The 71,725-nt window shown below is 44.8% G+C and overlaps 2 protein-coding genes across 2 annotated transcripts; both read left to right on the forward strand.

Moving 5' to 3' along the window:
• Window positions 1-3,869: 3,869 nt before the first annotated feature.
• On the forward strand, window positions 3,870-29,239 carry TAC3 (tachykinin precursor 3). Its single transcript, XM_056867045.1, has 5 exons — window positions 3,870-4,020; window positions 21,828-21,936; window positions 24,536-24,565; window positions 26,623-26,676; window positions 29,166-29,239. The coding sequence occupies exons 1-5, from the start codon at window positions 3,907-3,909 to the stop codon at window positions 29,237-29,239; spliced, it is 381 nt and encodes a 126-aa protein (XP_056723023.1). The 5' UTR covers window positions 3,870-3,906.
• A 29,403-nt stretch (window positions 29,240-58,642) lies between these two features.
• ZBTB39 (zinc finger and BTB domain containing 39) lies at window positions 58,643-60,831 on the forward strand. The gene has a single exon (XM_056866373.1). The coding sequence runs from the start codon at window positions 58,741-58,743 to the stop codon at window positions 60,829-60,831; it is 2,091 nt and encodes a 696-aa protein (XP_056722351.1). The 5' UTR covers window positions 58,643-58,740.
• Window positions 60,832-71,725: the final 10,894 nt, after the last annotated feature.

Consider the following 71,725-nt stretch of genomic DNA (forward strand, 5'->3'; position numbering starts at 1 on the left):
AAGTAAAAGATAGTCTCATATGGGAAATCTGTGATCAGAAAATCTCTCCCTTTTTGCTTTCGATCAAATAAGCCACTAGGTTGTGGAATGGTAATGGTGGTGAAATCAGATCACAGCAGTACTAGGGTTGCCAACCTCCAGGTGAGCCCTGGAGTTCTGGAATAACAATTGATTGGAAGCTTCAGTTAATAGGGATCAGTTCTGAAGGAAACAGCAGCTTTGGAGGATGGACTCCATAGTGTCATTTCCCCACTGAGCTCCTGCTCCTTCCCAAATCCCACCCCTCCCCAGGCACTGCCCCCAAATCTCCAGGAATTTCCCAAGGTGGAATTGACAACGTTCACAAAGCACTGAGAGACGAGATATTTAATCCTTTCCCTGTGCTGTTTTCCTGATACAAATGTTTACCTTGTAGGGGAAAACCTGTAGACACTGTAGTGCCTGTATGTATTTCCCCAAGGGGCAAATAGTAACTTTGACAAAATGGAGGTGGTTAGATTGGGAAAATGGAGGCATAATCTCTATGATCAGACACCCTGTTTTGAACTAACAGTGCAATCCTAAACACAGTCTAAGCCACTGTCTTCAGAGGAATTAGGAGAGTGACCCTAATTCAGAGGAATTAGGAGAGTGACTGTTTAGGATTGCACTGAAGATCTGCATTACAGATTTCCCACCTCATGTCTAGTTAGGCTGCAATTCATTCAATTTGTGTTTTGCGTCCCCCCCTCCCAGCATGTATTGATTTCCCCCCTTTCCCATCAAACTAGGTTGAATTTGCACATGTAAGGAAGGTCTTGCAAATAGCTGAATACACCAAATACACATTTAGGTCAGCCCCAAGAAAAATACATTTCTCATAGGGGAGGAGCTGTGGTTCAGGGGAGGGCTGTGGCTCAGAGGTAGAGCATCTACTTGGCATGCAGAAGGTTCCAGGTTCAATCTCTGGCATCTCCAGTTAAAGGGATTAGGCAAGTAGGTGATGTGAAAGACCTCTACCTGAGACCCTGGAGAGCCGCTGCCAGTCTGAGTAGACAATACTGACTTTGATGGACCAAGGGTCTGATTCAGTATAAGGCAGCTTCATGTGCTCATGGGTTCACCCCCCTCCCCAGCAAATAACTCCATAATAACACCGAAACTGACAATGATCCTGCCAGGTCACTTCTTTCAAGGGATGCACCATCTTCTATCATCACCAGCATTGTGCAGTGGGAGACGCTTGATGCAGCTGAGCAAGCTTCAAGATCTTCCTGCACTAAAGCCTGCAAAGTACAACCATCAATTTAGAGAAAAGTCTTTGCAAAGAGATTCAGTAATAATTTTTACCAGTTAGGTTAGGCTTTTTTGACTGTTCAAAGCAGTTCCCGTGGTTTCTTTAGTATTCCCAACAATAACAATCCTGTAATAACCATAATAAATATAGCACTTTCAGAGTTCAAAACATTGCATAGACATTATCTTGTTTATAAGCCTTGCAACAGCCTTGTAATGTAGGACAACATTATGAAATATTATTGCAGTCCCCCACTGCTGATGGGGGACTGAGAGAGAACGACTTACCTATGGCCACCAGGTAAGTTCATAGCAGAGATGAGCTTTGAACCAGGAACCGTTTGGATTACAGATCCTTCTTTCAGCCTCTGTGTTCTACTAGCTGCCTGGAAGGAAACTCAAAATTCATTTGCCCATATTACATAAGGAGGCAGCCGAGAAATGGATCTGAGACTGAGAAATGAATAAATTTCCTTAGACCACCTAGGTGAGTTTGGCAGAGGTGAAACTGAATTCCCCAGCATCCACACGTTTCTGCTAGAAATGAAACAGTTAAAAAAAATTAGGAGCAATATTAACTTTCTAAATGCATCTGTGGAATATTAATTAATCTTGAATCTCATCAGCAATGACATCGATTGAATACAAATTCAGAATGCTGGTTATGATTCATAGCACCTGGGTGCCGTACGGGGAGAAGGCTAGAAATCCCTCCTCCTCAGGGATGCGTTTGAGGATTAACAAATGTTCTTGTGAACATTTCTCATTAGGATAGTCATATGGTCTTTTATCAAAGATTTATTTAAGACAGCAGTGAAGACAAAAGACAGAATACTAAGACATTAGTATTTATATTTTGAGGGGAATCAACTCAGTTCTGAAGTAAAGCTTAGGGTTGTCTGAAAGTCCGGGACCAGAGACAGATGAGAGGTTCGGTGTCATTTTTATGGCAGAAGCATCATTGTCTGGAATAAGCATTGTTATCTCACTGTCACCTCTGTTTAGATTTTGTAATGCAGGCAAAAGCTGTTTGAGGAAAAATGGCCAAATGCATGAAGAAATGAACAGGTGCGCTATGGGAAATGGGGCCTATATTGAGTCACAGTTTTCTCAGCTCTTTCAGCCCCACCTACCTCACAAGGTGTCTGTTGTGAGGAGAGGAAGGGATGGAGATTGTAAGCTGGGTTGATTCTCCTTAAAAGGTAGAGAAAGTCAGCATATAAAAACCAACTGTTCTTCTCCCTTAATTTTTTTTTTATTTTTTTATTTTTTTTGCAGACAGCTTCATATTTTATACGGTCTACAGCAGTGCTTCTGGCACCAAATTTCCAGCAAGAACAATATTCTTACAAGTACATACATCTTTAAACACTGGTGTACACATGTCTGAAAGATGAAAGAAAGCAAAGACAAATGCCGATAGCGCAGTGGGAACATGACCATTTATTGATGGAATACCGAAAAGCGCTTATGCATTTTGCTGCCACTTTGTCAGGGGATCTCTAAAGCACTGTAGATAAACACATTTAGAGATCCCCCCAACAAAGCAACGGTGAAACGCGTAAGGGCTTTTTAGTACATCATCAATACATTTTCAGTTTCCTGCTGCACTGCTGGCATTTGTCTTTGCCTTCTTTCCTCTGAGTGACTGGAGCAACCCTCCTGTAGTCTGGAGATGAGCTGTAATTCTGCGGGATCCCTAGGTCCCCCATGGAAGCTGGGATCCCTAGTGTCTGAGCCAATTGGATTCTCCAGATGGGTTAATACCATGTATAAAGATGTGTGTGCATCATTGTGTTGCCAACACTTGACAGTTTTTTTGTAGGTAACAGTAGTGTTGCACTATGGGGGTATGAAAAGCATACGAGTTGGAGTTACTTTAAATTAAAACGAACACCTTTGATTTGGATTCTTCTAATATTACAAGTTGTATTATGAATCATTCTGCCCCCTCCACCAACTGGGATGAAATTCACAAAGTTTACCTTACATTGCTTGGCAAAGGGATCCTCCCTTGCAAATTGCACACAGACAGAAGGACATATCTCTGTTTTAGAGACAATTAACTTTCTCTGGTATGGACAGGGAGGCACAAATTGATGTGTGAGTTTTCCTCTTCTTTTCCTGGGAACCCCATGTGGGCCTCTTCCTATGCCTTACTGGGCTCTTCTTTATTTCTTTTAGCAGTTTTCTTCCAGCCCAGCTAACCTATATCAGATCCTGCATGTGTGAAAACTAAAGATTTTGGATAAAGTCAGGGTTGCCAACCTCCAGGTATTAGCTGGAGATCTCCTGCTGTTACAACTGATCTCCAGCTGATAGAGAACAGTTCACCTGGACAAAATGACCGCTTTGGCAATTGGACTCTATGGCACTGAAGTCCCTCCCCTTCCCAAACCTTCCCCTCCTCAGGCTCCACCCCAAATATCTCCTGCCGGTGGTGAAGATGGACCTGGCAACCCTAAAATGCCAATTTTTGTGGTTGATGCTTTTATACTTCTCCATGTCTGGCAATTTTCCTTCTCCACGCTGATCTCTCTCTCTCTCCTTTCTCTTTCTGAACCCTATCCTACCACCCTCTCTTTATTAGATTGTTTCTCTTCGCAAGCTGCCCCTTCCTCAGGAAAAGACATGAAGAGTCCCCTTGTCCTCATAGTGCTGCTCTCCTTAGTAGTGGCAAAGCTATGCCATGCTTACTGCCTCGGGTCTCAGGAGCAACAGATGCCCAGCGGACTCCAAACAAAGGTGAGGGTGACAAGGCTGGCATTGCAGAGTGCGGGTGGCAGATTGAGGGTAAGTGGATGGACTTCTGCATTGGGGTGAGAGTCTGCTTTGCTTTTGCGCATTATGTTGTTCAGATAGGGCTTTTAGGTACTTGAATCCCAGGAGATGAATCAGGCTTCTTCTCCACTTCAGTGCATATGATGAACAACAGGAACTCCATTACCCCAAACCAAGACTGACGCAGAGCTTTGCTTGACCCAAACAAAAGTCAATTTAAAAAAGAGCAAAAGTCCAGTACCACCTTAAAGACTAACAAAATTTCTGGCAGAGTATGAGCTTTCATGAGCCACAGCTCACGTCTTCAGAAATTTCATACCCTGCTAGAAATTTTGTTCATCTTTAAGGTGCTATTGGACTCTTGCTGTTTTCTACTGCTATAGTCAGACTAACCCAGCTACCCATTGTGATCTATCGCAATTAAAAAAAACAAAACCCACACAATAGTTTTTGAACCACTTCTCCGTTTTGAATTTCTGAAAGAAAAAAACAAGTTCTTTATTCTAATGTTTTCCTGTGTCCACAGGTTCCTTTTAAATGTTATTTTCCTTCAACTTTTCTGAAAATGGAGTGCTCTTGATTTTGGAACGTTGCGCAAAATTGTATTATTTCTCCCTGACTTTCAGTGGTGTGTGAGTCTAAACTGATGAAAATCTTACTGAATGCTGCTAGCCCTTACTGTAGAGTATTAGAAAATGCGGCCATGGATTGTCAGTAGTCTGAAGACTTGGAAACCTGGAAAATGTTTTAATTTATGTTATTTATTAAACTATTTATACCCTGGCTTTTCTCTTGGTTCAAGGTGACTTAAAAGTAGCTATTAACACATTACAGATTAAAGCCAAATAAAAACCTAAAATACTTCCCTCCTCCCTAAAAGATGCCTGCTGTGCTGTCCAAACCCCATCAAAAGCCCTGGAAAACAAGACTTGCAGTTAGGGTTGCCAACTCCAGGTTGGGAAATTCCTTGAGTTTTTGGGGGTGGAGCTGGGGAGGGTGCAGTTTGGGGAGGAGCCTCTGCAAGGTATAATTAGGGTTGCCAGTTCTAGGTTTGGAAATACCTGGAAATGTTGGGGGGGGTGGAATCTGCGGAAGGTGGGGTTTGGAGGGGGAGGGACTTCGGTGCCATAGAGTCCCATTGCCAAAGCGGCCATTTTCTCCAGGGGAACTGATTTCTATCAGTTGTAATAGCGGGAGATCTCCAGCCACCACTTGGAGGTTGGCAACCCTAGGTATAATGCCATGGAGCCCACCTAGGGTTGCCAACTGCCAGGTAGTAGCAGGAGATCTCCTGCTAATTCAACTGATCTCCAGCCGATAGAGATCAGATCACCTGGAGAAAACTGGCTGCTTTGGCAATTGAACTCTATGGCATTGAAGTCCCTCCCCAAACCCCGCCCTCTTCAGGCTCCTCCCCAAAATCCCCCACCGGTTGCGAAGAGGGACCTGGCAACCCTAAGCCCACCTTCTGAAGCTGCCATTTTCTCCAGGGCAATTGGTCTCTGTAGTTTGGAGATCAGTTGTAATTCCCAGAGAACTCCAGGCCCCACCTATTTGCAGATCTCCAAAGGGGGTCTCTGCTCATGTCTTCAGGGAACCCATTCCACAGAATGGGAGCAGTGATGGGAAAGACCTGGTCTCTGGTTGATACTAGGCAGGCCACACTGAGTGTGGGAACAGCCAGCAGGTTCCAGCATTAAGACCGTACTTGGTGCACACATGTGGGAGGAGACAGTCCTTTAGATATGTGGGCTGCAGGCCATGAAGGGCCTTAAGGTCATAACCAGCAACTTGAATTGAAATTGAAAACGAATGGCAGCCAATGAAGCTGTTTCAAAATGGGCATCCTTTCCCAGTGTCCAGCCCCTGAAAGTAATCAGACTGTCGCATTCTGGACCAGCTGCAGTTTCCAGGTTGTCTTCAAGAGCAGCCCAACTTTAGGCAAGGATGGAAACAGCCTTGAGAATAATATCCTATCCCTTTAATAGTGGCTTATTGTGTGGAAATGGGACAGGTGAAGCTATCTGTGGCATACAAGGAAATAGCATCACCTGATAAGTAAAATCCTGTTAAGTCTCCATTGAAGGGACAGGACATTTTTTCCCTCCAAGTTGTTGGCAGTCCTACTCAATGTAGAGCACATCGCAACATTGCAACCGCGAGGATACAAAAGCATGGATCAGCGTATCCAGATCGGCTGAATGTAAGAAAGGAGAGAGTTGGCGAATTGGATGCAGCTGGCAGAAATGTAATGTCTTTTTGTGATGAAAATCTTTTGTTGCTTTCAGTCATCGCAATATGTGCTCTTGGTTTTGTCTTTGTTGTTGTAAAAGTATGATTTTAAGAGCTCATTGTTTTGCATTGGGGCTTGGCCACCTCGCACTCAGAACATTTTTGTTTTGAGTTTGGCCACTTTGTTTATTGATTGTTATCTGCCATGACTATAGTTTATGCAATAGGGACTAATAGGAGGATCCTAATAATGGAAGGTAATTGCAGAAGATATTTGTTATGTCTAGGGTTGCCAGCCTCCAGGTGGTAGATTAAACAAATAAGAGCATCACTATGCCTATACCTAGTAGGTTTGGAAATCAGCACAGTCAAGGTACAAAATTACAAAATTATTATTAGTGATTAGGACAAATTACAACAAGTGTTATACAACAACAACAAATGCTATCCTACTATGATACATATATACAAAATTCTGTCGATGTCAACCACACAGGTATACACATATTCTCAATGCTATAGATGCAAATATGCAATTTTTCTTTATGGTGAGGTTGAAAAGTCCAATTCAAGTAGGATATCCAATGAATGGTATAATCCAAAAAGAATGAGCTGGGGGATGGCCGTTTCAAGATTTTTTCTTCAGCCCCATGTTCAATTCATTGCAAAGTCCAAAGTCTGGTAATTTGTCATTAGTCTTCAATCCAATACTACTTCAAATTAAATTCATGGTTCCTCGAGGGATACAATTCAGTGTGATCATATATATGTATATGATCACACTGTATATATATGTATCATAGTAGGATAGCATTTGTTGTTGTTGTATAACACTTGTTGTAATTTGTCCTAATCACTAATAATAATTTTGTAATTTTGTACCTTGACTGTGCTGATTTCCAAGCCTCCAGGTGGTGGCTGGAGATCTCCCGCTATTACAACTGATCTCCAGGCAACAGAGATCAGTTCCTTGGGTTGCCAGGTCCCTCTTCGCCACCGGCGGGAGGTTTTTGGGGTGGAGCCTGAGGAGGATGGGGTTTGGGGAGGGACTTCAATACCATAGAGTCCAATTGCCAAAGTGGCCATTTTCTCCAGGTGAACTGTTCTCTATTGGCTGGAGAACAGATGTAATAGCAGGAGATCTCCAGCTAATACCTGGAGGTTGAGAACCCAGTTACACACCTCTGCACCTCTACCTAAGGTTAGAAACTCAGAACAGACAACTGCTACTACTAGTTGGTGATAACAATGATATGTGTAATAATCTGCTACAGTTATAACAATGTGCTACAAAGTCAATAGAGTCAAAAATGTACTATTGAAAGTACAGTCACAATCACTCCGAGGTTGAAGCCTTCAACTGCAGTGTGGTAAACAGGGAGACGATCGTTTCGATTCTTGTAGTTCTTCCTCAGTCCCGTTTCTGTACTACGTATGGACAATAATACAAAACAATACTTCATATACTCCTTAACAAGTATTGCTTTCTTGCTTCGACAGAAAGAAGCGTATTTTATTCATCTTTTTAATTCTCTAGAGCTCAATGGCTTAAATTTGGAGAATGATTTAACATGCTTCATATAAAGAACAGTGTCCCTTTAAGAACCTGTCGTCCCTTTAAGAACATTGACTATCATTTAAGCTGCTTTGCTGTGGAGTTGATTCACTACAGCTTGTATCCCTTGTGGGAACGTTATATTGTGAATCTGTCTAAGCAACTTTATGAACTGGATATCCAAGCTTTGGAATTTTGATTGTTAAGAAAAGTGGTTGCTTTTTGTATCCTATGAAAGGAGTATTTAAGTGAAGTATAAGAGAAATGAAGCTATGGAAAGCTAAAATCAATTCTAAACGAACAAATGTAAGTAACAAATTTTATTAACATGTATTTTAGATATAATTGTTAAGGAGTATATGAAGTATTATTTTGTATTATTGTCCATATGTAGTACAGAACGGGACTGAGGAAGAACTACAAGAATTGAAACTATCGTCTCCCTGTTTACCACACTGCAATTGAAGGCTTCAACCTCGGAATACCTGGAGGTTGGCAACCCTATCAGTTCCCCTGGAGAAAATGGCCACTATGGCAATTGGACTCTGGCACTGAAGTCCCTCCCCTCTTCAAGCCCCACCCTCCTCAGGCTCAACCCCCCACATCTCCCACCAGTATATCATCAATACATTTTCACTTTCCCACTGCACTGCTGGCATTGTTTTTGCCTTCTTTCATCTCAGTGACTGGAGTAACCCTCCTGCTATGTTGTGCACGTGTCTGGTAGGGTTGCCAGGTCCTCCCTGGGCACTGGTGGGGGGGAGTAGTGCTGTCAGCTCCAGGTTGGGAAACACCTGGCGATTTGGAGGTGGAACCTGGAGAGGACAGGGACCTCAGTGGGATACAATGCCGTAGAGTTCACTCTCCAAAGCATCCATTTTCTCCCGGGGAACTGATCTCTGTAGTCTGGAGATGAGCTGCAATTCTGGGGGATCCCTAGGTCCTGCCTGGAAGCTGGGATCCCTAGTGTCTGAGCCAATTGGATTTTCCAGATGTGTTCATGCTGTGTGTAACTATACATGTACATCATTGTGTTGCCAACACTTGACAAGTCTTTTGAAGGAAACACAAGTGTGTTTGGGGATGGGTTGCCAGGTCCCTCTTTGCCACCGGCGGGAGGTTTTGTGGGCATAGCCCGAGGTGGGCAGGGTTTGAAGTGGGGAGGGATTTCAATGCCATAGAGTCCAATTGCCAAAGTAGCCATTTTCTCCAGGGGAACTGATCTCTATCTCCTGGAGATCAGTTGTAATAGCAGGAGATCTCCAGCTAGTACCTGGAGGTTGGCAACCCTACTATGGGGGTATGAAAAACACTCAGGTTGGAGTTATTTTAAATTAAAACAAGCACCCTTGATTTGGATTCTTCTAATATTACAAGTTGTATTATGAATCCAACCTGAAAGAATGGAGAGGCAATCTTGTCTTCCAAGAATGCCTACTCAAGTGTAAGTTTAGTACCTGCCAGCTTCTGGCAAGGTTAGGAAACTTAGCAATGTAGAAAGGATTATTTGTTTTACTCCCAGTGAACCCTACCCTTGAGTTTAGCTAGTAAAGATTGTTTTTACTAAGACAAACGACTTTGTCTCTTTTGTGTGTGCGTGACTCATCCTTACTTTCAATAAGCCATAACCAACAATCCTATCCCTCTGAAATTGGTAGCAGATGAATAAGTCAGTTCCAGAACTCAACAAATCTGCCCCCTCCCCCAATTGGGATGAAATTCTCAAAGTTTACACTGCTTGGCAAAGGGATCCTCCCTTGCAAATTTCACACAGACAGAAGGACATATCTTTGTTTTAGAGACAATTAACTTTCTCTGGTATGGACAGGGAGGCACAAACTGATGTGTGAGTTTTCTTCTCTTTTCCTGGGAACCCCGTGTGGGCCTCTTCCTTATCCCTTGCCCTCCCTAGCCTCCACCCCCAAATCTACAGGAATTTCTCAATCCATTGTCGGCTATCCTACCTGTTATATAAACAATAGGAGGATAGGCGAGTCTCCCTGGTTTTCAGGGTACCGAGGCTTCCCTGGCTGAATACCACTACCTCTCTCAAAAATTGTCCATGCATTTTCAAAACATCTCCGCAACCACGCGAACTGTAAAATCTGAGAAAGACGGAGGAGGATTGCAGAAACGGACGAGAAACACCTCTGCTCGTATCCTTTTCTGTTTCTGATGCCTTGATGCCATCTATGTTCCCACTCTGCCAAGATTAAGCTGCTTCTCCCTCACTGCGTTGTGATGTGAGATCCCATATGGGGGTAATCATTTTCAGTCCTTGCACAAACTAATTTCCAGGTCCTGCAACCTGCGTGTCCTGCAGAGACGAAAATGGTGGTCTGCAATGATTGCTTGATATTAGAGAGCACCTCTCTTGCTACTGAAAGAGCTTCAGTGACTCAGTGGGTGAGCTGACAGCCAAGCATTCGGATGTACTTGTCCCTGGAGGAAATGGTCGGTTTCTGAATTTTGGACAAATGGTTTCAAGCAGTCTATGTGGACAAAGTACCGTGACGTTAGGTGTCTTGCTGATGTCATGACCTGGAAGACCATCTTAGTTGCGACATCTTGGTGATGTGCGTGGTCACCATTTTGTATGCAGGAAGTAAAAGGAAGCATTTCTTCACACAATGCATAGTTAAATTGTGGAACTCCCTGCCCCAGGATGGGGTGATGGCTGCCAACTTGGAAGGCTTTAAGAGGGAATGGACATATTCATGGAGGAGAGGGCTATTCATGACTACTAGTAAAAATGGATACTAGTCATGATGCATACCTATTCTCTCCAGGATCAGAGGAGCATGCCGAATATATTAGGTGCTGTGGAACACAGGCAGGATGGTGCTGCTGCAGTTGTCTTGTTTGTGGGCTTCCTAGAGGCACCTGGTTGGCCACTGTGTGAACAGACTGCTGGACTTGATGGGCCTTGGTCTGATATAGCATGGCCTTTCTTATGTGGTCATAATGACCGAAGAGTGCTACAGGAAATATTTCCTAGTTGTGGACAGGGTTGCCAACTTCCAGGTGGCAGTTAAAGACCACTGCTGGCTTGTTTTTCAGCTGTCCTTTTCAACAGTGCAGCACACTGTTTCTCCTCCTCTTTCAGAGCAGATAACGGGCAACTTTGCACAAACTTTTCTAACTAGGAAGCTTGTCTTTCTTGTGTTTGTTAGGGAAAGATCCAAGAAAAGTCCTGAAAGAAATAGTTCCCCCTGGAAAAGCTTCTTTGGTCTGCAGCAGCACAACATTCTGTAGCAAATGGCTTTTTTCTGGTATGGGGCTTTGTAGACCACAGTCTTTTCCATTACATTCATAGTAATGAGAGCCAGCATGGTGTAGTGGTTGAAAGCGGCAGACTCTAATCTGAAGAACTGGGTTCGATTCCCCACTCCTCCACATGAAACCTGCTGGGTAACCTTGGGCTAGTCACAGTTCTCTCAGAACTCTCTCAGCCCCACCTACCTCATAAGGTGTTTGTTGTAAGGAGGGGAAGGTGAGTGTAAGCCGCTTTGTGGAGTCTGATCTGGAGAACTGGGTTTGATTCCCCACTCCTCCACATGAGCAGTGGATGCGAATCTGGTGAACTGGATTCGTTTCCCCACTCCTCCACATGAAGCCAGCTGGGTGACCTTGGGCTAGTCCCAGCTCTCTTAGAGCTCTCTCAGCCCCGCCTACCACACAGGGTGCCTGTTGTGGGGAGGGGAAGGTGATTGTAAGCCGGTTTGATTCTGCCTTAAGTGGTAGAGAAAGTCGGCATATAAAAACCAACTCCTCCTCCTCCTTCTTCCTTAAAAGGTAGAGAAAAGCGGGGTATAAAAACCAACTCTTCTTCTAGTAGTAGTAGAAATATGGATTGCCACTTCATTTAGCCTCACACAGTGTATTGCGGCCAGTGTGGCCTAGCATTCCTCTGAGCAAAGTTCGGTTAGGCTTTTCTCCAGCGTAAGGACCCTTCCTCCAGCTTAGGTGACTTCCTCCCACGGAAGAGCCTGTTGTTAGAAGAACTGGACAAACATCCTCCAGTCTGAGGGTTGCCGGGAGAGAACCACTGGCTGCTGGGAGCGACCCACTGGCCACAGCATGGCCTCGTCCTAAATCTGTCATCCGCAAAGAAACAAACAAATGATAATGTCCCAATGCAACAAGTGATTTGAGGCCGCAGCCCCCTCGTGGTGTGAGAGCCAGAATGGTGTAGTGGTTAACAGCGGTGGTTTGGAGCGGTGGAGTCTGATCTGGAGAACCGGGTTTGATTTCCCCACTCCTCCACATGAGCGGCGGAGGCTAATCTGGTAAACTGGATTCATTTCCCCACTCCTACACACGAAGCCAGCTGGGTGACCTTGGGCTAGTCACAGCTCTCTCAGCCCCACCTACCTCACAGGGTGCCTGTTGTGGGGAGGGGAAGGGAAGGTGATTGTAAGCCGGTTTGATTCTTCCTTAAATGGTAGAGAAAGTCGGCATATAAAAACCAACTCTTCTTCTTCTTCTTCCTCCCCTTTTAAAAGGAAGCTTGTGGAGACTGTTCTTTTTTATTCCGGAATGTTCTTTTCGATTCCAGAAGTCTGATTTCTTGTTCCCTCAAACTCTTAACCATAATCCCATATTCCAAACCCAAATGAAGAAGGTGTGGGAGTGTGAGTTTCATTTGAGGCAAAAGGGTATTCTTTCATAGGTATGAAAAGGGGAGGTTCAATAGGGGAGGAGGTAGAATTCCCCCTCACACACACACACATATCTTTGCTGAAAAAGAACTTTCTGTGGGGAAAATTGCTTTTGAGGACAAGTCCATACTGGAGGCTTAAGTGGCTGCTTTTGTTAAATCCTCTCTGAATTAGATCCATGGAGGATAAAAAGCTCTGAGAAATCCAATTCCACCCTCTCCTGCAGATCCTGTCATCACGTTCCTACTGGCCCAAAATGCCTTAAATTATCTCAGTTTTAAATCTCCTGCAAGGTAATTCTTTGGTTTTGGATGCCCCTGATCTTTTTGCTTTTTTTACCTTATGAAATTACTTCACTTTCAGCAGCAGCTTTAACCAGATTAAATTAGAGTGCCCCCCCCCCCGCAGACACCTACCTCTTCTCGTTCTTTTTCAATGCATTTTCTACAAGGAGGTGTAATTGGCAATGTTTTTCTAGCTGGAAATCTGCTCTGATGATGGGGCGTAACAATAGAATCGGCATTCGGGAGGGACAGATTCGTTCAGAATTTGTGGGCGTTAGAATACCATCGGTATCAGCTGCTTACCAGCTTTCTGTCACGAAAAGGAGATGAGAGACAGAGAACGACCAGTGAAATCCTTTTATCGTTTATGGGCTTCTTTTACTTACAGTGTTTATATACCACTTGACCGCACAAATATCCTCCAAAGCAGTTTACAAAACAATTAAAACATCATCAAATAGCAGCCAGTAATTTAGGAGCTTGACCTGGGTGGCCCAGGCTAGCCGGATCTCGTCAGATCTCAGAAGCTAAGCAGGGTCAGCCCTGGTTAGTATTTGGATGGGAGACCGCCAAGGAAGTCCAGGGTTGCTATACAGAGGAAGGCACTGGCAAACCACCTCTGTTCGTCTCTTGCCATGAAAATCCCAAAAGGGTCACCATAAGTCGGCTGCGACTTGACGGCACTTTGCACACACACACACAATTTAGGAGCTCAGCAGTGTCCTCTTTAGCAGAGTTACACCTTTCTCCACTCATTGACTTCAATGGAGTTTAGAAGTGTGTAGCCGCTGTGGAATGCATTTTAGCTTTCTAAGGTTCAGTGGAATAAATCAATTGTATTCATCTCCAAAAGGAGAGGAGTGGATTTCTTGGGGAGAGGGGCTTGCTAATTGCTGGGGCCATCACTGAAGTCCTGCTGCTACATCCTGACACTAGAGTGTCCGAAAGAAAATGAGCCCTGTCCTGCCTGAGCAGTCAGAGGAGCAGCTACTTGAGAAAAAGCATGACTCCTTAGTAGGTTTGCCGACTCAGGGTGGAAACTAGGGTTGCCAACCACCAGGTACTGGCTGGCGATCTCCTGCTATTACAACTGATCTCCACCCAATTGAGATCAGTTCACCTGGAGAAAATGGCCGCTTTGGCAATTGGACTCTATGGCATTGGAAAAGGGGGTAATGTGGGGGGGAAATAATGAGTTTTTTTTACATTATATATTAACGTAAAAATATATGGGTCTATCCCTTTTCATGGCAGTTTAATGAATTTTTTTTAATATTTCTTATTAATTTTAACTGATTATATATGTGATTGGATAATATATTAAAATGGGTATATAATAGATGATAGAAATAAATAGAAAATTATAAGTAAATACTCATTAATATGTTAGGAATAGACAACTTTTAAAATAAAGGAGTGACTGGATTAAGAAATGGGTACGAAGAAGCCGGGGGGAAGTCAATTTTAATATCTGTATTTAATGAAGGCATACATTGAGCAAATATTGTTTTTTACTGATATATGGAAAGATAAGCTTTATGAAATGCTGAATAAGCTGGATTGTATTATTTTTTGAAAAACCAATAAAAATGTATATTAAAAAAAGAAGTCCCTCCCCAAACCCCGCCCTCCTCAGGCTTCTCCCCAAAAACCTCCCGCCAGTTATGAAGAGGGACCTGGCAACCCTAGTGGAAGCTCCTGGTGATTTGGGGGGGGGGGCGATGCCTGGGGAGGGCAGAGTTTGGAGAAAAGAGGGAGCTCCGTGGGGATGTAATTCCATAAAGTTTCCCTCCAAATCTGCCATTTTCTCCAAGAAAACTGGTCTGGTAAGTAGAGTTGCCAACCTCCAGGTACTAGCTGGAGATCTGCTATTACAACTGATCTCCAACTAACAGAGATCACCTGGAGAAAATGGCCACTTTGGCAATTGGACCCTATGGCATTGAAGTCCTTCCCCTCCCCAAACCCCACCCTCCTCAGGATCTGCCCCAAAAAACTCCCACAGGTGGCGAAGAGGGACCTGGCAACCCTCCTGGTAAGGGGCTTTAATGGCAGTTAAAACACAGAGGTTAAAAGTTGCCAACTCCAGTTTGGCTCATTCCTGGAGATTTAAGGATGATGCTGGTGGAAGGCAGAGTTTTGGGAGGGAAGGGAGCTCAGCCAGAGATGTGATCCCATAGGGTCCACCCTCCAAAGATGCCGTTCCATCCAAGGGGAATGATCTGTGCTGTATCAAGATCAGGTTGTAATTCTGGGAGAGCTCCAGGCCCCATGTAGAGGTTGGCAATCCTACTAGAGAGGCTGTTGCTGCCAGCACTTCAGCACAGCCATCTCACAACACTGGACTCCTGGTTTTTCTTCTTCCAGATTCGATTGTGAGGCAGATAGCCTCCCCTCCTAACTTTAACTCTTTATGATCCTTTCCCCCACTCTTTATCACACCCAGAAGCACATGCTTCTCAAATCAGTCTGGGAGCAGCGCAGATTATAGCGTGCAGGAGAGGGTCGGAACTGTTTCTGCCCCACAGGGAAGGGGCTTTAATGGCAGATAAAGAGACAATCTGGTGTAGTGGTAAGGAGTGTCGACCCAGGTTCGAATCTCCACTCATGCCATGGAAGCCTGCTGGGTGTTCTTGGGCCTCTCACTCTCTTTTAGCCTAACCTACCTCACAGGGTTGTTGTGAGGATAAAATGGAGGAGAAGAGAACGATGCACGCCACTTTGGGTCCCCATTGGGGAAAAGGTGAGATACAAATGAATGAAATAATAAATAAATAGTTAGAATCCCCACAAGAGAGAGCTTGATTGGACTGCCCTCGCCACTGCCAGTGGCAGCCGTAGCTGCCTTGGCACAGGAAATAAAAACATCTGGGTGGAGCTTGTCAGAGCTGCTTTGTCACGGAAGACGTTTGATAGCATTGCCTTGATTTACTTTTCAAGTAATTTGGACATCGTTCTCCTCTCCACCATTTTATCCTCACAACAACCCTGTGAGGTAGGTTAGGCTAAAAGAGAGTGACAGGCCCAAGATCACCCAGCAGGCTTCCATGGCATGAGTGGAGATTTGAACTTAGGTCAACGCTCTTTACCACTACACCAGATTGTCTCTTTAACTGCCATTAAAGCCCCTTCCCTGTGGGGCAGAAACCTTCTCCATTCCTGTCCTGCGCGCTATAATCTAAACTGCTCCTAGACTGATTTGAGAAGCATGTGCTTCTGGGTGTGGTAAAGAGTGGAGAAAAGGATCACAAAGAGTTAAAGTTAGGAGGGGAGCAAACTGTACTGTATTTATTGATACGGTCTGTTTGACCAGCAAAAGGTTAATACATAAAATTATCTGACTTAATAAAACTGCAAAACTAATATAAATTACAAAATCAGACAAAAGACTAATGATATTAAAATGAAAGGTATTAAAACAAATCACAAGAATTAACTTGACAGCTTAATATTTCTAAAAGTATAGCAAGGTTTAGTAATTTTTTTCCATTCTGTTTTTGCAAGTTTTAATTTCTATAACACAAAATTTGGCAGTTGGGAGGGAAAAGTGTGGCGTTTCACCCATCAGGGGCCTCTTAGACAGGATTTCTATTAGCTTATCGGGGAATTCAGTGATCAGGGGAGCAATGAATTTAATACGGGCCTCAAGACAGAATGAACAGCCGAACAATACATGTTCGGTGGTTTCGATGTCTCCTGACCTGCAAGGGCCTTTCTGATCTTGGAATCTTCTTGTATTTCCCTTCTAGGAGAGCCGAAGCCAGGACATGACATCTGGCTAGAGTGTAGGCCTTCCTATAGTTGATAAATTCCAAGTGGGAGATATATGCTGCAGGGGCAACTAAGTATCAGTATTGGGGACTAACTGCCTCACAATAGAATTTGGAAGAAAAAAAACCAGGAGTCCAGTGTTGTGAGATGGCTTCTGAAGTGCTTGCAGCAATTGAGATGGGACAAGCAGATGTAAAGGCATCAACCCCCCCCCTTCCTCCCACTGAACACAGGAAGTCCAGCTGAGCCCCGCTCTCATGTCTGATCTTTTGTTCCCCGGTTCTATGTCTCCAGCTATTCTTTCCAGAATAATGAGACTACATAATGAACTTGCTCTTGAAATTCTCAGTACAAGTTCCGTACTCGGCCCTTTCCCTATTACATTATGAAATTCTCCCTCCCCTCTCAATGACGCAAATGTTAGTAACCGGTGAATGAAGCCGTGGCAGTCAAAGGAGCATCTCTGAAAACTGTTGTGAATGCCAGTTTTCTTCGGAAACTGTTGTGAACTCCAGTTTTCAGTTGGCAAACACTGATTTTGCAAAACAGCCAAGGAAGTAAATTACTGTTATTTGACACAGTCCAAATGCTCTTGAACCTGGACACCTGTGATGTGATTTTTCAGGCTTCAAAAACAAAATTTTGGATCCCTGTGGAACTGAATTTTCTGTACCAAAATGTATTTATTCTGCAGCATTCAGTTCCACGTGGGTAAAATATTACATTTCAAATATTACATCTGAAAGTGACACACTGAGATGGGGGGGAATCTCACTGAATTGGTTCCGCACATGCCGAATAATGCACTTTCAATCCGGTTTCAATGCACTTTGAAGCTGGATTTTACTGTGCGGAACGGCAAAATCAACTTGCAAACTGTTGCTAAAGTGCATTGAAAGTGCATTTAAAGTAGGGCTGTCGATTCGGTTCGTCCCGAACCGAAAAACAGCTGAATTTTCCCCGATTTGGCGGTTTTTAGTTCGGATGGAACCGAACTCAAAAAAGGCGGGAAAACGGGGAGCCGAATTCGGTGAGTTCGGGGTGTTTGGTGAATAAATTCGGCAAATTCGGGGTTCGGCGCAGCAGAATAACCATCAGTTAGTAAGCAGCATTCTCCCACGGCCAATCGGTGGCCAAGCAGGGTCTTCTTCTGGCCAATCAGTCGCAATTGAGCACGTGAGCCCAGCTGCTGCGCGGCCCAGAAAGAGAAAGAGAGAGTATCTGTTTGTGCGTGAGAGAAATCCCCATGGGGTGTGTGTGTGTGCATGTGCACATTTGCTCCTTTCTGTGGCTGCAGGGGATGCATTTTTGGGGTTAGAGGTCTCAAACTTTCAGGGTAGCTTGAGGGGACGCTTCTTGCAAAAACCCTCAAGTTTTGTAAAGATTGGGTCAGGGGATCCCGAGATATGGGCCCCGAAAGGGGTCCCCCCCTTAATGTGCATTTTTATTCAATTTACAGCACACATTCGAGCCATTCCGTGGCTGCAGGGGACGTATTTTTGGGGGTACAGCCCCCAAACTTTCAGCGTAGCTTCAGAGGAGCTTTCTTGCAAGAACCCCCAAGTTTTGTAAAGATGGGATCGGAGGGGCAAAATATGGGGTCCCCCCTTTTCCCTATTGGGATGAATGGGATCAGCCGATCCTGTGTGCATCTCGAGAGCGGCAAATCCAAGGCAAAACCTCCTGTGCTTAAATGGAATCGTATTGGATTACCCACTCCTCCCAGTCCCTCCTAATCTATATTTTTTTCCCATATGTATGTGGGGGGGGGGGAAAGCAGAGTCTGTGGGGGGGCAGTTTCTGTGGGGGGGGGGAAGCCAAAGGAGGCTTTCGCCCGTTCTGCCGAGGGTGTGTGTGACCGCTCACCTCTGCGGGAGTGTGTGTACGGCTTTTAAAGTTTTAAAGTTTAAAGTTGAGTCTGTGCGGCGGCTAGCGAGCTAGTGACCCCTTTCGAGGCCCATATCTCAGGACCCCCTGACCAATCTTTACAAAACATGGGGGTTCTTGCAAGAAGCGTCCCCTCAAGCTACCCTGAAAGTTTGGGACCTCTACCCCCAAAAATGCCCCCCGGAGCAATGGAAAGGCTTGAATATGTTTTTAATGGCTTTATTCGGCCGAATTTTCCCCCGAACTTGGAACTTGGCGCCGAATTCCACGGATCTGAATCAGGGGAGTTCAGACTTCGGCATTTCCCGAATTAAAACAGGCTGAATTTTGCCGAATCCCAATTTTACCGAATATTTTTTTTCCAACAGCTTTAATTGAAAGTGCATTATCCAGCATGTGCGGAAGTGCGGGTCTAGATGCAATGGCTTTCATCCTCTATGTGATACTCTGGGGTAAAGGCCATTTCCTATCCATACACCAGATAGTTGGCAAATCTAATTAAATGTTAATCTAACTAAACTGAAGCAGCCTCGATTGCGCAGTTTCTCAGAGACTCTATTTACATAACCCAATAGAGGAAGAATGAACAATGCCTTAATTCCATCATGCATATGCTCTATCTGTCATTGTTATTGTTGGTATGCGAAGGGAAGAAGGCTTCGCGGTTAATTCATTGTTGTAAGGGAGGGGCTGTGGCTCAGTGGTAGAGCATCTGCTGGGCATGCAGAAGGTCCCAGGTTCAATCCCCAGCATCTCCAGTTAAAGGGACAAGGCAAGTAGGTGATGCGAAAGACCTCAGCCGGAGACCCTGGAGAGCCGTTGCCGTTCTGAGTAGACAATACTGACTTTGATGGACCAAGGGTCTGATTCAGTATAAGGCAGCTTCATGTGTTCATTGCAATACATTCCTCTTTGGCCATAGGCACAGTGACCTGCCCATTTCTTCAAAAGGTAAAGAAGACATCCCCTTTACACAGCAGCCAGTGAAGAGAAGCGTTTTGGCCCTCCCTTCTTCGTCCTGTCTCCCAACTCCAAGGGGAAACCTGGGGGGACAGGGTGCTACACAGGGAAGCACACCTGTTCAACTTTCTGCTCCTTTCTCAGTATGAAAAAAGGAAAAGAAAACCAGTGGAGGTGTTTCTTTTTAGAAGTTCCATGATAGAGGCCTATAAAATTATGCATGGTATGGAGAGAGTGGACAGGGAGAAAAGCTTTTCTCCCTCTCTCATAATGCTAGAACACGGGGTCATCTGATGAAGCTGGAGGGTGAGATTCAAAACAGATAAAAGGAAGTATTTCTTCACACAACACATAGTTTAATTGTGGAACTCCCTGCCCCAGGTTGTGGTGATGCCTGCCAACTTGTAAGGCTTTAATAGGGGAGTGGACATGTTCATGGAGGAGAGGGCTATTCATGGCTATTAGTAAAAATGGATGCTAGTCATGAAGCATATCTATTCTCTCCAGGATCAGAGGAGCATGCCTACTATATGCTTTGGAACGTGGACAGGATAATGCTGCTGCAGTCGTCTTGTTTGTGGGCTTCCCAGGAACACCTGGTTGTGAACACTGTGTGAACAGACTGCTGGACTTGATGGACCTTGGTCTGATCCAGCGTGGCCTTCCTTATGTTCTTATGTTCTAAAAGCTTGAAGCCCTTACAGATCTCTTGTGCCTTCCTGCTTGGGCGGAAGGACACACCTGAATAGAAGACAAGAGCAAGGTATGGCTGCCCCCTGGGACCCTGGAGGTCTGTCCCACAGGCTGCTGCACACTTTTGCTCTCCCTTTCTGCTACAATAGGTTTATTCATGCAATCCCTCTCCTTGACTGGAGCTGCAGCAACCGGGTAGCACGTCAGCATTGCCATCCTGCAGTGACTCTTGCCCACCACTGGGGGCACTGTGGGTCAAAGTACCATCATTAACCAGGAATAATTACAATATCTACTCAAAAAGATGGCTGTGAATATAAGACCACTTTTAAAAACGCTGTACACAAAAATAGTTTTTTTTTAAATTATTGGACATAACTGTAACTTGTATGTGAAATTAAGCACACACCCTCTTTTCTTTGATGGCATACCGGGGGGTGGGGGGGACCTAGCCTTGCATTTCAGTAAATACCATTAAAGGTATTTCTATCTTATCCATTAAGACTGTGCAAGGAAAATAAATTGTTGGTGGGATAATAGATCTATTTTCTGACATGGGCATAGATGTTGGACGCTGGGTAAGTCAGAAGAATGAGGAGCATCATGCATATTTATGCAAAGTGAGTTAAATCTGGACACAATTTTGAAATAATGTATTTTTTACTCAAAACTTGTAAGAGCAAGGAGGAGGAGATAAGGAATGCCACTGAATGTAGATGCAATTTCAAAACTATTTATTTGCTTTCTTTGCACACAAAGGATGTGAGGGTAGGGGAGACAATGATATACCATGTCCCAGTGCCCCAAACACCTAGTTATGCCACTGATAGGAGCTATGATATTCACAGCTTTTTCTCTTGTTCATGTACGGAGCCAGCATGACAGATGATTTCTAAATGATCACTTGTTGGGACATTATATCTCAGTAGAATGCAGCTTCATGTGTAACACTAGCTTTGTTACAGGCAGTAGAAAGAAAAGTCACTAGGGTTGCCAGGTCCCTCCTAGCCACCGGTGGAGGATGGGGGTGTAGCGTTGCCAGATCAAAGTTTGGAAACTTCTGGGATTTGGGGATGGAGCCTGGGGAGGACCAGGACCTCAGTGGGGTACAATGCCATAGAGTCCACCCTCCAAGGCATCCATTTTCTCCAGGAGAACTGATCTCTGTAGGCTGGAGATGAGCTGTAATTCCAGGGGATCCCCAGGTCCCACCTGGAGGCTTGCATCCCTCAAAGTCATGGATTATTAAGAAACACAATGCAGAAGGAAATGAACAGACACTTGGGAGTGTGAGAAGACTGGGAGAGAAGACACTGATGATCAGACACTTTTTATTTTTTAGGTGTATGTGGTTGCGAAAGTTCAGGTACTATATTCTGCATTCGTACTTTTCTCCATCTTTCATTCTGTTGAAGCCATGCACCATTTTAGACCCCTTACTGAAACTCTTCCTGGACTAAATTCTACTTTCACCCTGTCCATCTAAGAGGGGTAAAGTGGTCTTTGTGGCCATCACTGAGAACCATTATTTGGCTGCATATGCTTTAGAAGTTTAAGAAAATAATATTTTTAATATTTCCTTTTAATTGGATCTGAATATGCCTGTATCCAGATTAATGAAAGGGAAGATGTGAATCGTTGAATTGGGGAATATTTTGGCTAGTCTCTTGGCAGATCGGGGCAAATATTTTCATACTGCTTAATAGTCTTCTCCTGTCTTTCCAACAGAAGAGCACAGATCTCTCTAAGGTATCCCCATCCTTGCTCCGGCGATTGTATGACGGCCAAGGGATTTCCTATGAGGCTCTGCTCAGACTGACAGGCAAGGAAGAAATCAGTAAGTGGATTACGTTAAAGTATTAAAAGATTTCTGTAATAGAGTTAAATCCCTTCTTGCTCCCTGTATGACGATCCTAGGGCCACATTCTTAGCAGGAATATTATCCATTATTACAGCATATTCTGATGAGGATAAAATTAAATTTCTGCTGTCTGACATAGATGTTGACGTAACATATAGGGTTTCTTTGGCTGTTAACCGCACTAGGTATTCCCAGCGATGTATTAAGAGTTTGAAACTGTTATAAAAAATACTGTTCGCGCTTTTTTGGCCCCTTTAGCTGTGAAGACGTCTTCCAACCATTTTTTAGCCGTGGCATCCAAAAACCCGTTTAAAGCAATATTTTTTATAACATTTCCAAACTCTTGATACATCGCTGGGAATACCTAGTGCAGTAACGGCTTTTGTTTGCTCTAGTGGCAAAGAAAATAAGATCTAAGGTTTCTGAAGGAGCTATCAATTAAGTTTAAAATGACGAATTAGTATATATTAGTATGTTTTGGTATCTGTTTTAATATTTAAATGGCTGATTTGCTTTATTTATATTGATGCATTACTGTGTTTTAGCTATTTGCGATGGCCAGTGGCCACATACAATAAATTTTCTGGTATTCTGTGATAGAGAGAAAGGTGAATTTTAATATACAAGCAATTCAGGATGCCCTGATTCCTAGTAGGGTTTGAAAATAGGTAATTTCTGTTTCTCTCACTCTAAAGGTAGGTTGCAAAGTCTACCTTATAAGAGTTGCCCTCATTGCAATACATCAGTGCTGGCCTCCCTATCTCCCCTTCCCACTTTCTGAACACACTGGAAAAGTGGGAGGATATGAACAGAATGTGATTCAACAAGGATAAGTGCTGAGTTCTACATCTGGGTAACAGAAATTAGGGACATGCATACTGGATGGGGGATACAGTTCTGGGCAGCAGTGTGTGTGAACAGGATCTTGGGGTACGGATGGACTGTACGTTAAATATGAGCAGCCAGTGTGATGCAGCGACAAAAAAAGCTAATGCGATCTTGGGGTGCATCAACAGAGGCATAACATCCAAATCACAAGATGACATAGATCCACTGTACACTGCATTGGTAAGGTTGCACCTGGAGGATTGTGGGCAGTTCTGAGGCCTCACTTCAAAAAGGATGTGGACAGAATGGAGCAGGTGCAGAGGAGAGCTACGAGGATGATCAGGGGCCTGGAGACCAAGCCCTACGAGAAAAGGCTGAGGGAGCTGGGAATGTTTAGTCTGGAGAAGAGGAGGTTGAGTGGGGACATTATTGCTGTCTTTAAGTATTTGAAGGGTTGACACTTAGAGGAGGGCAGGGAGCTGTTCCTGTTGGCAGCAGAGGATAGGACTTGCAATAATGGGTTTAAATTGCGTGAGGAAAGGTACCGGCTGGATGTTAGGAAACATTTTTTACAGTAAGAGTTGTTTGACAGTGGAATCAGCTACCTAGGGAGGTGGTGAGCTCCCCCTCACTGGCAGTCTTTAAGCAGAGGCTGGACAGGGATGCTCTAGGGCCTAGAGTCTAGGCTGATCCTGCATTAAGCAGGGGGTTGGACAAGATGGCCTGTATGGCCCCTTCCAACTCTGTATACTATGGGCACTTTCACACAGCCCAAATAATGCACATTCAATCCACTTTCAGTGCACTTTAATGATAGTTTGCAAGTGGATTTTGCCAGTTCACACAGTAAAATCCACCTTGAAAGTGGATTGAAAGTGCATTATTTGGGCTGTGTGAAAGTGCCCATGATTCTATGCTATCTGGGAGGGGGGTGTTCAACTGCTCGACCGGTTCCACAGTGGCTACTACTGTCCTTTTATACAAGTGCCATCTTGATATTTTATAGCTGTTATAATTGCTGTTTTAATGCTGAAGTTTTATGATTTTATGTGGTTTTAGATGTTACCCGCCCTGAGCCCGGCCTGCTGGAAAGGAGGGTGGGCTATAAATTTTTATAAATAAATATATAAATAACATTAGCTCTTAAGCAAGATGTGGAGAGCAGCCTGAATAAAACACACACACACACACACAATGAGGAAAGAAAGGCAAGCTCAAAAGAGAGAAGAGTATCTTTGCAGCTTCACACAATCTCTGAAGTAAGGTAAGCAATCTAACAAATCAAAGGGCTCCTCTGAGTGTCAGTGCACTCCACCTATTCTTAGGGTTTCCAACCTCCAGGTAATAGCTGGAGATCTTCCACTGTTACAGCTGCTCTCCAGCCAATAGAGTTCAGTTCACCTGCAGAAAATGGCTGCTTTGACAATTAGACACTGGCATTGAAGTCCCTCCTCTCCCCACACTTCGCCCTCCTCAGGCTGTGCCCCAAAAACCTCCCGCGGGTGCCGAAGACGGACCTGGCAACCCTCCCTATTCTTGAATTCCTGGCTGGGGGGTGGGGGGTGGGGAGACAAAAGAGGAGATCAGCAATCGCAAAGTAACATGGTCCCAAGCCATATGACATTTAAGAAAGGATGCTTCTGTGTACAGCATATATCCCTTTCCAAACTGAAGAAGTACTGCCAGAAAAGGCCAGAAATGGTAGTTTCTCCCAACACCTCGTTGATTCTGTTCTCTCTTTTTCCAGGTCCCCAGGCACTTGCCCCCTCCCAAAAACGTAAGTTGGTTCTCCCTTTCAACAAGCCGCCTTTGAGGTTTACCATTTGTGCACATGCAGCGGGCAGACTCCCGGCCCTGCCCTCAATTGTCTGTGCTTGATTACTTGAGCAGTGAGGGAAGGCTTAGGGTTGGCAAACCTTCCTTTTTGTGTAACGGCTCCTTCCATTGTTCACTCTTTTACTCCTGCAGCCATGTAACATTTATGATTATAAAATGTACTTCGAGAGTGAACTTGCAGTTCAGTTGGCTTTATTAAGCTCCACAGGCTTTTAGCCTCTAAAATGGAAACAGAAAAATTACCCCAGAACTGGCTGAAACCAGTTCTCGTGAGCCTCTCTTAAAGTCGGGTTGCTCTGTTAGCCAGCTGGGAAAAGTTTTTAAAAACCCATTGGTGTGATGGCATTACATCACTTCTAGGGAAAACCTAGGGTTGCCAACCTCTAGGTACTAGCTGGAGTTCTCCTGCTATTACAACTGATCTCCAGCCAATAGAGATCAGTTCACCTGGAGAAAATGGCCACTATTGGCAACTGGACTCTATGACATTGAAGTCCCTCTGCTCCCTGAACTCCACCCTCCTTAGGCTCCGCCCCAGAAACCTCCCGCCGATGGTGAAGAGGAACCTAGCAACCCTATTTCCAGCCTAGAGCTGGCAACCCAACATTGTACCCTGCTGAGGCCCCTACCCAAACCCCACCCTCTCTAGGCTCCAACCCCAAAATACCCAGATATTTCCTAACCCAGAAATGGTAACCCCAGGGAACAGGGTTGGCAATTGCCTGTCCTGTCCATTTAACAGAAACTTAATGCGATGCTATTTACCAGGTAATGTTATTGACCTCCATCAAGTGAAAGACTTCACCTATCTATTTCCACACGCTAAGCCTCTATTAAAGAGACAGGACAGGACATTTTTCTCCAGGACAGGACAGGATATTTTTCTCAATTTTTCTGTTTTTCTACAAACCTTCTCTAGCTTCTCCCCCTTTTATTAGTTACGGCAATGACATGTCCTTCTATCTGTGGCCTGACGGGCCTCTATTGGCAGTTGCTGACATAATTCATCACTGTAAACACAGGCCTCTAATCAGATTTCTATCATGGTGGTTGTCAAATATTTAGAAGTGTACTTTTTGGTGTTTCCTTGCAAAGTAACTCTATGCCATTTCCCCCCTCCCTAGCATTAAATGCACGGGTCTCAGATTGGTTACCACTGAATAAGTTTATATTCTGTTTTTCATGTTTATACATATATAGCGCTTAGGGTTGCCAGGTGGGTGGTATTGGTGGGCAATTGCCAGCCTGTCCACCCAGCTGCTCCGGAGCCGCAGCTGCGTGCGTGCGTGCATACACACAATGGCAGCGCTTCCAGTTTTACTTCCGGACATGCCGCATTGCAGTGGCTGCTTTTGCGCTCAAACCCCCAAAATTCGTCAGCACCGATTGGGAGGGGGGACCTGGCAACCCTAATAGCGCTGTTGAGCAACAAACTGTATTTCATGGCCATTTGATATCTCATACAGAGGGCGAAACACATGGTCGCTTCAGGGTGAAAACGCATGGTTGCTTTAGCCTCCTTTATTCCCTGTTTCAGCCAGGATTCAGCCAGGATTGAACGCATGTTCGGCGAAACGCATGCTTTCGATCCTGGCTGAATCCTGGCTGAAACAGGGATAAAGGAGGCTAAAGCAACCATGTGTTTTTGCCCTTAGCCTCCTTTATTCCCTGTTTCAGCCAGGATTCAGCCAGGATCGAACACATGCATTTCGCTGAATGTGTGTTCGATCTTGGCTGAAACAGTATAAAGGAAGCTAAAGCGACCATGTGTTTTCGCCCAGAGACAACCCCAGAGTTGCCATCAGGCTGTCATTCCAAGATCAGTCTGTTCTTCTGCCTGAGTCACAATCCACTTTTGGGTCCCAGCCTGAAGTTCGAGAACCACTGGCCTGGCAGATTTAGAAACCATTCATTAAATCAGGGTTGTTTTTCATCTGAAATCCTCGTCCTTGCACCCATTTTGATTGTATTTGGCTAATGCTCCTCTCATCTTTGTAGGGGACATGCATGACTTCTTTGTTGGACTCATGGGCAAAAGGACCACAGAGCTTGGTAGGTATATGGCTGAGCTGTGTGGCTATAAGCCAAGAACTCTTTCCCTTAGAACTCTAGAATTACATTCGAATAAGGTCATAGAACTGGAAATTACGGTATGGCTTCTCTGTTCTTCACCCTCTCTTTTCAGTGTAGCAAAATATTCTTTACACAGTATTAGGTGCAGAATGCAGTTTCCTGAGAACCTTAACTTTCATCTTCTAAATACCTCAACAACCTGGTTTCTAGTCCTCATGACTGTGAAAAATATAAGTGGGTGGGTAATGCTGGGTGAAACTCAATCCCAAGGAGTTGCAGAGTAAGGTTTCCAGAGACCAGGGGGCAATGCGTTGGCTGACTTTAAGCAGACGCTGGACAAGCACTTGTCAGGGATGCTCTAGGCTGATCCTGCATTAAGCAGGTGGTTGGACTAGATGGCCTGTATGGCCCCTTCCAACTCTGTGATTCTATGACTCTATGATTCTGTGCTGTTGCTATAGCTTCTTTGCCCCTCCCCATGACTAGCAGAACAAATGCTGAAAAAGTGTAACAAAAATGTGCAGAATTATTCAAAGTAAGAGTAGTTGCGAAACTATGCTTCATTGGCATAATGGATGCAGATTAAACAGTTTAATCTTTGGGAGAGGAATATAAATTTTTTGGTATATTTTAAAAGAACAGAGAGTCCTGGTTTTAGGCAAGTTACTCTAATACGTAATTTACAGCGCAATTGTAAGACTTTAGTGGACTTAGAAGGATGTCACTGTTTAGGATTTCACTGTAAATAATTTCCAGGTGGCTGAAGGCTGATATTCTTGGCTTAATGTGAGTTGTGCCTGTTTGACAGAGGGCCTACAACAGGGTAAAGTAAAATGGGGCAAACAGCACCGTTCAAGGGAAACCCTGACATGGTTTAGAAATCAGGGTAGAGTGTCCATGTATGGTGTTTTGGTGCATGTAGGCAGAGCAAGAGAGGATTTCCTGTTGATGCCAAAGAGGGGTTTCCAAAGGCCTATTTGTTTGACTTGCTTGAGACTGCACTGGCACATCATTTTGCTGTCAGACAGATGGGAATGCGATAAATAAAACCTGAGTTCAGCTTGCTTCTTCTCCCTCTGGCTATCAGAAGCCATTTCCATGAGCAGAAGGAGAAGAAGCAATTTTTGCTGACTCTGCACTCCTGCTGCAGATCCTCATTTCCTGTTCCTGTTAGTCCATTAGCCTGCTAGGGCAGGATTTCAGGGAGTATAGCAGGCCGCCGTGGAAGGTGGAAGGTTGAAAAGTTCTCTTCCATGAGTGTGGCAGCATTCATGTTGCATTCCTATCAAGCCATATCCTTCTGAGCCACATCACAAGGTTTAAGGGAGAAGTAATGCCTGCCATTTTACATTCTGGCAGAGGTTGGGAAACAGGGCAGGGGAGCCCTTTGGCACCATCATCTCTGAGTGATGGAAGAAGATGGGAACAATGATTCAGTGGCAGAGCTCACAGAGGAAGTACTAACTTCAGTTGCTGGCATCTCCAACACCTGAGAGATCTTTCTCTGCTTGACACTCTGAAGAGCTCCTGCATTGAGCTATATGGGCCTATACTTTGACTTGGTATAAACTAGCAACATCATATGTTCTGCTCTGGGTAGACCTCACCTAGAGTACTGTGTTCAGTTTTGGGCACCGCAATTTAAGAAGGATGTAGACAAGCTGGAACGTGTCCAGAGGAGGGCAACAAAGCTGGTGAGGGTTCTGGAGACCAAATCATATGAGGAAAGGTTGAAGGAGCCGGGTATGTTTAGCCTGAAGAGGAGAAGACTGAGTGGGGATATGATAACCATCTTCAAGTACTTGAAGGGCTGTCACATAGAGGAGGGTGCCGAGTTGTTTTCTGTTGCCCCAGAAGGTCGGACCAGAACCAGTGGGTTGAAATTAAATCAAAAGAGTTTCCATCTAGACATTAGGAAGAATTTTCTAACAGTTAGAACGGTTCCTCAGTGGAACAGGCTTCCTCGGGATGTAGTAAGCTCTCCTTCTCTGGAGGTTTTTAAGGCTAGATGGCCATCTGTCAGCAATGCTGATTCTATGACCTTAAGCAGGTGATGAGAGGGAGGGCATCTTGGCCATCTTCTGGGCATATAGTGGGGGTCACTGGGTGTGTGTGTGGGGAGGTAGTTGTGAATTTGCTGCATTGTGCAGGGGGTTGGACTAGATGACCCTGGTGGTCCCTTCCAACACTATGATTCTATGTTTACATTGCTAATGTAAGAGCTGTGGGTGCAGCCCATCCAGAAGATCCCAGGATGAATCCCTGGCATCTCCAGTTAGGGTCTTAGGTAGCAGGTGTTGGGGAACTCTCTTCTCTGACTTGATATCCAGAATGCTGCTGCCAGGCACAACAGACAATATGGAGCTCGGTGGACCACTGATCTGACTCAGTATAAGGCAGCTCCATCCAGTGAAGGGGTGCCAAAGAAATGCTACTGCTCAAAGACAACTGTCCTTTTCTGGTATTAGATGATCCCACAGATGGGAACAAGGGGACGCTCCCTGGCTTTGGCGACCTGAAGTACTCATCAAATGCAGAATAAGGTAAAGGTGGAGGGAGCAGGGCTTGACTCTGTGTTAAAGGAGGGGGAGAGGGACTCACTTCTTCCATGTGTTTCCCATTCATATGCCAGATCATACACAATCGTATGCAGAGGTGCACAAATTCAAGTGCACCCACACCCTTACAGTGCATTGAACACATTGTTTGTTTTTGTTTTTTGCCTTTTGTGGTTAAGATGAAGCAGAGTTATATCGTGTGAGCCGAGCCATCAGTTTGGTAGCATGGCTCTCTTGCCACTTTCAGTATTGACAACGCAGTTCAGAGGCACACCACACAGCAGACGCCTCTGACGTCTGGCACCAGTGCACAATAATGGAGAAAGGCGGTTGTAATGTATTCTCCAGAGCAACCACGGGTCTTTAAATACAAATATTTGTACAATGAACCAAGCTATTTTGGTAAGTTGCTTGCTCCTCTTAGATCTAAAGACAGCATCAGCACCAGTTTCAATGCATCTCTTGATACTGGCAGGAGGTGGAAACAATTTTGTGTGCACATATAAATTGCAGAGTTATTCCACAACTGGGCAGCGCAATAACTTTTCATGGGAATATACCCAGATGTCTGGATAATTACCCATCCCCAAAGTATCTTTTCCAGGGCAGGGGGTGGGAAACATATAAACCTTAATGTAACCGATGTTTATGTTTTCATGTATTGAGTGGGGTGACTGTTTCTCCACTGTACCATCACAGTGCTGGAGTACTTAGCTGCCATGAATTTGAAAGGAACTAGCCAAAAAGCATTAAGCTTACTCATAGGCAGTGTAGTGGATGGGGTTTCAGAATAGGACTGAGAAGATTTGAGTTCAAATGTAGATCTGTGGCTGGCTTTGGGCCAGTCTGTCTTTCAGGTTATCCTATCTCATAGGTTTTTTGTGAAGATTAGTGTGTGTGGGGGGAGTGTAAACCCTATACATCACCCAGCTCTCCTCTGGGGAAGGGTGGGAAGAAGAAATACCTTCCCCTCCTCCTGATGTATCTTTCTTGAATCTGTATGAAATTTACGAAGGAAGACTATCCAGGCCTAACAATGCAATATATGATTTACGTGTCCACCTTGATTTACTCACAGGCTGAGTAAACTGCAGTTTAAGGTCTCAGATTATGTAAAGGTAAAGGTCCCCTGTGCAAGCACCAGGTCATTCCTGACCCATGGGGTGAGGTCACATCCCGACGTTTCCCAGGCAGACTTTGTTTGTGGGGTGGTTTGCCAGTGCCTTCCCCAGCCATCTCCCCTTTACCCCCAGCAAGCTGGGTACTCATTTTACTGACCTTGGAAGGATGGAAGGCTGAGTCAACCTTGAGCCGGCTACCTGAAACCGACTCCCATCAGGATTGAACTCAGGTCATGAGCAGAACTTGGACTGCAGTACCGCAGTTTACCACTCTGCTCCATGGGGCTCAGATTATGAGGGGACTCTAAATACAAAAAATTACTAAAATCAATAAATTACCATTTGGGGGCTATGAGGCCTCTTAAATTTGACACACTTTAGGGCTTCAGCATGTCTTAATCTGGCCCTGGCTGTTGCCTGGGTGTGTGACAGGGTTTCCATGTTGACACTTAATTCTTTAATGCTTCTGTCCCAGTCCCCCCGGTCATTTTCCCAATAAGAAGCAGTCCCTGGGCTACCATTATTTGCTCTGTTTAGGCTTGCCCGACCTCCAGATGGGGGCATTGAGCTCTCCTAGAATTACAACTGATCTCCAGACTACAGAGATCAGTTCCCCTGTTGGGGAAAAAAAACTTTTATGTAGCTCTTCAGTACATGTGGAGCTCCTCAGTACATATACATTTCTCAGTTAGGTAAGCAGTGGTTCCCTACGGCTATTTCAGGTTGTCAGACAATGAAGTGGATGGAAGACTTAAGTCCCCTCTTCCCACACATCACTTTCTGGATCTGAATAAGGCCCCGCACCTCTGAAAATTGGATTTCAACTCAGAATTCCTGATGTGTGTCAAGTGGCGAACATAGAAAGGGAAAGGTATTTCCAGCTTGACTGACAAAAGGAAGAAGGAAAGGACACTGTACAGCTGCCCTGATTGGAGCAAAACCTCACTGCATGTCAAAGCCATTGTTTTCAACCTAAATATCTCCCTTAGAGTAAGGACTGAGAGGGTCACTTCAAATGCACACCAACCCCATAGGCTCACACAGGGTAGCATGGATACAGAGAGCATGGTGGAAGCGGTGCTGGTGAAGTGATTCCAAAGCAGAGTTTGAAAGCTGTGTGTGATTTAGCATGTTGAATGGAGAAACACAGTCAAAAGTATCACAAGCATGACTCCCCTGTTTGAGATCTAGTGGCATCACCGGGACTTCTGATAAGACCAATGGCCCATCCTCCCACCTGGGCTGAGCCAGCCCGGTAGTGAGAAGGGCAGAGCCCAGCTGAATCATATGTGGTGATGGCAGTACAGGCCTGGCTAGGCAGGAAAGGAGTGTATTTCTCCCTCCCTCCTTTGGAGGACTAGGGTTGCCATCCTCCAGGTGGGGCCTGAAGATCTGCCAGAATTACCGCCGATCTCCAGATGAGAGAGATCCATTCCCCTGGAGAAAATGGCTGCTTTGGAGGGGGTGCTCTGTAGCATTATACCCTGTTGAGGTCCTTCCCCAACCCTCACTCTCCCCAGGCTCCATCCTTAAATCTCCCGGAATTTCCCATCCCAGAAGTGGCAACCTGATTGGCAAGAGCTTCCCCAACCTTTCCCCCTTTCCACGGCCATTTTTTTATTCCTGGGTCACCCCTGGAAAGATCTATCTTGCTCTTTTGGTGCCAGTCCATGTCATTTTCTCCCCTGCTCAGACCAGATTCCAAGCTAGGCAAGTGTTGTGAGCCCAGCTAATCATAATGTTCCCCCTTCTTCTTTATTACAGGTACCGCTACAGAAACTGAGGAAAAGCACAATGTCTGCAGGACCTCAAGCAACTCACACGGAGCTAATTTCATTCACCAAAGCCCAGCACACTCAACCAAACCAGAGCCCTTGATGTACCCCTGGGAACCTCCCCGTCCCCTGCCATTTCTTGCCATGTTCCATTTCCTTGATTCTGCACAGTATTTTCCGCCTGTTCCTCATTGTAACTCTCTAGTGTTTTACTGTTTGGAAATTATGAAACGTAACCTCCTCCCATGGTGCTTTGTCCCTCTGTGTACATATTTAATGGATTTGCAGAAAACTCTCTCATGCCACACGCAAAACCACCTTCTCCGCCCTCCCTTTTGTGGCACAAATTAAGAACACCTCAGAATCTTCAATAATAACAGGGTTTTTACTTAGGACCTGCCATTGTGCGTCTCTCGTTCTTTGTTTGCAGTTTCATGCAGATTGTGGGAGAGATTCTGTCTGAACAGAATAAAACAATTTATAAATGGTATAACTTCGTGGCACACAGTGATAAGCCCCCCAATATTTGTCCTTGTTTATGGCTGTGTTAAAAGCAAACGTTTCACTGATATAAAGTCCCATGTTCAGTCCCTGGCACTTCCAGTTAGAAGGATCTCATGAAATGGGGCTTGGGAAGGTACTGGAGAGCTAGTCAGAACAGACCAACCTCACGTATGTCTCCAAGACAACATAAGAATTGAACATAGTAGGTCTAAGTGATTTGGTGCTATGTGCTTGAGGAAGAAGATCTTCTTCCACAACATTATTTGAGAAGACTGGATTTTCTATTGTGCTAAGTATACTATATTAAGTATACAAGAGCCCCATGGCGCAGAGTAGTAAGCTGCAGTCCTGCAGTCCAAGCTCTGCTCACGACCTGAGTTTGATCCCAATGGACGTTGGTTTCAGGTAGCCGGCTCAAGGTTGACTCAGCCTTCCATCCTTCCGAGGTCAGTAAAATGAGTACCCAGCTTGCTGGGGGTAAAGGGAAGATGACTGGGGAAGTCACTGGCAAACCATCCCGTAAACAAAGTCTGCCTAGTAAATGTCGGGCTGTGACGTCACCCCATGGGTCAGGAATGACCTGGTGCTTGCACAGGGGACCTTTACTTTAAGTATACTATATAAGCAAAAGACCCATTCCAAATTTCGGTGATAGTGGCAGAAGCTGGTGTAATACAAAAATATCAGTGGGTGCCCTGACCTGGATAGCCCAGCCGAGTCCAGTCTCATCAGATCTCAGAAGCTAAGCAGTACTCGGATGGGAGACCATCAAGGAAATCCAGGGTCGCAACACAGAGTCAGGCGATGGCAAACCACCTCTGAACATCTTTTGTCTTGAAAGCCTACGGGGTCACCATAAGACTTGATGGCATTTACAGACACAGAAATTGTACCTGTTCTGAGATTACTGAATAACATCAGTATTCTCCAGAGCAAGGGAAAGAATGGTTGTATTTCCTTTTCCACAGATGTGTGAAAATTTAAAGTAGTAACATCCAGCATAGTACAAAGAGCACACAGTCTGCATCTAGAGATTTCAACATAAGCATTATGGTTCATCCCTGCGAACTCTAATTCAGGCTGTATTCCTAAGAACACTTTCCTGGGGGTAAGCCCTGTAGAACAAAATGGGGCTCTTTTCTAAGTAGACCTGCTTAGGCTTGCTTCCTAAATTATACATAGTGTGTTATTCTGATGGGACAGCTTCATTTCTATTATGCCAGTAATATTGGAAAATATGGTAGAATCTGTTAGACTGGAGTGTTATTTGGGGTCCAGTTAATGTTTAGAAAATATGGTAGAATCTGTTGGACTGGAGTGTTATTTGGGGTCCAGTTAATGTTTGGAAAATATGGTAGAATCTGTTGGACTGGAGTGTTATTTGGGGACCAGTTAATATTTGGAAAATATGGTAGAATCTGTTAGACTGGAGTGTTATTTGGGGACCAGTTAATATTTGGAAAATACGGTAGAATCTGTTAGACTGGAGTGTTATTTGGGGTCCAGTTAATGTTTGGAAAATATGGTAAAATCTGTTGGACTGGAGTGTTCCCTCTTAACTTTCCCTCTTAAGCCTTCTTTCCACTGATGCTCTCCAGCCCTCACATCTCCTGTCTTCCTAGTACCATTGCTCCCAGACTGCCCATTCCTGTGGAAAATTGTTGCCCTAAAATATGTAGGCCTGTCTGGAAGTGGAATTTGTGTCCTGGAATATTTTACTCCTAAATCCAGATGGATGTGTTGGATAGCACAAAGAAAAGGAAAGGACCTCTGTGTTACTTCACTGGTCACAGGACTGAGCAGTGGCACTAAACAACAAATTCCTAAGAGCTGTTAAGCCCTTTCTGTAGTCCTTATGGGACATTTTTCCTTCAGTGAGACGAAACAGAACCCTGCTGGGTCCCACCAAAGGTGCATCTCTAGACCATCATCCTGGTTCCAGCACTGGCCACCCAGAACAACTGTCACTTCTGTTACCGCACCGCCACAAACACTTGAACATAGATTCAGATTAAAATGGGGAATTAGCCTGCACGTTTGTGCAGGGCACAGCAAACTGGGATCTTTTACCTAAAGAGGTGGCTGTGAGTAGCAAGTCTTTAGTAGGAAAAGGATGACAGAGACCTGATTTTAAAGGAATACAGAGTTTATTGAGGGATTTGGTGTGTGTGTGGGGGGCTTATCCTAAGCAAATACTAAACCGAGACACAAACACATTCCTTATCCCAGTTAATATAGCAACAACTTACAAATATTCAGAAGAGCTACTCCAATTTGGAGCAGGAGTTTATCTTTTGAGCTAAAGGTGTGGAAAAATGGGGACTGGTGGTTTGGAAAATGGGGGAGGGAATAGATTGGGGGAGAGCAAAGATTACCTGTCCTATTCTGCGAAGAAATCAGATGAAAGGAAGAGGGATCCAGTGTGTGTTGGGAGTCTGTTGTAGTTCAGCTGGTATCCAGGATCAGACTCTCCTTCCTGGTTCTAAAGCCAGGTTAGTTATACTGGTTTCGGCCCATAGCATAAAATGGATTCTTTTCAGGAAACAAAAGATTATGACAGAGGATAAAGGAATACTTGAGAGTAATCAAGAGAAAACTGTGTGTGTGTTAAGTGCCGTCAAGTCGCTTCTGACTCATGGCAACCCTATGAATCAAAAGTCCTCCAAAATGTCCTATCTTTGACAGCATTGCTCAGATCTTGCAAACTGAGGGCTGTGGCTTCCTTTATTGAGTCAATCCATCTCTTGTTGGGTCTTTCTCTTTTCCTGCTGCCCTCAATTTTTCCTAGCATGATTTTTTCCCCCTGTGACTCTTGTGTTCTCATAATGTGACCAAAATACGATAGCTTCAGTTTAGTCATTTTAGCTTCTAGGGTCAGTTCAGGCTTGATTTGATCTATAACACTGATTTGTTTTTTGGCAGTCCACAGTATCCGTAACACTCTCCTCCAACACCAAATTTCAAAGGAATCTGCTTTCTTCCTATCAGCTTTCTTCAATGTCCAGTTTTGACACCCATACATAGTAATAGGGAATACAATGGCATGAATTAACTTAATCTTGGTGGCCTGTGACACATCCTTATACTTCAGAATCTTTTCTAGCTCCTTCATGGCTGCCCTTCCCAGAATAACAGGAGAGAAAACTATAGAACTGATTAAACAGCATCAGGAAGGGTAGTTTCTGAATGGATTATAACTGCACTTTGTATTCCCAGCGATGTATTAAGAGTTTGAAAATGTTGTAAAAAACATCGCTTTAAAAGGGTTTTTGGATACCACGGCTTATAAATGGTTGGAAGACGTCTTCACAGCTAAAGGGGCCAAATAAAGTGCAAACAGTATTTTTTATAACGTTTTCAAACTCTTAATACATCGCTGGGAATACATAGAAAGTGCAAACAGTATTTTTTATAACATTTTCAAACTCTTAATACATTGCTGGGAATACAAGTGCGGTAACCCCGTGTGATTACAAAAACTGGAGATGTTAAGGTGAGTCGTGTATTGGGCAGGAGCTTTGGGGACAATGGGAATCTTTGAATCGGAGGTTCCAGACTGTCCACTTAACCTCCAAATTGTGTTAATGGTCAGTGACTGCATCTCATGCAAAAGACAATGTCTTCTTCTCTGGTGTGGCTTAATTGCTGTGGTCCTGTTGGCACGTCCTGATTTCTCCCAACAAGGCTTCTTTGGAAGCAGTTCCTGTGGTGGTTGTCCCAGGATGCTCTGTTGTTTTCACTGCTGCGTGGCTCCCTGTTAGACACAAATATGGCAGTTGCGCCCTGTGTTTGGCGTGTGCCTCTTGGGACTTTCTCACTGTGTTACTCTGGCAGTACATCCATTCAGGCTGGGAAGCAGGGTGTGCAGACGAAAGGGGGGCTGCTGACACTTCCACTCATGGGAACTGCACTGAGGGCCAGCCATCCCATACATTAGGCAGACTGTATGTCCATTTGAATACTGTCCTGTGCTAATGCAAAGAAGGGCCCCCCACTCACTGCTAGAACAGATGTTGCGCGTACACAAAGCCCCAGGTTCAAATTCAATTCATAACATCTTTAGGTGAAAAGATTTCAAGCAGCAGGGCTAGAAAAGATCTCTGAGAGAATTATAATTGGCTGTTTCTGATTTGTCTACCTGCCTTAGGGCATATCGTGCTATTGGATAAGAGAATATTTAACTTGTTTGTGTAGCTTTTCACTTCTTGTATGTTTATGGGCAAAATACACACAATGTACAGCTAAGAACGGGTGGGCACAAAACTCATCTGAAAGTCAGAAAGGTGTGAGCTTGTCAAATATTTATTAGCATGTGACTGAGAACATTAATTTGCCCCAATCATAACCATCCAATTAAGGCCTGCCCCATTAGTCACTGGCCCCAGAAATCTGGTTTGGTTCTATCTGCAGTGCAGTTCCATGCCTCTTCCTACTTGTTTTTTGAATGAAACATTTAATTAATCACTATCCGGGTAATCTTGGGTTTTGCAATAAACACTAGAAGATATTGTACAGAGTTTCAGGCACTCCACATCGTTAGAACTTCAGACTGGAGAATCTCCAAGCAATGAATCGAGTTCTTTTTGCGATACAGAAAGAAGGAAGGAAACAGTTTGCAGCTGCCTCGAGCCAAGCTGGCCAGGACCCTCCAAGCTCTGTCCAAGACTGGCTGCCCCTCTTCAGAAGGGTGATGGGGGTTTTCGCTTGGATTTGCCGCTCTCAGGATGCCCACCCCCAACACACACACACACAAGATCGCACCAGCTGGAGGGAGACCCAGAGCAGACTGGCTGCCTCTCTTCAGAAGGGTGATGGGAGTTTTGGCTTGGATTTGCCACTCTCAGGATGCCCCCCCCAAAACACACACACACATAGGATCGCACCGGCTGGAGACCCAGAGCAGACTGGCTGCCCCTCTTCAGAAGGGTGATGGGGGTTTTGGCTTGGATTTGCTGCTCTCAGGATGCCCCCCCCAAACACACACAGGATCATGGGAAGAGTGGGCGGGATTAGGCGGATTTGGAGCAGTGAGTCATGAGCGGCAGCAGACATAAGCAGAGCAGAGAAGTGCGCTGTTTCTCCCGTGAAAAATTGAAAATGCTTCGGGATGGGGGGGAGAATCTGCGCTGCCATGAAAAAGCTATTTAAATCGGTTTATTGTTTGCTCCAATTCGAAACAGAAGCAAAATCCACCATGAAAAATACCCCCATGTGATTTAACCTCTGTTTTTTTCTGTCTTCTCCTTTTAAACTCCTCGAGTTTCTCATGTCAATGTAGCATCACACTGCTTGACCCCTAATGTGCCTCCTATTATTTTCCTGTCATCTCTCCATCTCATAGGGTAGGAATGGGATTTGTTCAATTTTGTGAGCTTTACTTAAAAAAATCAAAAACCCTACAATTCACAGTGTTTGAGTTCACAATGCACAAGTGTATACTTATTTTACTTATTTATATCCCACTTCCTTCTCTAAAGGGGAACCAAAATGACTTATCTCATTTTACTCCCCTTCGCTACTTTATTCTCATAACAACAACCCTGTGATGTAGATTGTGATGGGTCCCAAGCTCACCTACTGAGCTTCCAAGATAGAGCAGGGATCTGAACCCAGGTACAGTTCAAAATTCTAACCACTACACAATACTGGCTCTTGAGGATCTCACATTGTTAAGACATAATTGATTTGTGTTAAATAATACTAATTACAGATTCTTGCCCTGACCTGGATAGCCTGGGCTTGCCTGATCCCATCAGATCTTGGAACTGGTTAGTATTTGGATGGGAGACTACCAGGAAATCCCAGGTTCACTATGTAGAAGCAAGTAATGGCAAACTACCTCTTTTTATCTCTAAAACCCTATAAAGTTGCCATAAATTTAGGTGGAATAGCCTCCTAAATGAGATCAGGGCCAGCGTGGTATAGTGGTTAAGAGCGGTGGTTTGGAGTGGGGGACTCTGATCTGGAGAACCGGGTATGATTCCCCACTCGTCCACTTGAGCAGTGGATGCTAATCTGGCGAACTGGGTTGGTTTCCCTACTCCTACACATGAAGCCAGCTGGGTGACCTTGGGCTAGTCACAGCTCTCTTAGAGCTCTCCCCACCTACCTCACAGGGTGTCGTTTGTGGGGAGGGGAAGGGAAGGTGATTGTAAGTTGGTTTGATTCTCCCTTAAGTGGTAGAGAAAGTCAGCATGTAAAAACCAATTCTTCTTCTAAATTGGATACAACCTGATGGCCATTTCCACTTCCACAGATTCTTGCCTAAGGAGTACTTTACTGGATCAGCACACATGCCACCTTATCCAGCATTTTTATAAGAATCCAAGCAATCAATAAGCATTAGGCATTCTGCTGGAAACATGAGACACCAGTAATTCACCAATGGCTTGCAGCCTACCTTCCGCTTAGGGTTGCCAACCTCCAGGTGGTGGTGGGAGATCTCCCACTATTACAACTGATCTCCAGCAGATAGAGATCAGTTCCCCTGAAAAAAATGGCCGCTTTGGCAATTGGACTCTATGGCATTGAAGTCCCTCCCCAAACCCTGCCCTCCTCAGGGTCCGCCCCCAAAACCTCCTGCTGGTGGTGAAGAGGGACCTGGCAACCCTACTTTCGCCACTTTAAGGGGGTCAATATTACCACTACCTCTGTCTATGTAGACCCCAACAGCAAAGCCACTGAAAGTGGCATCCTAAGCAGGCCACATGTAATCCTGGACAAATCTATTCAGTCGAGCTTACTCCTAGGGAAGTGTTCTTAGGATTACACTGTTGGAGCAAACAATTTGTATAGAGCAGCATCAGTGTTCCTTCAGCAACAGATGACGAGGAACACCAACATTTCTCTCCACATCCCAAAATCAATCAAAACTCTTCTACTGCTCAGCCCAAACAGGTATTACCACAAGAGCTTATTTCCTTCACAGGTTAGGAAGTAAGAATGATAAAGCCCTTTGTTCACATTGAATTTATAAATAAATTAATCTTACTGCAGCTAGAAGTGGCTTCAGGTACTGTCCGTCTTTGAGGGAAAGACTATTTCGGTGGGCCATTTGTGGCACTGGCCATGAAAGAAACTCTTATTGTTTTGCTTGCAGCGCAGCCTACACAACGCTTTGGAAGACGGTGGTTTTGTTGTCTGGCACGGGCGAATAAGTTAAGGCTGCCTGCTCCCAGCATTGGTGGACTACCCACACATGTGTTGTTCGCAATGGCTGAATTATTACTGTCTTGCAAATTTGCTGGAAGCGCCTATGAAACTGGTGACCCACGCGGCAATTAATACAACCCAATGTCCTAATTAAAATCCTATGATATGTCAACTTAGAAAGAAGTCCCCTTCAGCAAAGGTCTCACTCGCCTCTGAAATTTCACTGCCATCCCCCGTTTTCTGGCTAATTAATTACTTCCACTTATGTTTGGGCTCATCAGCACTCATGAATCAGCAGTTAATCATAATGTTTTGTTCCTTTGGGACTGTGTGGAGGATTAAACACTTTATTTCTCCTTTGTAGCCAAAGTCATGGCTCATTTTTTTTAAAATCTTGTTTACTACTTTACAGCACAAATGCAACATCATACATATAATTCCCATTGACAGCCCTGCTGTGAAGATCAAAAGTTCTGAAAGGGACCACCTGGGGCTAGGGCAGTTTTCTGAAAACTCTGGAACTAGGGTTGCCAACCTGCAGGTGGTGGCTGGAGATCTCCCACTATTACAACTGATCTCCAGCCGATAGAGATCAGTTCCCCTGGATAAAATGGTTTAGTTGGCAATTGGACTCTATGGCATTGAAGTCCCCTCTCCAAACCCCTCCCTCCTCAGGCTCTGCCCCTGAAATCTCCAGGTATTTCCCAACCTGGAGCTGGCAACCCTGGCTGCTTACCTTGCCCTACATTCAATGCTGTGAGTGATGTACATTGTTCTCCCATCCTCCATTTTGTCCTCACAATATCCTTGTGGCATAGGCTAGGCTTATATCTGATCACCTAGAGTTGCTCTGAAAAATCTCTTGTCACTTTAATAGAGCCTTAATGTGCGGAAACAGGCAGCTGAAGCTTTCCACAGCATGGAAGTAAATCATATCTGCTGCTACACAACAACCCATTAAGCTTCTGTTAAAGGGAAATTATATATTTTTTTCTACAGGCAGCTGATAAACCTAACAAAGGGGTTTTAGCTACAGTTTAGGATTCTGCAAATCTGGGGGAGCCCATGGGTTTGCAGGAAAATCCAAGATTTTTTTAAAGGGGTTATGGTGTTAAAAACCGGTACCAGCATTGTCTGTGCATGTGCAGACAATGAAAAGTAAAGCAGAATTTGTGTAGCATGTTGAGTTCCTGCTATTACAACTGATCTCCAGATGACCGATATTGGTTCACCTGGAAAAAATGGCTGCTTTGGAAGGTGGACTCTATGGCATTATACTGCATTGGAATCCCTCCCCTCCCCAAACCCCGCCCTCCTCAGGCTCCACCCCCAAAATCTCCAGATATTTACCAACCTGCAGCTGGCAACCCTAGCCACGATATCGTTTATTGTCACTTGTTGTAGTCCATTGTACTTGTTGAAATGTTTTGAAACACAATATACACATTTTGTATTATTGTACTGATTTCTTCCCGTGCCAGTTTACATTGTTGAAGCAAACATACAAGTACTGAGGTGTCATCATGACTGATGGAGTGTTCACATGAGACCGCTGGCAATCCGTTGTAGCTCAGTGTTTTCTTCGTTGTCCTGACATTTTCCAATTTGCTGTAGAAACTGTTCATTGAGAAGTGTATATTCTGCCTCTTTTCAAGTGTAATGACATTGATACAGCTTGCCACAGCCCACAGATCCCCGGACCAGGGCAACTATAAATAACTATTAAACAATCAAACAAACAGTGTCTTATTTTAGTAGAAAAGAGCAAGAGTCCAGTAGCACCTTAAAGACTAACAAAAATATTTTCTGGCAGGGTATGAGCTTTCGTGAGCCACAGCTCACTTCTTCAGAACAGGAGCCTGCCATCTCATGGGCCTTGTTTATAATGGAGTTGTATGGCACCCGTCACAGATCTGAAGAAGTGAGCTGCGGCTCACGAAAGCTCATCCCCTGCCAGAAAATATTTTTGTTAGTCTTTAAGGTGCTCCTGGACTCTTGCCCCTTTCTACCACTGCAGACAGACTAACACGGCTACCCACTGTGAAGTGTCTTATTTTGACAGCCACATCACTCTGGTGACATGGTATCATGCCTTGGGCCAGTCACTCTCTCAACCTAACCTACCTCACAGGGCTGTTCTGAAGATAAAAATGGAGGAGGGGAGAATGATGGTATAAGCCACTTTGGGATACCACTGAGAAGAAAAATGGGATATAAATATCTAAATAAATAAATATTTCAGCATTTAATCGATTATTAATACCAAACTTGGGTGTTATATTCTAGAGGCAAAATAAGTTGATTTGAAAACAAACAGATGGGAAATTTAAATGCTCTTCCTCTTCATTGTGAAGTAGGGTTGCCAGGTCCCTCTTTGTAACCGGCGGGAGGGTTTTGGGGCAGAGCTTGAGGAGGGTGGGGTTTGGGGAGGGGAGGGACTTCAATGCCATAGAGTCCAATTGCCAAAGCGGCCATTTTTCTCCAGGTGAACTCATCTCTATCGGCTGGAGATCAAGTTGTAATAGCAGGAGATCTCCAGCTAGTACCTGGAGGTTGGCAACCCTATTGTGAAGATATATTTCCCTCCAAGTTTTTCCAAGTTGTGGAGGGCAATGGGCCATAGTCCTTTCCACAAAAAGTTTCCATTCTCCCCTTCCCAACAGCGCTTGTGCAGGATCTCTGAAATAAAACTGGCAAACAAAGTGAACGAGCTTGTGGCTTTGAAATAATAAAGTGAGTTCAAATGATAAAATAATCATGAGCTTCATAGAAGCAGCACTGGATCAGAATGAACCAGAAGCATCAGACCCCACAGGAAACTCTGCATTTGTTTACAGAGACTCTGCTGGAGCACAAAAGCAGTTATCTTCAGAAAGAATGAATAATCTCCGTTTGGATAAGCAACAAGGGTAATTTAACAGGGAAAATGCCTCCATGCCATGCCTGAGGTCTCTGCTCTTTGAAAAGGTACATTACATCTTAAAATCCAAGAAACCTCCCTGGAAGTCAAGAGTTTCTGCAGCACTTACACAAAACTTCATATGAAAAGAGAATTTTCACAGACAGAGGGTAAATAAGAGATCGGCCAGATATTGAATGACAGGAGTCTGCCATCTCGTGGGGCTTGTTTATAATGCAGTTGTATGGCACCCCTCACAGAATTAACTAAGATACTACTGCATATACTATAAAATTGGGCCCCAGTCAAAATGGGGGCTGTGCTGCAGTATCATGAGCAAAGCATTTGTGGATGGAAAAATGCTTATTATGCTACCGAAGACCTTTTAAAATCCCCCAGAATTTAGGAATGGGCAGCTTTATAACTATCCAAAGCAAAAATAAATAGGAGTCTTGTAGCAATTTAAGGACTCTGTGTGTGTTTGTTAAGTGCTATCAAGTCACTTCTGACTTATGGCTACCGTATGAATTAATGACCTCCAAAAAGTTTTTATTCTAGCATAAGTCCTGGACTGGGGAAGCTGATGCCCACTTTTGTTAGATGCATGTAGTGAGACCTCATGATAGATTTTCAAAACTGGGATTTCTTAGCCATAGGTGGTAAAAAGAGCTATCGAGTTGCAGTCGAATTATGGTGACCCAGTAGGGTTTTCAAGGCAAGAGACGAACAGAGGTGGTTTGCCATTGCCTGGCTCTGCGCAGCAAGCCTGGACTATTTTGGTGGTTCCCCATCCAAGTATTAACCAGGGCCAACCCTGCTTAGCTTCAAAGATCTGACAAGATCTGACGAAGATCTGACCTGGGCTATCCATAGGGTTGCCAACCTCCAGATACTAGCTGGAGATCTCCTGCTATTACAACTGATCACCAGCTGATAGAGATCAGTTCACCTGGAGAAAATGGCTGCTTTGGCAATTGGACTCTATGGCATTGAAGTCCCTCCTCTCTCCAAACCCCGCCCTCCTCAGGCTCTGCCCCAAAAACCTCCTGCCAGTTGCGAAGAGGGACCAGGCAACCCTAGCTATTTGGGTCTTAGCCTGTTAATCAGCAAAACTAGCGAGACAGCCAGATACTGAAATTGTGAACAGTCTCCATACTTTTCTTGATTAAATTTCATTTTTACATAATTACACCTCACCCTCCATTTCCTGCATTTTAATGACTATTTGACTCTGCTGTTTACATTTTTTTTCTTTGCAACTTCGTGAACATATCTGATGAAGTAGGCTGCTCTAGCCTATGAAAGCTTATGCTTGAATACAAAACTTGTTAATCTTTAAAATGCCACAAGACCCCTCCTTTTCTGATATAACAAATGAACTGTTACTTCTCTGGTATATTCTTATCCGAAGGAAGTTCTTCTGTATGGAGGCAGATAGTAATTATCATGCTTCTCAGAGTAGGCGAGCCCTTACAGTCCCTACAGTCAAGAATATTGCGGAGTGGGTTTATCCTATGACTACTATCTACCTCCTGTGGGCCAAAATGATTGTGCTGCATCACCAGAAACAGGAAAGATGCTTGCCTTTGAATCTCTAAATGACTAATATTTTATTGACTTCAATCCCATGCACACTTATTGGGGAATAACTCTTCTTGAATTCCTTAGTACTTATTTTTAGTAATCTGTGCACTGAACCAGGGATGCGTATGCATAAGGAGAAGAGGGGGAAAGGCAGGGTTCTTCTTCAACCTTTAGAGACCCAGGAACTTTTAAAAACTCTCTTCTGCAAGTCTGAGGCACATTTCCTCTTCTCCCTTTTTATCTGCCTTCTTTAGATTGCATGCCTATGAGCAAATGTTGTCTCTGCTACCATCTTGCCATAGTCAATTTTAGCAAATTGTAGACATTTTAGAAATTATAACAGAAATTATGGATTTGATATAAATTGTAGCTAATGAGGGTTTTGCATTTGAGTTATAGGGTACGGGAAAGACAAAATCCAATTTGCCACTTGTGAAAATAGATTTGTTCAGTTCAGTATCCCACAAAATGTCATGTGCCACAGCTGAAAACTAAGCCTGTCCTACACAAACGGACCCTAAACTCTCCATTATGAAGGACAATTTTAAATATTCTATTTAATAAGTGTATTGGCATACCCTTTCTATGCTGACCCCTTTACCCCTCTTGCACAAGCGCTAGTTTGCAGTGCACTGGATTTATCCCTAATTCTGAAACCAGCCTGCCAGCCATACTTAATCTGGTGTGCAAATGATTATTGCTTCCTTTGCTCAGAAATTGTATATCTCAACTTTTTTGCTTTCCACGGGCCATAGCAAACACATTTTGCCTTCATGTGTACATGTGGTTTGCTGTGGCGAATGGGTGATATTTATACCCCAAAGAGGAGTTGGAGGTATGGCTTCACTGCACCTGGCAATGTCTGGTAATAGCCTGTCATTGCCAGTAGACAAAAGGTTTGATTGCTCTTGATGAGATTATGAGTAGGAAGGAAAAAAGAACAGGAGATGAAGTAGATCAGAAACAATACCCAAGTACTGTTGGGCTAAGTACCTCTGAGCATTGGCTATAGAGTTTGAGATGTGGGTGAAGCCTGGGAGACTATCTTCCAGCGTGAGTCAGAAGGCTTGGCTAATGATTGATGAGTTTGTGTCCATCCTGATTCACTGAATAGAGCTCTGCGTCTGATGAGATTAGAAAGGTGTGCCCTATCTGCTGCATGAGAGAGCTAAAGAAATGCTGAAAAAGTTTGTCTTTTGTCCTTCTGTTTCCAAGTGACACCAGATGTTCTCCGAAGGGGAAAAGGGGAAACAAGCCTAAACTTGCCCTGTCGGCTGTGTAGCTTGGCACATGAGATGGACGCCAGGAGAGCCATTTTGTCTCTGGCTATACAGCAGTGCTCTATCCTGCACACTTGCTCCAGTCCTGAACACCTTGCCTGGTGTACCAGGGTAGCCTAGGGCTGCCAGGATACCACAACATCCACTTCAGACTGCCAGTGAGGTACCACATTTTTCAAAGTTCCCCTATAATTGTAATTCCTTGCTAGCAGAAAACTAATATTGCAGGTAACGGGCTAAGCTAGACTCCTTTCCCCTGGTGAGCTAATTTCATTTTTAGGGAGTTTTCACAAGGGGGAGAATTAACAGTAGGATGAGAAAACATGGCACAAAGTAGGAGACAACAGTAGGAAACAACACAGTAAGAAACACAGTAGGAAGCAACAGTAGGAAGAGGAAACACAACCTTCTGTTGTGCCTATAGCCAGTACAAACTTGAGTGCCCCCCCACCCCAGCCAGCTTCCAGCAGAACTGAGACAATAAGAGAGCAAGAAAGGTGTCAGGGTAAAGATTGTGTGTGTTAAGTGCCGTCAAGTCGCTTCCGACTCATGGCGACCCTATGAATGAAAGTCCTCCAAAATGTCCTATCTTTGACAGCCCTGCTCAGATCCTGCAAATTGAAGGCTGTGGCTTCCTTTATTGAGTCAATCCATCTCTTGTTGGGTCTTCCTCTTTTCCTGCTGCCCTCTACTTTTCCTAACATGACGGTCTTTTCCAGTGACTCTTGTCGTCCCATGACGTGACCAAAATACGACAGCCTCAGTTTAGTCATTTTAGCTTCTAGGGTCAGTTCAGGCTTGATTTGATCTATAACCCACTGATTTGTTTTTTTGGCAGTCCACGGAATCCGTAACACTCTCCTCCAACACCACATTTCAAAGGAATCAATTTTCTTCCTATCAGCTTTCTTCACTGTCCAGCTTTCACACCCATACATAGTAATAGGGAATATGATGGCATGAATTAATCTAGTCTTGGTGGCCAGAGTCACATCCTTACACTTCAAAATATTTTCTAGCTCCTTCATGGCTGCCCTTCCCAGTCTCAATCTCCTTCTAATTACTTATTTTAAAAATCTATATCCCACTTTTTTGCTCCCACAAGGCCATCAAGGTGGCTAACAAATTAAAACATAGGTAATAAAATCACATAGGTAATAAATTACATAGATAATAAAAAAATAGGTAATAAAATCAAGGAAGAATGTGCAAAGACTATTCCTGTAGCCAAAAGAAAAGAAAACCTCGATGGATGTCTGAGGAAACTCTTAAAATTGGCAGAGATAGACGAGAAGCAAAAGTAGAAGGTGACAAAAATAGAATCAAAAGTCTAAGTGCAACATTCCCGCGACTCGCACGTAGAGACAAAGAGACCTATTATAATAACCAGTGTAAAGAAATAGAAGAGAACAACAAAAAAGGAAGAACAAGAGATCTGCTCCACAAGATCCAAGAAATCAAAGGGAAATTTAAAGCACGGTTAGGCATGCTGAAAGATCAGCATGGAAATACATTAACTGAACAGGACAAAATAAAGAAACGGTGGGAACAATACACTGAAGAACTATACAGAAGAGATGAAAGGATAAAAGATACTTTCCAAGAAGAATCTTTTGAAGAAGAACCTACAGTTTTAGAAAGTGAAGTGAAAGCTGCATTGAGAGCAATCGGGAGAAACAGATCACCAGGAGCAGATGGGATCTCAATAGAGCTATTCCAAGATACAGAAACGGAGTCCATCAAAATCTTGACAAGAATATGCCAACAGATACGGAAAACAAAACAATGGCCCACAGACTGAAACGATCCATTTACATTCCAATTCCCAAGAAAGGAGGTATCAAAGATTGCAGCAACTATCGGACCATCACATTAATTTCTCATGCAAGTAAAGTGATGCTCAAAATCTTACAGCAAAGGCTGTTACCATATATGGAATGAGAAATGCCTGATGTTCAAGCTGGTTTCAGAAAAGGAAGAGGCACTAGAAATCATATTGCAAATATACGCTGGTTACTGGAGCATACGAGCGAATTTCAGAAGAAAATCAGCTTGTGTTTCATAGATTACAGCAAAGCTTTTGACTGTGTGGATCTTGAAAAGCTATGGCTGGTTTTAAAGGAAATGGGTGTGCCACGACATCTGATCGTTTTAATGCGCAACCTGTACTCTGGACAAGAGGCCACAGTTAGAATATGGAGAAACGGTATGGTTTCCAATTGGCAAAGGTGTCAGACAAGGATGTATTTTATCTCCCTATCTCTTCAATCTATATGCAGAACATATAATTAGGAAAGCTGGATTAGATTTAGATGAAGGTGGAGTGAAAATTGGAGGGAGAAACATTAATAATTTGAGATATGCTGATGACGCTACATTATTGGCAGAAAACAGTGAAGATTTGAAATGACTACTGCTGAAAGTTAAAAGAGAAAGTGCCAAAGCAGGACTACAGCTGAACATCAAGAAAACAAAAGTAATGACTACAGGAGAATTACACAACTTTACGGTTGACAATGAGGAAATTGTAATTGTTGAAGACTTTCTATTCCTTGGCTCCACCATCAACCAAAAGGGAGACTGCAGCCAAGAAATCAGAAGGAGACTGGGAAGGGCAGCCATGAAGGAGCTAGAAAATATTTTGAAGTTTAAGGATGTGTCACTGACCACCAAGACTAGATTAATTCATGCCACCGTATTCCCTATTACTATGTATGGGTGTGAAAGCTGGACAGTGAAGAAAGCTGATAGGAAGAAAATAGATTCCTTTGAAATGTGGTGTTGGAGGAGAGTGTTACGTATTCCGTGGACTGCCAAAAAAACAAATCAGTGGGTTCTAGATCAAATCAAGCCTGAACTGACCCTAGAAGCTAAAATGACTAAACTGAGGCTATCGTATTTTGGTCATGTCGAGACGACAAGAGTCACTGGAAAAGACAGTAATGCTAGGAAAAGTAGAGGGCAGCAGGAAAAGAGGAAGACCCAACAAGAGATGGATTGACTCTATAAAGGAAGCCTCAGCCTTCAATTTGCAAGATCTGAGCAAGGCTGTCAAAGATAGGACATTTTGGAGGACTTTCATTCATAGGGTCACCATGAGTTGGAAGCGACTTGCCGGCACTTAACACACACACAATAAAATCACATATTAAAACCATTTAAAAGCAACCCCCCCCCACAAAAACTAACACATTAAAACAAAAACACAGCTAAAATACATACAGAGACATAAAAACAACAATTCAAACATTGGTCGGGCAGGAGGGATCACTGATGGAATGCCAAAGGGGGGGGGAAGTCTTCACCCACTGGCAGAAGGGGACACAGAAATCTCCCTGGGGAGAGAATTCCAGAGTTTTGGTGCCATGACCAAGAAGGCCCTGTCCAAAGTTGAAGATAAAGATGTTCCCTCCTCTGGCACTGCCTTGTATCCAGTTATATCTGCTTGTGGAGCGAACCTTAAGGACTAGGGACAAAGCTTGGAAACATCTGACTGCCAGCTGTGGGTTCTGCTAATCTGTTATATTTTGATGAATTTCATAACAAGCAAAAGAAAAAAATCAAGATGTTCAATAAATCCTTTATTGTTATTTCCTGATCCCAATGTGTTTCGCCTGTGGCTTTGTCAGGGGATCTATCATAGCATAAGTCACCAGTCTTACCTTGAGCGACACCTTTTTTCTTTTGCTTGCTACTGCTGGGGGGTTACCACACTTTGTATTCCCAGCGATGTATTAAAATTTTGAAAATGTTGTAAAAAACATCGGCCATTACTGCACTAGGTATTCCCAGCGATGTTTCAAGGGTTTGGAAATGTTGTAAAAAAACCTGTTCGCACTTTCAATGTTTTCCCACCGATTTATTAAGAGTGTGAAATTGTTGTAAAAAATGGTGTTCGCACTTACTTTGGCCCCTTCAGTTGTGAAGACGTCTTCCAACCGTTTACTGGCCGTGGTATCCAAAAACTCTTTACAAGCAGTGTATTGGTTTGCTCCGTTTAAGTGACGTCACTAATGACCCGCGAGTCTGGCGAGAAGCCCTCCCGCCCAGCCAGCCGCCCTTCTCCGGGGCGCCTCTCGGCGCGGCGGCAGGACCTGCGAGTCCGGCAAGAAGCCGTCCCGCCCCCCCTCCATGCAACGTTTGGGAAATCCTTGAATACCGTGCTGGAGTAGAAGAGCGTGCTAGGGAACACATCGGAAACGATTTATTATATAACGTTGTCCAACTTTAAAAAATGCCCTTGAAGGCTGAGTGCGGTAACCCCCATCGCTTTAAAAGGGTTTTTGGATACAATGGCTTATAAATGGTTGGAAAACGTCTTCACAGCTAAAGGGGCCAAACAAAGTGCGAACAGTATTTTTTATAACATTTTCAAACTCTTAATACATCAGTGGGAATACAAGTGCGGTAACCCCCCTGGTGTCGCCCTGACTTCTTTCTGATGAATTCCATAAACCATCTTGAAGGCCATATATCTGATGGCATTTGTTAGTTTTGTTAGCCACCCAATCCAAGTGAATACAGCAGAGTCCAGTACAGTTTAAAATAGTGCTATTTATTAAAGTGCTTCGCCAGTATCTTTCTCCATACACCCCACACGTTTTCCCCCATCCCAGTTCTCAAAACGCAACCATAAGCCCCCCGTGCAGAGTTTGGAGAATTCGGATGGGGATAGGGACACGTGCATCTGGAGCAGGGGTTCTCAACAAGGGGGGGATTCCGCCCCCCCAAGGGGGGATTTTAGGGTTCCAGCGGGGGAATTGGGACCACTGTTCAGCTGGTCGCTTTATCCTCCTTGAATCCCTGTTTCAGCCAGGATGGAACGCCTGCGTTTCGCCTAATGTGCGTTCGATACTGTCTGAAACAAACATACTGTTTTAAAATATTTTCTTGCACATTTCTTGCATTTTCTTGGCGTATGTTAGAAAGCGTTGCAGCTCAACAGACGAGTAAGTACAGAAGACTCAGCACGTAGTATAAAAGTGCTCTTTTATTTACAGTGACAAAATGCTCCGCTTGGTCATCAATTCTCCACAACCCACAACCCAATACATATATAACACACCTATATACATATCTGGCATAGTCTCTCAGCCAATCAACTGTTGGCTGCCTTGTCTCCAGGACTATCTAGCTCAGTCCAGTACAAGCCAGTTTTTCTGCTCAGTCATTGAGCTGTCATGTGACACCACCAATCACCTGGCTGTCACTTAGATCTTTTACATCTGCTTGCCATGTGCAGTCTCATGTTCCAACACTCCTCCTAGACTGACATTGCAAGCCCCAATTTGCTTCTAAACAGTTCAAACTTTTCTGTAGGCAAACACTTGGTAAAAACGTCAGCAATATTTACATTTGAAGCACAATGTTTCAGAACCATCAAACCATTGTTGACCGCTTCCCTGACATTTTGGTATCTTATTGTGATGTGTTTACTTCTTGTTCTTATACCTTGATACCCAGCCAATTGCTGTGCTGCAGTATTATCACAGTAAACACTTACAGGCATTTCACAACCAAGATTTAGGTCTTTAGCCAGCTGACTCAGCCATTCCAGCTGAATCTCACTGTCACTTAATGCCGAATATTCTGCCTCACATGTGCTGGTAGCTACATGAGTCTGTTTTAAAGACTTCCACATAACCAGTGCCCAATGTAGAAATAGCACATACCCAGTGGTAGACTTTCCTTCTTCCCTTTCTCCCCAACTGGAGTCACTATATACTGTGATTGTTTCCTCTGCATCAGCCTTTAAACACAACCTGGCTGAAGCTGAGCCTTTTAAGTAACGCAGCACCCTTTTTGCTGCATTCCAGTCTTTCATGTATGGGCATGCACATTTCTGGCAAAGCAAATGTACTGCCATACAAATGTCTGGTCTTGTCCAACATGACAGATATAACAATGAACCCACCAGTGATTGGTATTGATTTTTGTCATGGAATACCTTGTCATCCACCTCTTTCACATACCCTGTTGTCATGGGAGTCTCAGTGCTTTTTGCCTCTGTCATTTTAAATTTTTCTAAGAGCTGTTCAATCTTTTTCTCCTGGCACAACTCAAAATATCCTTCTGGGTTCCTGGTAATTTCTACCCCCAGATAATTTTGAATGTCACCAAGATGTTTCATCTTAAACAGTTTTCCAGTTGCCTCCTTAAACCAGTTTAGTTGTTCCTTTGTATGACACAACAAACATAGGTCATCGACATACAAAAATAAAACATAGTCAGAGCCCTTTACACATTTGGTAAACATACAAGGATCAGCAACACCTTGCTTAAACCCAAGATTTGCCAATGCTTTACTAATGCATTGGGACCATGCACGTGCACTCTGCTTTAATCCATACAGAGCCTTGTGCAATTTTAGTACTCCCTGTTTACCCTTGCATTCAAACCCAGGGATCTGCTCCATATATATCTCTTCACTTATTGTTGCATTCAAATATGCAGTGGTGAAGTCAAAATGGTGCACTAACATGTTATCTCTGACAGCTTTACACAGCTCTTATAGTATCAGCCTTCACAGTGGGAGCAAATAATTCATCAAAGTCTTGCCCTTCAACTTGGGAATAACCCTTAGCCACGAGCCTGGCCTTACGGAGTATCTTCCCTTCTGGACACTGTTTGACTTTGTAAAGCCATCTGCACCCTATGGCTTTTCTCTGAGCTGGCAGTTTTGTTACAGAGAATACCTTATTCTCTTTCAGGGAATCAAACTCAGTTTGCATGGCTTCTAGCCAGGCCTCCTTTTCCCTGCTTTCCAAAGCCATTACCTCCTGAAAACTCTTTGGTTCTTTGACCTGCACATGATTTACATCAGTAGTTTCAAAACCATACCTCTCCGGGGGAATTCCTTTAGTGCTTCTGCTTGACACCCTAGGAATCTGCCTCCCCTCTTCAGCCCTTGGTGATGAAGCCCTCTGAGGAGATCCCTCCTGCTTCACCCCATCTGCATCCTGAGAGATCTGTCAATGGTAGCCCAATTTCCTTTGGCTCCTCCTGTCCATGAATTCTGGCCCAGTTATTTCCTTCACAAAAATTCGCAGCTCTGCTGTAGCTGAGAGAATTATGCTCATCAGCAAACCTGTATGATTTCATGCCAGACTGATATCCAAGGAAGGTTAGTTTCTTAGCTCTCGCTCCTCCTTTCCTTCTCTTGGATATTGGCACATTAACCCAGGCTTTTGTACCAAACACTCTGAGGTAACCTAAGCTAGGATCCCTCTGGTACAAAACCCTATAAGGTATGTCATTTATGGACCTGGTCCAGATCCTGTTGGAAACATGAGAGGCGGCCTTGATTGCTTCTGCCCAGTATGTCATTGGCAACCCTGCATCCTGCAACATGGAATACATTTTTGTTTGTAGCATTCCCCCATGTCGCTCAGCAACACCATTTTCTGCTGGCACCGCCACGTTGGCAACCCTGTGCCTCACACCTTGCACCTGCAACCATTTCTTAAACTCATTTGACATGAATTCTCCCCCAAAATCTGTTTGGAGAGAATCCAAGGTACATTTAAGCTGTTTCTGTACTCTTTTGGCCCAATACTTAAATGTTTCAAACACCTGTGATTTCTTTTTCAAAGGATACACCCATGAGAATCTGGTGCAATCATCCACCAGAATCAACGCGTAATGGTTACCTGAGTGACTCTCCCTGTAGGGGCCTATGACATCTGCATGCACTACCTTTAGTGCAGTGTCTGAGAGTCTCTCACTATGCTTAGCCACTGGGTAAGCCTTAGATTTGGAACTTTTGCAAACCTCACAATCCAGGTAGTTCCCACACTCTTTAACTTTTTCCTTCCCCAGTAAGGCTAGCGTTTTCTTTATGGTCTCAAAATTTGCATGAGCCAACCTTCTATGTAACAGATGTATGCAATTGTGATGGGGGCTCTTATTAGTTATCATTTTTGCCTCCACATGCCTATTTCCTACCACATACACATTATTACACATTTTCCCTGTAAGAAGCACTTTCCCACCTTTGGATATCTTACAAGCCTTGTCTGTAAATGTTACAGTATATCCAGCCCTGTCAAGGGCACTTACACTTAACAAATTGTTCTCTAGTTCAGGGACACATAGCACCTTTTTAAATGTATAGTTCAAAGCTGGGAACCACACACTCCTTAGTGTCACCTTTAAACTGAGTTGTTACACCATGCAGAGAAATTTAGTCAAACTCAGCTAGCATGCCAACAGGATACCTGCAACGGCTAACAGCGCAAAACCAAACACACATTGCTACTTTGCACAGGCGGCAGCATTTTGAACAAGACTCTGTGTTGTGGTATGCTGACAGCCCTAGGCGACCCTGGTACACCAGGCAAGTTGTTCAGGACTGGAACTCGTGTGCAGGGATGGAACACTGCTATATAGCCAGAGACAAAAGGGGTCTCCTGGCATCCATCTTTTTTTTTTTGCCATGCTACAGAAGCCGACTGGGCAAGTTCAGGCTTGTTTACCATATTTCCCCTTGGGAGAACATCTGGTGTTCCTTGGAGACAAAGGGACAAAAGATAGACTTCTCCAGCATTTCTTTAGCTCTCCTGCAGCAGATAAGAGACACCGTGCTAGATCTCATCGGGAATAGAACTCCATTCAGAGAATCAGGATGGACACGAATAATTTCATCAAGTTGCTAAGCCAAACCCTCTGACTCACCCTGGCAGATAGTTTCCCAGACCTTTCCTTCATCCCCAACTCCAATGCTCAGGGGTATTAGTCAAGAGTACCTAGGTATTGGTTCTTGTAGGTTATCCGGGCTGTGTGACCGTGGTCTTGTCACTGAAGGACAGAGAGACACTGTCCTTCAGTGTTACTCCTCTGAAGATGCCTGCCACAGCTGCTGGCAAAACGTCAGGAAAGAAAATACCAAGACCACGGTCACACAGCCCAGATAACCTACAAGAACCAATGAACTCTGACCGTGAAAGCCTTCGACAATACCTAGGTATTGTTTCTGATCTACCTCATCTCCTGTTCTTTTCTCCTTCCTACTCCTAATCCAATCTAGAGCAATCAAACTGTTTGTCCACTAGCAATGACAACCCATTTCCAGACATTGCCAGGCACAGTAAGACCAAGGCTCCCACTCCACTCCTGGGCATAAATATATTTCCATTTGCCATGCAAATTGCTAGCATTTTCCCTTGGATCCAAAACATGAGCCCTGCAGTTGCGTGTGGTTTCTCTTCTCTTTCCCTTCCTGCAGCTGTCTCTCTAGACCTCACTCCCTAGATCAGGTAAATATAATTATCTCCCTGGGAACCTCCAATCCTTGTGTTCACCCCCTCATACCTTTATTTTCCTAGTTCTTGTATGCATCAGGTTTTTTTGGTGTGTTTTGCAGTGTGTGTGGTTTAAAGTTATTTTTACAATAAAAACCAATTAATTGTTAAAACAAATCTCCTCTTCATTAAGAGGTTTCCACTGGGATTTGACCGCTGTATACAAAGGGTAAAAGGTCCTGGTTACCCCTGCCTCTTGCAAAAAAGCTGCTGTGGCTCACGAAAGCTCATCCCCTGCCAGAAAATATTTTTGTTAGTCTTTAAGGTGCTCCTGGACTCTTGCCCTTTTCTACTACTGCAGACAGACTAACACGGCGACCCACTGTGATATAATCTACAGGACAACACACTTTGGGCAAAAAACGCACGGTCGCTTTATCCTCCTTGAATCCCGGATTCAGCCAGGATCGAACGCACATTAGGCGAAACGCAGGCGTTCCATCCAGGCTGAAACAGGGATTCAAGGAGGATAAAGCGACCAGCTGAACAGTGGTCCCAATTCCCCCGCTGGGACCCTAAAATCCCCCCCTGGGGGGGCGAATCCCCCCCTTGTTGAGAACCCCTGCTCTAGATGCACGTGTCCCCATCCCCATCCAAATTCTCCAAACTCTGCACGGGGGGCTTAGGGTTGCTTGGTTCTCGTAGGTTATCCGGGCTGTGTAACCACGGTCTTGATATTTTCTTTCCTCACGTTTCACCAGCAGCTGTGGCCGGCAGCTTCAGAGGAGTAACACTGATGGACAGGGTCTCTCAGTGTCAAGTGTGTAGGAAGAGTAATATATAGTCAGAAGGGGGTTGGGTTTGAGCTCAGTCATTGTCCTGCAAAAAGTATCCAAGGTAATGTGCTAATCATTGTCCTGTGAGTATCAAGCTAATGTGCTAATGAGGGCGTGGTATGTTAATATGGAACCATTGTATCCTGAAGTGATCTGTTAATGTGTGAAATCCAAAGCTAATCCGCATGGCTATTGGGGACTGTATGGTTGCGTTTTGAGAACTGGGGGCGAAACCGCAGGGTCGCTTGAGCCTCCTTGAATCCCTGTTTCAGCCAGGATTCAGCCAGGATCGAACGCCTGCGTTTCACCGAATGTGCGTTCGATCCTGGCTAAAACAGGGATTGAAGGAGGATAAAGCGACCAGGCGTTTTCGCCCTGGGATGGGGGAAAACGCGCATCTGGAGAGCGGCGAACCCAAGGCCGAACCTCCCGTGCAGAAACGGCCCTCTTCTTTTGCTCCCATCTCTGTACGGCCTGGCCTTTGGTGGTGGGTTTTTCTCCCCCCGGCAGCTCCGCTTTCCCAGCACGCGACACCCCCCCCCCCCGGGCGTGTCCCCTCGCGCGCCCCGTCCCCAACCGCCCAACCAACCGCCAACCGCCTGCAGCCAGCCGCCGGGGCCGCTGCAGTGCCCCCTCCGGGGCTGGGGGCGGCGCTGGGCCCGGCCGTCTCGGGGCCGGATGGAGCCTCTTGGCCGGGGCCGGAGCGGCGCCTCCTCGGCGAGGGCGGCCGGAGCCCTTTGTGTGCGCGCGGGCCGGAGAGCCGGGATGGTCCCCGCAGCCGCCCGGGTAAGGGGCGGCCCTCCCACGCCTCCCGAGGGGAAAGCGCCCCCCCCCCCCCGCTTCCTAGCGGCCGCCCGGCTCAGGGGACCCCCCCACCCCCCACTTCTTTCCTCGTCCTCTTAATTCCTCGCAGCCCCCCCTGATGCTGCCGACCCTCCAGAGGCCATTTATTCATGGCACCTTTTGCATTGGGTTTTCCGCTCTCCAGGTGCGCCTTCCCCCCCCCCATCCGAATTCTCCAAACTCTGCATTGTTGAGTTTGGAGAATATGGGTGGGGGGGAAGGGCACCCAAGGAGCGGCAAACCCAAGGCCAAAACCTCCCGTGCATAAATGGCATAAATTTGCCGCTCTTTAGATGCGCCTCCCCCCCCCCAAATCCGAATTCTCCAAACTCTGCACGGGGGGCTGATGGTTCAGTTGTGAGCCTCTGGGTGGGTGGGGGGGGGGGAAGGTGCCTCTAAAGAGCGGCAAATAAACCTCCCGGGCATAAAGGGCCGAAGAGCGCCCCGGACTCGCCTTCCCTTTGGCGCTTTCCGTCTCTCTCCCCCCCCCCCCGGGCTCCTTTGTGCCCCGTTCCTGCGGCTTGCCAGCCCCTCTCCGCCGTCCTTTCCCTTGTCCCCTACATCTTCCTGCGCCGTCCCCCCTCCACACTGCGCTCCTCTCTCCATCCCTTAATCTATACTTTTAGTCTCCCTCTTATTTTTTTTCTAAAATCAAAACTTTGGTTTTTGTCCACTTTCCCCTTTCCCGAAAGCCCGCTGCCCTAGATAACGTCCCGTCCCTCCCCACAGGGCAAATGAGAAACTCAGTAGCAGTATCTCCCCTTCTCATATTGCTAACGATCTTCCCACCTTCGTCTGTCTTACCAATAAAATAATGGTGTAGACTTGTCTCACTTGATAAAGGGTCTGGTCTACATTTTCCTGCCCACTAGCGCCGTGTCTCCCCCCCCTTGCACACCCCTCTCTCCATCCCTTAATCTCCTATACTTTTAGTCTCCCTCTTATTTATTTTTTTCTAAAATCAAAACTTTGTTTTGGGCCACTTTCCCCCTTCCCGAGAGCCCACGGCTCTAGGTAACGTCCCACCCCACCCCACACGGCAAATGAGAAACTCTTTAGCAATATCTCCCCTTCTCTTATCGTTAACAATCTTTCCACATTCGTCTGTCCTCCTACCAATAAAATAATGACCTAGACCTGTCTCACTTGATAACCGGTCTTAAGAGGGTCTGTTTTCCCCTAATTATGTGCCACCACGCCATTGTGCATGCTTCTATATTCCCCATGCCCCCCAATAACATAGCAATGAGGTGTGTGTGCCCTTTTATTGTTTCCTTTGTTTATAAAGGGATTCCCCAGTACCTGATTTTCTCCCATCAAGAATTAGCACTTAAGCTAGTGCGGAGGTTTTCAGTGTCCTTTCTGTCATACTCTGATGGCTGAATTTGTTTGCTGTTCCTTAATGCTCTATTTCAGGGTGGGCGCAAGACTGCTGGAGTTCTTGAACTGTGCCCTTGCTGGTGTCTTGTTCTGTTAGGAGAGCAGGCAATGGAGTTTTATTGTGAACAGTGTGCTTCGCATGTTTGTTGAACTCTGAGTCAGCTGAGCAAAAAGTTTAAAGCCTCCCAGAGGCTCATAAACAAAAACGCAACAGGTTGCGTTTGAAGGAACTGCGTGGTAGGGACTTGAGAATCCGTGGCATGCTGCCACCTTAGTTTTCAAACTTTCTGGGTCCTCAGTGAAAATTGTTAGATGGGGTTATTGCTTTCACTGAAAATATGGATTTGTAAAAAGGTTTTCAGATAGCGCAGTATGAAGCTGAAAGGAAAATTAAACAAGTAAGGAAAGAATAGCTGCAAGGAATCTTGCTGCTGTTATTCCCTTATATGTTTTCTCACTTGGGGGACTTGCCTCTGTGATCGGAGATATAGAGCCAATCCCACCAAGTGCATAGTGGGAGGGAAGAAATTATCTGAGAGGAATAGTGTGATATTGTGCTAAACGCATTGGTTAACTCATGAACTAATGCTTTCTTACTTTCTAATTTGTGTTTGTAGTGTGTGTTACTCCCCCTTTCCCCAGAAAGAGTATTTATTGTAAAGTAGCTGTGTTCTCATTACCTAAATAATAAAAGTTCTAAGTTTCATTAAAAAACCATAAGAATTCGCACTAACATATCATATCTCTCTCCTTTTCTCTAGAGTTCCATGCCCAGCGTGACTCAGATCCTTACACTCCCCAGTACCTCGCGCAACTGAAGAACGTGTAAACGTGAAGTGCTCAGGAGAAGGAGCTTGTCAGCGGCTGTCAAGATGGGCATGAGGATTAAACTACATAGCACTGATCACCCCAACAACCTGCTAAAGGAACTCAACAAATGCAGGTTGTCAGAAACTATGTGCGATGTTTCCATCGTGGTGGGTAGCCGTTCCTTTCCAGCTCACAAAGCAGTGCTGGCATGTGCAGCTGGCTATTTTCAGAACCTCTTCCTCAATACGGGGCTAGATGCTGCTCGCACCTACGTGGTGGATTTCATCACTCCCGCCAACTTTGAAAAGATTCTGAGCTTTGTCTATACCTCAGAGCTGTTCACAGACCTGATCAATGTGGGTGTCATTTATGAGGTTGCTGAAAAATTGGGCATGGAAGATTTGCTCAAGGCCTGCCATTCCACCTTCCCAGATTTGGAGAACTCAGCCGTCACTAAACAGCCCTCCGTCTCAGGTGAAAGTCGACTGAGTGGTGCTTTGGTGGAACCGAACCATGAAATCCAGAACAGTGGGGAGCACCTTGGACCAGAGCGAAATTCTAATACGCATGGTGAAGCAGCAGGTGGCTACAAAGAGGATCCTATGAATGAAGCCAGTCATAATTTAATGCATCCGCAGACTCCCAAAACTGAAGAACAGGAATCACAAGCACAGTTCACTGGTGCCATAAGCATGGTGACTCAGGCTGGTCTCAGCAGTGTCAGCATGGCTGTACAAAACACTGTGAGCTCTTGCCAGCCCTATAAGATCCAGAGCAATGGGGATTACAGCAAAGGTAGCTTTTTTGCCTCTGATGCCTCGCTGGATATATCCACAGGCAGTAACTCCTGCCCTAGCAACAGTGACCACTCCAAGGACCAGGGCTTTGGGCACATGGATGAGCTACAGCTGGAAGACCTAGGAGAAGACGAGCTAACCTTTGAAGATCCTACTGAGGAGCTAGGGGCTGCAGAAGAAGTTATTGAGCTGAGCGATGATAGTGAGGAGGAGCTGTCTTTTGAAAATGACCACCGGGATAGCAAGGCCATGCCCTGCCAAGTGTGCAAGAAAGTTTTAGAGCCTAACATACAGCTGATCCGCCAGCATGCGAGGGACCACGTGGACCTCCTGACCGGCAACTGCAAAGTCTGTGAAACCCATTTCCAGGACAGGAACTCGAGAGTCACCCATGTCCTGTCACACATTGGGATCTTCCTTTTTTCTTGTGACATGTGCGAGACCAAGTTTTTCACTCAGTGGCAGCTTAACCTCCACCGTCGAGAGGGCGTATTTGATAGCAACATCATTGTCCATCCCAGTGACCTGTTGATAGGGAAGGTCAACTTGTTTAGTGGGGACTTGGCTTGTGCTGCCTGTGGCAAGGCGCTGGCCAAAGATTTTCACATGGTTCGGGGCCACATCTTGGACCACGTGAACTTGAAAGGTCAAGTGTGCGACTTGTGCAACCAGCGGCATCTCAATCTCTGCAGCCTGATGTGGCACACGCTTTCCCACCTGGGTATCTCTGTTTTTTCCTGCTCTATTTGTGCCAACAGTTTTGTGGACAGGCACCTCCTGGAGAAGCACATGGCAGTACACCAAAGCATGGAGGAAGCCCTGTTCCGGTGTCACTACTGCGGCCAGGCTTTTAAGCTGGAAGCTGCTTACCGCTACCATGTCAGCCAGCACAAGTGCAGCAACAGCTTGGACCTCGTTCGGCCCAGTTTTGGGGACCGCCTCCACCAGCAGGCTTTGCAGAAGAGGAAGTTGCCGGAGGAGTTCCTAAGTGAGGATGTGGCTCTCCAGAACCAGCCCGGAAACAGTAAATACAGCTGCAAGGTATGTGGGAAAAGGTTCGCCCACACCAGCGAGTTCAACTATCACCGACGGATCCATACAGGGGAGAAGCCCTATCAGTGCAAAGTGTGCCACAAGTTCTTCCGGGGGCGTTCCACCATCAAGTGCCACCTGAAGACGCACTCTGGGGCCCTCATGTACCGGTGCACCGTTTGCGGCCACTACAGCTCGACCCTGAACCTCATGAGCAAACATATAGGTGTGCACAAAGGCAGCCTCCCCCCTGACTTCACCATTGAACAAACTTTCATGTATATCATCCATTCCAAAGATACGGAGAAAAACACAGACAGCTGATGCAGTAGAATTGGGGGTGGGGTGGGGGGCAGGAAGCAAGCTCTACTTGTGGTGTAGCTCACTTCAGTTCGTTACTTTTAATGGTCAGGCATCATCAGCGTCATATTTTATTTCCCTTTGCCTTGTTTCTGGGGGGTCTTAAATCGCTGTCCTGTGAAAACAACAGCACGCTAGATGTGTTATGGTTTTTGAGAAACCTGTCGAGCTTACCTCCTGCCGACTCCAATGTTTGTCGTCTGTAATCTGGGCAATAGACTATTTTTCCATTGGTTGATTTTCCCCCTCTCATGCCCCCCTCCTCCAGTCTCTAATTTGAGATCGCTGAAAGATTTATGCTGCTAAGATATATTGATGCTACACATCAATAGACATGGATAGCAGGGGAGCAAGTGGGATGACAAGGGAGGTGCTTCTATGCTGCTGTTGGGAGGTTATACATTACAAAAAAATTACCATGTAACCCTAAGCAAGTTAACTTAGAAGTAAGTCTTGCTTTGTTTAATGGCATTTACTCCTAACCTGGTATGTGTGTTGAAGATACCTAGGCTGCAATGCTAAGAATTTTTACCTGGGGTAAGCACCATTGAATAAAATGGGACTTCAAAAGTAAACATGCATAGGATCGCACCATTTTAGCCTTAGCTTCTTGCTAGAGAAATTTGTGTTTCCCATGCACTAAAGTTGCCAGGTTGTTTTTTTTTAAACCAGTGCCTACTTGTATGCATTTAATGGTAACATAGTCTGCAGACGTGAGCATGTGAAAAGCGTCACTTGCTGATTTCTGTTGATGAAGCTGCCCTTAAAGGCTCAATAGCAGGCTTGAACTTTATTAGGGGTTGCGTTTGTCTGTTTGGCAATCCAATCTTATACCCAGCCTCAGTTTGCCTTTTTCCCATTCCCATGGAATAAGTGCATGGTCTTGTAATCTCCCACTTTAGAGCAAGGGAAGCAAAACAAGCCAGGGATCTCACAAGTGTGGAGGGAAGAACATGGATGAGGAATACTTGGCCAAACTTGGATGGGAGGAGGATAGTGCCCCGAGAGACTGCTTAGCTTTGACACTGAGCATGGTTAGCTGTTTTTGTCAATGGTGTTTACACTTCAGTAGACTTTTTTAAAAAAAATGTTCCTAGGGTATTAAACTCTTGGGTACCTTACCTCCTACAGTGGTACCTTGATGCCAGTGTAGGCTTCTACCAGTGAGGCAAGCGTCTAAACCCTCATGTTTGTGAGGGTGTTTGATGTAGCTGTGCGGAAAGTGCCAGCAGCCTTCCTTGAAGTAGCATTTAAAAGAAATTGTTGCCTTAAGGACATGTCTCTAGAAGGAGGAATTGAAAGTTTAGGGGCTTTCCAGGTGTTATTTCCCCCCTTATGCAATAAATACACGTTGCATTCATTTGTTGTGCGTGGGGGAATTCAGAGGTCTTTGCTCAAAATTGCACTTTTGTCAGGGGTATTACATTTTCATTGTCCAAGTGCAGAATTTTATTCCCGGGAAAATGTGATCATACCCTCCAGCTAGCACATCCATCCCTACCTGTCCCATTGAATGTGTCAGAGGTGCACACTGGGCTGAAGGCAGACATAACTTTTGTAGAGTAGTGGGGCTGGTTTGGATGTATCCACACAAATTCAGTAAAAAGCTCTGAAAGAGATTGTTTTGTAAGGTCTTAGCTGGACAAGATATGAGAGATCTGTGACCAGATCGCTCAGTATCTTTAATTTCATTTGAAAGCAGAAAAGGGAGCAATTTGGATCAGAGCTAGAAGCCTCTCCCACTAGGTATTAGTCCATGCAGCAGGAAAAAACACTATACCAGGGCTAATACCCATATCAGGGCATGTTGGAAGACCATCTATATTGAACTTCCACCTTGGTGTTCCTATTTAGGTGGGAAGTGGCATAAAAATGTTTTAAATTAATAAATAAAAACAACAGCTGCATGGGGTGAATGGATTTCTGTCTGGGAAACAGCACAGTGGGTAAGGGGTAAAGCCTAGACTGCGGCCTCAGTCCAAATCAAGTGTCACTGCTTTTAAATGAAATTAAAGATGATCTAATAAAGCCCTACATTTTCAGCAAATAATGGCCATGGGTAGCATCAGTTGGCTAGTGCATTGGATGCTACCAAGACACACGCTTTCCCAACCCCCAAAGCAGTTTTGCAAATTTTAATGTATCCCCTTTTAAAGGCAAATGATAAATGTATAAATGATTAAACATACATATGCTGTTTTCATGGGTGGGCAGGGTGGACAATGGCTTGCCCTAGGTATGGGGGGAAAGGAAAGAGTGATGGTTAAACGCTGTGTTAGATTTGATTTTTGAGACGCTGGGTGTCAGCTGAGTCCACACAGCCAGATGAATCATCATGACTTTTACTAGGCAGACTGTGTTCACAGGGTGGTTTGCCATTGCTTTCCCCAGTGGTGCTGTTCCTCAGTAGAAGAGCAGGGTTCAAGTCCAGTAGCACCCTCAAGACCAACAAGATTTCCAGGGTATAAGCTTTTGAGAGTCAAAGCTCCGTTTGTCAGATGCCAGATACTCTTCAGATCTCTTTCAAAGGGAGCTTTGACTCTTGAAAGTGTATACCTTGGAACTCTCATTGGTCATGAAGGTGCCACTGGACTCAAATCTAGCTTCATATGTTATGTCTGTCTTCGTTCTTGGAGAATGCTGGCTGTGTCACTGCTGGTGAGCGACGTAACCCCCTCCACCCCAGAGCAATTTTGTGAACTCTGAAATGTTTTATTGTATATTTTGGTTAACTGTTTTTGGAGGCTGAATGCTCTTCTTCTGTAGTACTTAGCAAACAAAAAGAAGTGGAAATCACCAGCAAAACCTACCCCCCCCATTTTGTAGGCCATTTCCCCCCCCTCCTGCTGGTTCATTGAAGGCTATTGCACTTTCAGCCTCTAGTCTAATACATGCCTCTCTCTTGCTTCCCCCCCCATTTTTGTTTAAGCAAAAGAGTACAGATGTTCCTCTAGAGCAGTGGTTCCCAAACCTTTAGGGCCACCGCCCCCTCGGTTCCACAAACAACCCCAGCGCCCCCTACCCTATCCTATAAAAAGCATTATTCAAAATAGGGGTTTGCATGACTCACTGAAGAAGATAATAACAATAAAATTTCAAAACAGTAACAATTAATTGCACATCTATTCAAAATCAAATTAAAACTTTTTAGTTGAAATTTATTGATGAACTTGATCCAGTGGTACCAGCTCTTCAAAGTCTGGAAAAAACATTCTGATAGTTTCTAGCAAATTTGCCAGCATGGTGCCACAGCTTGATCTATCATAAATTGGTGAAAAACACAGTTGAAGGGGCCCACCTCTAGCGCCCCCTGCTGCCCTCTTGCCTTAGTGCCCCCCTACGTAATCCCACTGCCCCCCAGGGGGTGGTACTGCCCACTTTGGGAATCACTGCTCTAGAGCAAGGCTTTCCCCTTTCAGCAGGAGCATGCTACTAGTTCTGGGAACTGTACCAGGAGGAGGACATTACCCATTGCTGTAGGAAGTGCAAAATGTTTTTGACAAAAGCCCAGATTATCTGTCCTCTGTGGCAATGATGGCACAAAAGAGGGCCCAGCTGTGCCCTCAGGGCAAGGCTGGAGCTCTTCAGTCTTTATTTGTGGTGCAACATCATTGTTTTTTAACAGGTTGCTAGAGGGATGCAGTTGAGCAGGAAGGTCAGAGGGCATAAATCTTGGCTCAGCTAGCATTAAGCATGTGGCCTGGTCCTTTTGGACCGTAGCACCGTGGTGCAAACCAGGTTCTCCTAAAATGCAGTTTTGTGTGTGATAAATCCAGCTGTGGAGGGGATGGGAGAGGTGAATGTTGATATATGTAGCCGCTGGCTCGTGATCTGCCCCTAGGCATAACACAAACTACCTCACAAAGATGAAGCCCTGGAGTCTTCAAAGCCACCTCTGCGTACAAAGAGGCGTCTGCATTTTCATATATCAAAACACCACCCTTAAAGGGAAAACAGAAATCCACTGAATGCACTCTAGTCCTGCCTTGTGAAGAAAAGCTGAACAGCCCCCCCACCACCTGTGGGAATTCCTGGCTTCTAATGTCAGCTCTGATACCAATCTCAGAAGGACAGTTTTAGACAGGTCGCTTTGTCTCTCTTGTTATAGTACCTACCTCTAAGGAGTGTTGTGAAGATAAACTGTTCTGATTTGTCAAGGAGGAAAAGCATCGTCTTGTTTCTGCATCCCATGCTCATAAAATAGCTGCTGTCTTGCGCAGCCCCAAGCCTATCTCTTTGTTCCTTTCCTTTTGTGGCCTCAGGACGGCAAATACCAAACGAGATACAATGAGGGGTTGTTGACTGGGGTATAACTCATACTGGCAGAATTCTATATTAGTATCTAAGTGATGCCTTGGGGCTTAACCGTGAGGAGTGATACTCCTGCTGTTAATGTCTGGACTGGTCTGGGGCCTGAATCTAGACCTGGAGGCATGATCAGGAAGGTTAAGAGAGTGAAGGGCAGTAAGCAGGAGGTCCTGCTTTGTTGACCGGAGTCCAGGCTTCTAACCTGGTGAATCCACAATTGCAGAAGCTGATCTTACCCATCTCTGTACCCTGCTTTGCTAGAATAGCTAGGTTTCTGCCTTCTCCTCCTCCTCCTCCTTCTTCCATCTTCTTCCATCTTCCAGAGTGTGCTGGTTGCTGTGCAGAATCCAGTTTCTTTTAAGAGGATGAAACTTTCATCGAGAATGATGGAAGACGAGCTATATCGGACTTCTGTAGGAACTGTTTCCTCTTCCTCAAAGCAGAGTTCTAGAACCATTTCCTTCTAGTTCTCTGGTGCCATACCAAACCTATCCTGCTGATATCCAAGGCAAAGGCAGCCAGTGTACAAAACTTTTAAAAGCATTCTGCAGCGACAGAGTTGTAAAACATTGGCCTGGGTAGTTAGAGAGTTGGGAGCCAGAAAATCAGGACACCGTTTCTGTTTCTGCTGCTGAATGTAGCCTTGGCCAAAAAACATCACCGGTCTGCCTCAAACACACCCACCTGCTCACCCCATATCTCTTAAAAATGGGGTGGGGGATATTTAAAAATACCTACCTCACAGGGGAAAGTTGTGAGGTATAGTAAATGTAAAGTGCTTTGGAACCCTTAGACTTGTAGTCAGACAAAAGTATTGTAATTAAATAGCTTTCCTCTGTTTGACATGCTACCATTTGTGAAGAATCTCTCCCTACCGTTATCATCACAGCAGGGCAGGGTTTCAGGCACAGGGCAGGTATTCCCCTCTACAACAGAACATTTTGAAAAATAAAAAAAAATGTTTTTGGAGAGGAATGCTTTAGCATTATTTTTCGTAAACTCAAAACTTTGCCCTCCCCATCCTTTTCCTCCAAAGATCCAGATGTCTTGAAATGAAACAGAAACAACACAAATAGAGAATTGTGATTGCTGTCTAATCTTTGGTTAAATTAATTGTTAGGTACTGACCTCCTGGTTATTTAAGTGTTTACTATCTATTTGCTGTAAAGTTTGTATATTTTGTAAAACTTTTCTCCTTCCTCAAAGAAAAAAAAAGTAGATGTCTAAAATCGTACATCGGATTCTTTTATACTCCATCATTTGGCACAAAAGTGTGTTTTTTATTTAGAATAATAAAATGAAAAACATGAGAGTTTGATTTGTTTTCTTGTTATTCACAGATTAAGGTGGGCTTGCTACTTGCAGAACCTTTGAGATCAATGTCTTATTTATTCTAATATGTTCAACCCATATGATCAACATTTTTAGCTGTTCTTTTTGCCATTAAGTCACAGCTTACTTATGGCAACCCCATAGGCTTTTTAAGGCAAGAGACATTCAGAGGTGGTTTTCCATTGCCTGCCTCTGCATTAGCAACCCTGGTGTTCCTTGGAGGTCTCCCATCCAAATGCTACCCAGAACCGACCCTGCTTAGCTTCTGAGAACTGATGAGATCAGGCTAGCCTTGGACAATCCAGTTCAGGGCTTTAGCAGTTTGCCATGCTTAAAAATTCAATTAAAAATACCAACAAATTAAAAATAGAGGTTTATTGAAGTGAAGCTGATGGTTGAAAAGATTTGAACATCTGAAGCTGCCTTATACCAAGTCAGACAAGTCAGATCTTCTCCAGTGCTGACTAGCAGCAGGTCTCCGGAGTCTGCAGCAGAGGTCTTTCTGAACTCTGGTATCTGGGATCCTCTTAAATTGAAAGAACGGTCTGAACTTGGAAATTCCGCATGCAAAGCATGCGATCTGCCTCTGAACAATAGCTTTTCCATTTCTGGAAGCAGAAGGTTTAAAGTTGCTTCTGGATGTTTGCAAGAGGGCTCACGGATACATCTCTTTAGAAAACCAGACCTCAATGCTGATTTATACTGAGTCAGATCTTTGGTCTATGAAGGTCAGTACTGACTACTCTGACTAGCAGTGACTGTCCAGGGACTGTACTGCATACAAAGTAGATGCTCTGCTACTGAGGAAGAGGGAAGCAGTGAGCAGGTCGTGTCTTTCTTCAAAGTTTGATGTGGAGAAGATATACACAATGTACATTTCATTGCTGATGCAAAAGCAATATGAAAGACTTCTTTTTTACTTATTTTTTTATTTCAAAAAGTGATAACAACAAAAAAAGAAAAAAGTATAGGATACAATATAACATCATTTGATATTTTTTTAACAATTTCTATCCCTATTTGAGTCTAATTCAACTCTCATCTGTATTATTTAATCATTTATAATAACCTGTAAATTAGCTATATAAAAGTTATTTACATAACAACTTAGTATACATTATAATATATCCAAAGGAAAAAAAATAAAAGCAAAATAAAATATAGAATATACCCACCACACCCATCTCCTGTGAATCACCCCCTCCTCCAGTGGTTGACCTCCAGTGAAAGCTCTCATAGATTATAATTATTCTGTTTTTTTACCCTTTTCGTTTATTTTTTTTATTTACAATCCTTTCAACATATTTTTAAAGTCAATTTTTGCCGTTTTCCCACAATATACAAACGCCTTTTGCCACTGTTCTTTGAATAATTTTGCATCTTTGCCCTTTAGACTATTAGTAATTTTGGCCATATTACTAAAAATTACTAGCAATATGAAATATTGACCTTGCCCTTCACCTCTGTTGCTGTAGGAGAGTGGAGGAATTGCTGGTAAGCCTAAATAATGGTTGACAATATTAAGCCACCCCAAATTTGTGGACCCCTTATTATGAGTTTACCTCCATGGAGGGTGTGAGTTGGGTTTTCTGTCTCAGGACCAACATGTCTTTCTCTGTGTTTTTTGATTAAGAATTTGCCCTATCTTGACAAAAGGTAGATACGTATATGACGACTTTTGGAAAAACTTTTGACCATTCTGTCCATAAATAAAATGTTGGTAGATTCATAGGGGGGAAATGAACGCTGGAGTTAATTCTGTGTGTCAGGAACATCTGCCTTCTTGGTTTGAAGTTTCCTTCCTCAGATCTGATCCAGTAGTAGCTATTTAAATTTAGACTGATTTGTATGTATCTTCATTCAGGACCAGGATATGTGTTGTTTTGTTTCCTGCAATGATTTATTAATTCCACATCACTTCTACTAACCTTCTCTCCCTTAGCCTCCTGTTTATATTATTGTGAGATGAAACTTGGCCTGGATCTATGTCCTATCACAATTCTCACAGTTCCTAGAAGTCAAAATGGTGCGACAGAGGAAGTGATGGGAACAGCTCAGCACTTCCTCCTGTCAGTACATTGACCTCTAGGAACATGACCTTTACACAGTGCACTCTCCTCTTGCCCCACCTCATTGGATCCCATGCCAAGAGATCCGAAAACACAAGGTCCAAATTGTGCCATGTTTCCATGGAAGTGTTTATAAGTAGGGTTGCCAGATCCCTCTCATGTTTAGTTTCATTAGGCAGCAGCAGGGTTGAACCTGATCAATATTAGCCCTCTGTAGATGGCCATTCTTCCACATGAGGCCTGCTGGGTGACCTTGGGCCTGTCACAGTTCTCTCAAAACTCAGCCCATGCGGAGGCAGGCAATGGCAAACCACCTCAGAATGTCTCTTGCCTTGAAAAACCCTATGGGGTTGCCATAAATCAGTTGTGACATAAGAACATAAGCTTTGCTGGATCAGACCAAGGCCCATCAAGTCCAGCAGTCTTCACATAAAGGAAAGAGCCAACCAGGTGCCTCTAGGAAGCCCACAAACAAGACGACTGCAGCAGTATCCTGCCTGTGTTCCACAGCATCTAACATAATAGGTATGCTCTTCTGATCCTGGAGAGGATAGGTATGCATCATGACTAGTATTCATTTTGACTAGTATTCATTTCGACTAGTAGCCATGGATACTAGATGAACATGTCCACTCCCCTCTTAAAGCCTTCCAAGTTGGCAGCCATCATCCCACCCTGGGGAAGGGAGTTCCCCAATTTAACTAGGTGTAAACACACACACACACGATAATGGGTATCGAGGTGAGTGAAATTGTGCCTGCTGGCTCTGTCCCCACACTGCCGCCTCCCTGCATAGCAGCTGCAGCAAGCATCTTTGTATAAACAAGGGTATGCATTGCAGGTTCCTCCATGTGATCAGGTTCATTGCTGAAAGGGCTTGCTACTGGTGTTCAGCTGAACTCAAAGGGCTCAATGAAGTGTAGAGACCACATCTGAAGAGGGGTAAGTTTAGCAGAGGCTTCTGCTTGATTCGGGGAGAGAGACTGCAACACAAACCCCGTTTAGATGGGAAACAGTCTTGTACTAACCAGGGAGGGGAACCAAAGTCACTCGAGGAGGTTATATACGCATGATACTTTAATAATAATGGTAGCTCTGGCTCCAGACATCAGCAGAAGAATGGACAGCAGCAGGGGAGCTCTCTTCCCTTCTCCCTGTTCCAAAGATCAGTTGCCTTAAGGGGCTGCTATAAAGAAAAGCTTCTGCGCCAGCCCTGGGTTTCGGGGCTGTGGTGGGGGGGGGGGGGACACTTAGGCAAGATGCCCTTAATGTGACAGAAATGTACCCAGGTAACAACAAAATCAAGCAGAACAGCACTCAGATCAGCCAGAAGATCAGATCTTTGGTTAAGTTTTGCTCTCTGGGGGACTGAGTGTACAAAGGTTTTACAGTAGGCAGCAAGATTTTGCTGAGTCTGGTGTGTAACGCGGTTGCAGCCGAGTGCTGTGTTGGTATGTTATACACCTGCCTGCGAGAGTGTTCTCCTGAGGCCTGTACAGTTTGGAGCCTAACTTCCCACAACTCCTGGCTTATTGTTAGGGTCGCCAACCTCCAGGTACTAGCTGGAGGTCTCCTGCTATTACACCTGATCTCCAGCCGATAGAGATCGGTTCACCTGGAGGAAATGGCCGCTTTGGCGATTGGCCTCTAGGGCATTGAAGTCCCTCCCCTCCCCAAACCCTGCCCTCCCCAGGCTCCGCCCCAAAAACCTCCTGCTGGTGGCGAAGAGTGACCGGGCAGCCCTACTTATTGTTAATATTTACCTCGTTTTTTTGTAGTAGGTTTTTTTCTCTCCTCTGAAAAACTAAGCTTCAGTGCATTTAACTAAGCTTCAGTGCATTTATATCTAGGCTCAGGTTCTATCCCCTTCAACCCTTTAAAATTCTCACTGGGTGATAGGGTTGCCAGGTCCCTGCTGGCCACCGGTGGAGGGGGAGCAGGGTTGCCAGATCCAGGTTGAGGAACTCCTGTTGATTTGGGGAGGGAGCCTGGAGAGGACAGGGATCTCAGTGGGGTATAATGTCATACAGTCCACCCCCCCCCCAAAGCATTCATTTTCACCGGGGGAGCTTTCTCTGACATCTGGGGATGAGCAGTAATTCCGTGTGATCCCCAGGTCCCACCTGGAGGCTGGCACCCCTGCACTGAGGCCCCTGGTGCAGTGGGGCAGGAGGGGAATTCTGTACTGGTGGAAAAATACTGTGGGTTGATGTCTAGCCCCCAGGAGATCCATCACCGGCCCCTTTCCCTAACTAGGTCGACCTCCATGCCTAGGATTGCCAGGTCCCTCTTCGCCACCGGTGGGAGGTTTTTGGGGTAGAGCCTTAGGAGGGAGGGGTTTGGGGAGGGGAGGGACTTCAATGCCATACATTTTACTCCAGGAACGTAGCAGCCCTAGTTTCATACGACTGGGATGAATTTGTTAAGAACACTCTCCCTCATCTGGGGGATCTTCCTTGCCATATTTCAGAAAGGAACAAAGCATCCTCATTTTATATCCTATTCTGGCTTGCAGAACAGACACAAGGAGGCAATTGGCAACCCCAAAAGCAGGCAAAGGCCATTTTAAATGGGGAGGTTCTCACATACTCACATGAGTCTGCCTGTTCTCGTGCAAAGAAAGTGAATTGCTTGTGTGAGCGATGTAAAATGCAGTGCACAAAAATTGAATGCTCCAATGAGCAGAGTTATGCCTGTCCCCTCCTGAGTTCCACCATTTGTGCTCTGCTTCTTGCAGAATTTTTCTCCCACCCCAGCTCTTTATATTGGAGATCCAGCTCCCTTCAGTCCCATGCTCAGATGACTGGCCCTTGTCATATCCAGTGTTGGCCTTAACCAACCAAAACAGCCGATGTGGTGCAGTGGTTAGAGTGCTGGGCTAGGATCTGGGAAACCCAGGGTCAAATCCCCGCTCTGTTGTGAAGTTCGCTGCATGACCTCAGGCCAGTCGCTCTTGGCCTGGCCTACCTCACAGGATTATTGTTGTAAGGATAATATGTGTGCATGCATGCATATGAACCATTCTATATAATGAGAGGAACAGCTTCATGCTTTCAGACTGCAGTTTCCATTCAAAATTTTGTATGTTTAAGGGAGCAATTTGCAGAAATGTGTCTTCTCTGAGTAACTACTGTAAATGCCAGGGCAGC

The sequence above is a fragment of the Euleptes europaea genome, chromosome 1, assembly GCF_029931775.1.
Source record: "Euleptes europaea isolate rEulEur1 chromosome 1, rEulEur1.hap1, whole genome shotgun sequence".
In the NCBI taxonomy this organism is placed as follows: domain Eukaryota; kingdom Metazoa; phylum Chordata; class Lepidosauria; order Squamata; family Sphaerodactylidae; genus Euleptes; species Euleptes europaea.

Coding starts and splice junctions, on each gene's coding strand:
- TAC3 (XM_056867045.1), top strand. CDS start 3,907: ATGAAGAGTCCCCTTGTCCTCATAGTGCTGCTCTCCTTAGTAGTGGCA. Junction 4,021..21,827: donor CCAGCGGACTCCAAACAAAG/GTGAGGGTGACA, acceptor TCTTTCCAACAG/AAGAGCACAGATCTCTCTAA. Junction 24,566..26,622: donor ACTTGCCCCCTCCCAAAAAC/GTAAGTTGGTTC, acceptor TCATCTTTGTAG/GGGACATGCATGACTTCTTT.
- ZBTB39 (XM_056866373.1), top strand. CDS start 58,741: ATGGGCATGAGGATTAAACTACATAGCACTGATCACCCCAACAACCTG.